This window comes from Crocodylus siamensis, chromosome 1 (assembly GCF_052110815.1).
Source record: "Crocodylus siamensis isolate JL-2025a chromosome 1, ASM5211081v1, whole genome shotgun sequence".
NCBI classification, from domain to species: Eukaryota; Metazoa; Chordata; order Crocodylia; family Crocodylidae; genus Crocodylus; species Crocodylus siamensis.
Window position 1 is genome coordinate 199,662,518 of NC_143395.1, and position 71,239 is coordinate 199,733,756.

The 71,239-nt window shown below is 48.1% G+C and overlaps 1 protein-coding gene across 2 annotated transcripts; it reads left to right on the forward strand.

Moving 5' to 3' along the window:
• Nucleotides 1–711: 711 nt before the first annotated feature.
• On the forward strand, nt 712–55,254 carry LOC149873875 (oxidized low-density lipoprotein receptor 1-like). 2 transcript variants are annotated; one of them, XM_090031563.1, is made up of 10 exons: nt 712–788; nt 33,853–33,933; nt 42,490–42,624; nt 45,656–45,754; nt 50,105–50,212; nt 51,062–51,169; nt 52,023–52,162; nt 52,627–52,769; nt 54,539–54,700; nt 54,933–55,254. In XM_090031563.1, the coding sequence occupies exons 2-9, from the start codon at nt 33,861–33,863 to the stop codon at nt 54,678–54,680; spliced, it is 948 nt and encodes a 315-aa protein (XP_089887689.1). In that variant the 5' UTR covers nt 712–788; nt 33,853–33,860; the 3' UTR covers nt 54,681–54,700; nt 54,933–55,254. The 2 variants fall into 2 exon arrangements, with proteins under 2 accessions (XP_089887689.1, XP_089887690.1); XM_090031564.1 differs by lacking the exon at nt 33,853–33,933 and having other exon boundaries at nt 741–788.
• Nucleotides 55,255–71,239: the final 15,985 nt, after the last annotated feature.

A 71,239-nucleotide genomic window follows, 5' to 3' on the forward strand; every position in this document is an offset into this window, starting at 1 on the left:
GTTTGTAGTTTCCTCAACCAGAGGACCAGGTGAGGCTATAAGGGGTTGGAGAAGGCCTCATGGTAGCGTGGAGACCCAGTGCCAGAGAGGGCGCAGCATTTAGGGGTGTATCGACCCTGGCCCCAGTGCGGGCCACAAGAGCAAGAGGGGGCCCCAGTGCGGGTGGCGACCGCAGGAGAAGCCAGGGAGCACCCATGAGGGCTCAGGCAGACAGTAAGGTGAGCCAGAGAGCGTCCGTGAGGGCATGGGCAATGGAAAGAGACGAGCCCGGGGACCCGTGAGGGCACGGGTAACTGTGGGATGAGCCAGGAGGTGCCCATGAGGGCACCAAGAGGAGAATTGACCAGACAATGTCCGGTACACCTGTGAGGCTTGGGGTGTGGTATAGGGGTGGTAGGGGCTACGCGTGGCTCCTAAGGCTTTAGTACACTGAGTCCCTGAAGGCAGGGCACAGCCTGGGACATCTTAGGGCACTGTGCCAAAGATATTTTTTTTTTTTTTTTTTTTAAAAAAGGCAGCCTCCCTTTAACAACATTTCATCAAAGATGTGGCGGGCGAGATGGTGAGGGTGCGTTGGCACCAGCTTGGCATGGTAGGGGGCGCTAGGGGAGTTCACGGCACCCCTAGGGCGCGCCCTGCCACACCCCCCTTCCTCCTTTCTGATTTGCAGACATAGTTCTGAAGCAGCCACTTCTGCTTCAGCCTGCTCATGTTTGCACTTCTCTATTTCTAGCTCTCATTGTCGACAGGCAGCTCTCCCTCTCACCTTCTCTGAACACAACTGCCTGGTAAGTGTTTCCTGCTTTAATCCCTCTACGGTTTGTGTCTCCGCCATGATTTTTCCAGTCCTTACTTTTCCTTTTGTCGCTTCCCACTGGGATGAAGAATCCCATATTAGGGATGCGGGTCTTCCCCTGTGCATGGCTGTTGCCTTGCCGGTGCACCACTGTGTAACAGGTTGCAAACCCACTGGGGTGACGCTTCCTAGTGGAACTGCAGCTCCTGTCTGGCTCAGGCTATATGACCTTTCCCTCTAGTTTGTCTACCATGCCTTGGTCATACTATTCAAGAGTGATAAGGGAGGCTACCAACAGGTCTCAGAGTGAGCTTCAATCTAAATAGTTCCCTCCTGGCTTGATTTAAGCCCCTGCAGGGGACCTGTAGCCTTAGGGGCAAATTTGCATGGCTCCTTGTTTCTTACACCACACCCCAAACCTCATGGATTACATTGCAATGTTCTCTCCTATTGGGGCTTCAGGCTCCTCAGCCTCTACTCCTTTACTCTTGCTCTTAAGCCTAGGACCACAGCATCAGACCTACCTTGAAAGCACTAGTGTCCATCTACTACCTTCAGTCTCCAGACCCCGAGTCTCTGCCTGCCAGGCTCCTGACCCGCTATGGTTGCACTCCTCTGGTTCTGGGCCTTCCTTCAGTTTCTGGGTCACTGACCTCTGTCTGTCAGGCCCTTGACCAGCTATGGCTGCATTCCTCTTGTCCTGGGCCCATGGACCCTATCTTGCTATGCCCCTCTCAGGCACTGGGCCCCTGGCCCCCATCTACTCTGCAGCCTTGCACTGCCCCCTTCACTGGCCTTGATAGCTTAGGCCTTGAGCCCACCCCTGACAGACACTTCTGCCTTACAGCCAGCAGGTCCTCCCTGCATGGTGGTTGGGGAGACGCTACCTGACCAGTGCAGCCTCTGGCTTTATATAGCTTCATCCTGAGCCTTCTTCCAATCAGGTGAGCCTCCCATTACCTCCCCTCTGCTACCTGCAAGCAGTCTCCCAGGCTTTTTGCTCCCTTAAAGGAAAAGGGACATCCCAGTGCCCTGCTACAATGCCACTCACAAATAAATTACTTGACAATACAATGCCAGAGCAAGGCATGTGAACATTCACCCATTTAGAGAATTAATGACAAATGACCTCCCATCAGAAAACTATCAACTTGAAATCGGATGAGGTCTGCATGTTTTAATTGATATAAATGCCTGGAATTGTTTCACAGGTTATTAAAGCAGAGCAATAAGAGTCTTATTCCATTTGGAGGATGAACACTTCAGGCTATTAACTTACATGCATCTTGTTTGCTTCAGAATTGAAATTGGTTCCCTTAATTGCATCTGCATAAAGCAAATATCTTGTGCTCTATAGGCCTGATTTGAAATGTACACTGAAATTAAATGTCTCAAGACTTATGCAGACCTAAAGTGAGTGGCATTGTGTTGCAGGGATGTAAATGATGTGGTTTACAGTGTAATTGGGATTTTTGTACAGAAAAAAGAATTATGAGAACCTCCTTTTTCTTTTGGCTTTCGTCCTCATTTCTGTAATATTGTACCATCAATTAAGTACTGCTTTGTTCTCTGTGAAGGGAAGAGGCTTATATTCAAGTTGGCTCTAAGAAAAGTATAATTGCCTTGCAGCAGTGGTTTCAACCTTTTTAGGCTTAAGGCACCTCCTTGTTAGACTCAAGAAACCCATTCTAAAATACCACCTCTTAGTTTTCACTCACTACTTGAATTCAGAAAAATACTAGAGCAATTCTTCTGTTGCAAAGAACTCGGAAAGACCAGAACAAGCCAGAATATTTTAAACACTGGATTCCTACTTGAAATCTGTGTTCAGCTTGTTAATTATGTTTGCTTACCTAACAATGCTAACATTTGTGAGGCATCCTGTGGCACCCTTGAAAGGATCTCAAGACACCCCAGGGTGCCACAATACCCTGGCTGAGAATAATTACTTTGGAGCTAATGGAATTTCTTCTGATAAAATGAAAAAGTAGCTCTAGGGTGAAAACTATGAACTTTTTGCCTTGATCAAATCTCAGGGCTACTTTCCTAGTTTCCTTGCAAGGGAGTTGCAACTGGCATGGGTTACAAGAGAATATATAAGTGGATGTTGGCTGCTAAATAGGCACCTGTTTTTAAGAAAGACCAAAGAGCAAATTTGCTCCCAGTCAGCTGGACAGCAGGGGGCAGGAGATTTGCTTTCTGCCCCCCGGAAGTTGCTAGAGCCTGGGCATAACAATGCACCCCTTCTGGGCAGCATTGTGGTGGCAGAATTGCAGAGTGGTGGCTGGGAGACTGATTGATTGATTGATTGCAGAGCTGGAAACAAGGAGCTGGGGGTTGGAGCAATCTGTACAGAGAGAGTTTCCCGTATAACCTGGAGCTGGCTGGGACCTGCCTTTGACCAGGATGGTCCTTGGCTAGCTCCACGCTGTGCTGGGAAGTCTGTGCATGAAGCCTGGAGGTGGCTAGAGACTTTCCCATTTTGGACAGTCCCCAGCCAGCTCTGGGGTGTATATGCAGATTTCCCTGCACAGCCCAGGGCTGCCCCCAGTCAGGAGCAGGTCTCAGGCCCACAGATTTCCCAGCCCCATGGTGAGGCAGCTAGCAGTGAGCCCATAGCTGGGGAGGGAATCCCCACACAGTTAGGGGCTCACTGCTAGCTGCCTCACTGTGGATCAGGGCAGGAGGCTAGAACCTGCCTCTCCCCTGCAGCTCTTTCCAAGCTCCCTGCTGCTGGGGCAGAGGGACATTGTCCCCACCTGGGCTCCACCACTGGAGCCCCCTGGCAGCAGAAAGCTCCTGGGGGCAGGGAGCAATCTCCCAGCCCTTGCTAGGAGACATCCATCTCCTGGCCGTATACATTCTGCCAGCCCCTGGTTCTCTGTGTACCCATTCTCCAGACCCCTATTAGGTTAACATAAACAGATCTCAGCAGTTCAAGTGAATTGGCTTTCCAGACCCCCTCTCCCCAGGATTAACATAAAAAATACTCAGTGCTTTGCATGCATTCACTTTCTCTGTCCACCTACAGAGGGTCCACTTCCCAAACAGCAGCTCCTCTCACTAGGCTTATTCGTTCCTTTCTCCCCAGAGACCTTTACCCCTCTCTGCTGCCACAATCAACCCATTCCTCAGCCCTGGAGGAAAGTTTTTTATATACCAGTCAACGCCCCCCCACTGGTCATCTAACTGGGTTTCTTGTTCACCTGGCCCAAGGGCTGCTAACTTTTCCCCCCACACCATTTAGCTGCTGTGGTATAGAGAACTTTTTGCGGACTAGACTCTGTAGGGGATGAATTCATAACCCAGGGGTAGCCAGTACCATTTCTCCTTAGGCAGTTTCTGCTTTCACCTGCAGTAGGTAGCTTGTTTCTTCATGTTCAGCTATGTATTGGTCCTAGCAGTCAGGGACTCCCAATATTTTGGCTCTTTTGGTAAGACTACCCTACTGCAAGTAATTGCTCCATTCCTCAAGCTAAAAAAATTCTGGTTTTAAACAAGTCTTGCTGACTTCTTCCCTAGTCCTTTCTTTGTTATAACAGGGTTAAGGTTTTCTGTTACAGTCATCTGCATTAGTAAGTTTCATCAAGGTTAAATAGGTTCATGCAGAAGCTGCTGCTCTGAATATTTCAGTAGTTCCTTTTCTGATAACTTCAACAATGTGTGTGAAATGGAGGAAGTGAGGAGAGTAGATCTAAAGCTGTTGTAACAGCCTTTAGGTGCAAAGAGGAGAGGTATGCAAGGAGGTGGTGTCTCTGCTGCTGTTCAGTCACAGGGGCTTTCTCAAAGGTGCTGGAAAATCAGCCAGATTCTTTATGGATCTTTCAGAACTTGCACACAAACTACGAACTCAGGAAACGTATTTAAACGAGGGAAACCTTAACATCTCAAATCCAGTTACTTGTCTATCATTAAGCCAAAGAAATTTTATTTTTCCACTAAATTTCACAAGAGTGCAAAGCAAATTATAACTTCTTTGCACCCACCCCACTGGCATAGTCAAAGGTTGAAGGTCAGAATAACCCTTCATGTCCTTGACCAGCTCCTGTTCCATTACTGTGGTATATGGAGCATTGAAGAGGTCCTAAATGAAAGGAGAACTGTTCCTCCTTCAGTCTCTCTCAAAACTAAGTTACCAAAACCCACCTCTTTTCTTGTATCAACCTGTAGTTTTATTAGTTGTGTAAATAAATGATTTGATAATTTTGGTGATCCTTGTTAACTCGGCCATCTACTGATTCTATCTCAGGTGTGACCTTGATTTGGCCATTGCACTGTTCCACCCTTACTTAGCCTAGTAAAATGAATGCAAGTTAGCCTTGCTGATCTATTTACTCTAACTTGCTTGTTCTTTTAACTAAAATCCATAAAAAAAGGAAACCGAACCAGTTGCCTTCTTCCAATTGCAACATAGGCTGGTTGTTCTGAGAACAAAAGTAAGTTAGCTAAGGTTTGGTTCTCTTCATAACTTAATTCTTTGTTCTACCTTAATTCTACCCAAAAGGATACGCAGTGACGAACTTGGTGAATTTTGAGACAGAAGCCCAGTTTCTGGTTGATAATCCATTAGGCTTTAAATGTCTTCCTTCCAGAGACCTAAGAACACATAACTCTCAGTTCTGCTGTGATTAAAGAATGGGGAAGTTCCCCCCCCCCCCCCCCCCCCCCCCCCCCCCCCGGCCCCAATTTGTTTCTGACGCCAGTGGAGCAGATGCAAAGAGGCTATGATTTGCTTTGCACTCCTGTGAAATCTGATGTATGAATAATTTCTTTGGTTCAATGATAGAGAAATAGCTGGATTTGAGAAGTTAAGGGTTTCCATGTTTAAATGTTTCCTGAATTTGCAGTTTGTGTGCAAGTTTTGAGAGATCCAAAAATAATATAGCTGCTTTCCCAGCACCTTTAGAGAAAGCGACTATAACAAAACAGCAGCAGATGCCACCAGAGTATACAACTGGACTAAGAGCTGTAAGTGCTAATTCCCTCTGACTTTTTTTTTTCTTACTCGCCTAACTATACCAACATCCAACACTCTCACAATGCACAACATGCACACTTCAGTCTGATTCAGCCAACCAAATCCTTCCCTTACAAGACTAAGGTTGTCCCATTTCTACTGAACACCTTGCACAGAGACATGGGGAAGGGGCTGACCTTTCAGAATAGTAAGATTTGGGACCCTAAGCTGTTAGAGGTAACTTTCACTCAGATAGGACATCACTCTTCCTGGAATCATATTCCTACAGCTAAAAATTAAGTTGGGGTTTTAGAACTCCTATCAGAAGCTGCTAAAATGAGGCTTTCATCACCTGCAATCACAACCACTACTAGAAGATGACTTATTTGGCTTCTCCCTGAAATTAACCATCACTTCAAGAGTTTGTGCTTTGAAGAGGTTGTGTATTACCCAGGTGCATTTAGCTACTCGGGTAAGATATACTAGTGAAGTCATGGTGATGATGCAGCCAGGACACAGCACGGAGAGGCCTAGTAGATTTTCATTGTGGCTAGGAGTAAGGATTATCCTGATCCAGTAAAGCAGGAAGTGCTATACCTGTGTGAGAGGCAGAGAGATGGTGATGATGGTTTGACACCTTAACTTGGCAAATAAAGCTGACAGAAGGCTTTGCCTTAGAGGGTCGAGAGAGAGCCTATATTTTGCCAGAAAGCCTGGATGCCCTAGAAAGTAGGAGAGCTGAGTTATTCCACAAAGGCAGTGCTTACCCCAGGATTGGGGCACAGGGAAAAACACTGACATCCAGAGTGACCAGAGTTGGAAAAACAGCCAAAAAAAAAAAGGGCAGTCCTAGCTTCTGAGAGTGGCATCTCTTAAAGAAGAGTAGCTAGCTATTGGCCAAGAAGCAGATAATGTTCCTCTAGCTCAGTGTAACACATGGATGATTTTTGAGAGTGTTAGATAAATGCATTTCTATATTTGAACAGCGATGAGGTTTCAACGTATAATTTAACCCTCCAGAGGTGGGGTTGAGATCCACTTTTGGTTGAGAACTGAAAGATGAAGGACCAGTGAAATACATTTGGTTTTCAAAAATGTTGCAGTTGGAAATAGTTTGCCTTAAAAATGAGTGTGAATCAGTCCCCAGTAGAAGCGGGCTGTCTAAAAGTACTTCCCAAATTAGAACCACGCTCGGGGAAGGCAAAACAAGTCTGACAGCTAAACCTGGAGAATGTCGGGTCCTGAGCTCAGTGTATTGGTTACTTACTGGTAACCACCTGTTATTGTCTCTGTTAAAATTGGGCTTCAGCCACAATGCTGGCAGGCAAGGAGAAATGGCTGAATATCTTGTGCAGAGCTAAGCATCTTTGCGCCTCAAGAACAGGACCTGTCCCTTCCAGTGAGCTTGAGCAGTGAGAATGAAATATATTTTATGTGCCTTTCTTCCCTTTCTGGACCTGCCTGTGATACTTGTGTGCTTTGCCGTGAGCACATAGCACCATTGCCTCTGGGCATATTGGAAGCTTAGGGATGTTCTGAGGCAGCTACCTGCTTGGTTTTGGGAATCCAGTATGCATGGAATGGGAACGAATGGGCAAGATGCATTTCATGGTGATACTTTCACATGTGTGCCAGAGAGTGCATACCAGCTGTCTGCTTCAAACAGGAAGCCCAGCGAGGGAGAGGAGGAAGAGAAAAACAGAAGCAAAACCTTGGAGGTGTGGAAGAAATCAAACTTCACGTTGTGGTTGAATCAGAACTGACAGAGCCAGATTTTCTTTATTTAGAGCTATACTGTGATCACCGGGAGAATTCCACACAGCAAGTCTGTTTCAAAGGATTTCTCAGACTCTCTAAGTTTTCAAGCGTATTTATACTAAAGACAGAGAAAGAGATGAAAAAATACACCTTGGAGAAACAAAACAATAGTAAATTACACAGAAACTTAGAACATTTACTTAAACAACTGTCTATGCATAGGGCTATCCCAAGGCATGCAGGAATACACGGGGCAAGATATCAAGATAACCCAAGGAATGCGGATTCCTTATCTCAGAACATTTGAATTAAGCAGTATCAGCATGTCTGGTCTTTGTCTGTTTTTTCTAGTCAAGTAAGCCAATTACTTCTACAGAGGTTAGTAGGAAGCACATGCACCAAAAATTAATTTTTGTTATGAACAGTGATCCCAGTGATGGTGCTTGTGTTACACAATTGTTCAGTTACCAGCCAGGAAATGTCATGGTAGAGTCCTGCATTGTTACTGTAGGAGAAACGCCTGACTTCATCCATCAGGTCAAAGTGAGGACACAAAGACAATTCAAGTGGCGTTAGATCTACAAGAAAGTTTTGGCCCACACTGTTAGGCAAGCTACTAGGAAACAGTAGTTGTTTCAAGTATGAAAACAACAGAAATGGCTTTTTTTTTTTTTTTTTTTTTTTTACTGTATTTACTCTTTGTAGATGGAGAGAGCCTGGGGCAGGAGCTCAGAACATCGCTCCTGGCACTGGCTGCAGACTCTGCAAATTGCTTTGATCAGATTGGGAACTAGGCCCTTTATTATGTGGATACTGAAGTGCACAGAGAACATCTTTATGACATGAGCTCAGATTTGGTTACTCTTGGATAGCAAGAGAGTGGCAAACAAGACTTTTGTGTTATGGAAAGGTTGGTGAGCAACAAAAAAAAGACTGAGAAACTTTAAATTATAGCTAAAGGACATCTAGACTTAGCATCCTATGTGTACACTTGTGTCACATCACATGGCATCACATTGTTGTCAGGCATAAGACGCTGGTGTCCCATGACAGAATCTAGAGATGAAAGTAAGTGTAAGTGAAATCTGTGCACTGATGCATAAGTACAGGAGGGCAGAGTTCAGGTTTGGGGTATTTGGGGTAAAAGGCAGTTATGTTTTCAATAGAGGGTCTGTAAAATATTGTTGTCCTTGCTGGATAACGAATGGGCTCAAGAACTACTGGTACATCAAATGTGTCTGGGGTGAGAAGTCAGCCTACCTGGAAATGCAGAATGATGTGGTGGAGAACAGGATCCCAGAAAAAGGCAAAGAGAGACTCCACTGAGAAATGTCTCCTTTGTGGCAAGGCTCTGGTTTAGGACAGTTATGCAGCTGATTCTTCTATATGAAGCTGAGATGCTCCATATGGCCGCTGGTGAGTAGCGTTGAGAGTGCTTGGACTGAAGCCACCAAAAGCACCTCTCTGAGGGACTCCAGTGAAAGTTTCCCTACCCAGCCCCAAAGCTATGGTCTCTTTAACTGAGGGAGGGAGCAACACCCTCTGACCAGTTCTCGCATTACAGGGGAAGGAATCCCAAAATTCAGACTCTCCCGGGCTTGGAGAACAAACTGCATGGCTTTTAATAAATGAGGGAAGTGGCTATTTACTAGTTACTCATAACTGTGAGAAGAGGACTGAAGTTGGATCTACTGCCAAAAGTCTCTGGGGCAGGAGCTTCACATAATATAACTTTATTTATGAATATGGCTTTCCCAAGTTTGTGTTTCTACCTCCTCACTGTAGAATTCTACTGGTTCTAAATCTGAGTAGTTTTAACAAGTAGTTTCATAGTAGCTAGGGTCAGGAGGGACCTGAACAGATCATCTAGCCTGACCCCCTGCCACAAGCAGAAACAAATGCTGGGTTCACAAGATCCCAGACAGGTGATCATCCAACCTCCTCTTGAATTTGCCCAAGGCAGGGGCAAGTACCACTTCCCTGGGAAGTTGGTTCCAGATTTTGACCACTCTAACTGTAAAATATTGTCCCCAATCTCTAACCTAAACCTATTCTCCATCAGCTTATTACCATTGTTCCTTGTCACTCCAGGTGGTGCTGGGGAGAAAAGGGCTCTACCCATTTGCTGATGATCTCCCCTGATGAGTTTGTAGGCAGCCACCAGGTCCCCCCTCAGCCTCCTCTTGCTGAAGCTGAAGGTTCAGGTCCCTCAGCCTCTCTTCATAGGGCCTGCCCTGTTGCCCTCCAACCAAGCGGGTGGCCCTCCTCTGAACCCTCTCAAGTCAGGCCACATCCTTCTTAAAGTGCGGTGCCCAGAACTGGACGCAGTACTCCAATTGTGGCCTGACCAATGTCACGTAGAGGGGGAGGATCACCTCTCTGGACCGGCTTGAGATGCAACTTTGGACGCATGACAAGGTATGGCTGGCTTTGCTGGCTGCGGTCTGGCATTGGCAGCTCATGTTCATCTTGGAGTCAACAGTGACTCCAAGATCCCCTTTCCATCTCTGTGCTTTCAAGAGGGGACTCCCCAGCCTGTATGTATGCTCTGGATTCCTTCTCCCAAGGTGCAGCACCCTGCATTTGTCTATGTTGAACCCCATCCTATTTTCATCTGCCCACTTTTGTAGTTTGTCTAAATCTAGTTGCAGCCTCTCTCTCCCTTCAAGTGTGTCCACAAGTAGGGAAAACATTGATCTTCAAAAGGCATCCAGATGATATTTAATTTCCTGGGTTTCCCAGTTGAGGGGGTTTGACCTGGTCATAGTATATCATATTTTCTTAAATGCAACATGCTCCTTTCCCTCAAAAAAAACATTTCCCTGAAATTGGGGGGCATGTATTAGCTGGGGAAGATGATTTTCTGCCCAGGACAGAAGCACCCTGCTTTGGTTCCTGCTTCACAGTATAGCAGCTGTGGGGGAGGGGAGGGGTATGGTGACTGAAACACACTACCCAGGGAAGGAGGGGTGAGTTTTCCACCTCTTGGAGTATAAAACCAGTGCTGGATATTGTTCTCAGAAAGTGTGCTTTAGTTAAATACAAGTTATTGGGTTCCGAATAAGCTGGATAAACTTCCATGGCCTGAGCTGCATAAGGCTGGACTGTCTAGGTAACATAACTTTTCTACCTGGCCTTAAATTCATTTGGGCTAACATTTCAGAGTAGCAGAGCACTTGCAGACCCTTTTGAAATTAATGGAAGATGCGGGTATTCAGTGTTGGAGTGCTCTCAATATGTATATATTGTAGTGTAGACATATTATATTCTCTAAAGTTAATAAGTCCAATAAAGCTGCTGATGGTAGTCTGTGCCAGTTGATTCCAGTGTTTTAGCTCTTGAAACTCAGTGCCCCTAAATAACCAGGCTTCTTGTAATCTGGTGTCTGTAAATAGTGGGTGGCCCACTAGCAGCTTTAAAGAGTTCCCAGAAGAGTAACCAAGGAAAGAAGCAAGGTATGAGCAGAACTGGGGCAGGTGGGGGGTAAGCTGGTGTGCTAGGGCTAGAGCCAAAAGGGCTTCCTTTCTAGTGCCTGGGACAGGGTATAAGGGCTTGAGTTTTTGTTTGCTTGCTTGTTGCTAAAAGCTGTGCTTTATTTGGGATAATTTCCTGAGAAGCTCTTCAAGAGCAAAACCTTCCTATGATATGTTTCAAAGTAATGAAAATGTTGAAGGCCAGATTCACTCAGAGAGATGGAAGGGATTTTTCCCAGGACCACAATACAGCCAATGCCAATTGGCCAAAATCAGAAGTGAGGTCCACAAAAAACAAGGAATTGGCCTAAAACAAGAGACCTTTTTTTGTTTTTTTGGGGTTTTTTTGTTTTTTTTAAACTTCCTGGCTCGAGTCTTTCATGGTCATGGCTTCAAGTTTGCCACCAGGAGGCTTGGAAATCTTTTGTAAGGGAAAGCCAAGAGCCTTTTGTAAAAAGAGAACCCAAACAACAACTCTGTGACTGCTCCAACCTGGCTCCATGTGCTATACCTGAATAAATCCCAGAGATGATTATTCCAGAGTTAATTGTTCCTGGGCGCACATTCAAACAATGCACCTGGGAGAAAGTCTCCAGAGCAATAATCTCTGGAGTTTATTCATGCACACTAATTGCACACAGATGTGCCCAAGATTAACTTTCAACGAAGATGAAATAATAAAAACATAATTGCTTAGTTTTTTTCCTTCTGAAGTGGTTTATCCCTGACAGGCTGTTATGATACAACCTCCCCACGGATGGCTGTGATGTCCCTAGGGCACTGTGACCATGCTGGCTCTGCCCTATGGGCGCCTACTAATCTCTCCTGCCATGTCTTGCTGGCTTAAATGATGAAATCTGGAGGATGCCCTTAAGTTACTGCTCGGTCACAGTCCTGACAGACTCCTCTGAACCCTGTGGGTTGTTGGACCCCTTACTGGGTCTGACACTCAGGAGGTGCCTTACAAAACCCCCAAGCCTTATGGGCTAGATGTGCAGCTCCAAAACCATTCCTTTACCAGGCTCCATGCCTCACAGATGGTATTTAGACATCGTCTCTTATGATAAGGCCTTAGTCTAGTTCAGCCTCTTGTTGTCGCTGGACACTTAGCCTCAGTAATTGTGTCCTCCTGGCACCAGGGCTCTCTGCAAGCCCCGTCCCTGCACCCTCCTAGCTCTGGGGCTGTACGCAGTAGTGCGCCCCAATGAGTTCTCCTCCCCAATAGCCTCAGCCGAGTCCACTGGTATATATAACAATAGAAAACACAAGCCCCTGGGCTACAACACAATAACCTAGGGTCCACCCTCTATCCCTTTTAAGAAGGCAAGTTTCTCTCTCAGTGTGATGTGCCTCCTTCCCACCAGCACTTATGAGCTGCTACAGCCCTTTAAGCCTACCAGCATCAGAACAGACAGTCAAGCAGCTTTCTCTACATGACGTCCTTCCCCCTTGGCTGCTGCCAGAGAACTAACCCCCTAGTCCCCGCCCTGGGGTCTATCTGTGCCCAGGCCCTGCTGTCTTCTGGGCAGCTGACCAGGTGCAGCGCAGGCTAATTCCCTCATTAGCCTGCTGCCATGGCAGCCTGCACCTGTGGGGGTCCTGTGTGCTCCTAGGGCCCTCCCTCTAGGCAGTTTCTGCCCTTTAAAGGAGCAGGCACACCTTAGTGCCCTGTGACACAGGTAATGAAAACCTTGTAATCTCTAGCCTGCAATAATTACAGTAATTCTGCTTTGAAATTTATTTTTTCAGCCAAACAGACAAAAAATAAAATCTGAGGGCTAGATTTTGTAGTCACTTCAGCCTCCCTGTAATTCGTGCTGTTGTTACTTCAAAAACAAAAGAGGGTTTTCCTTGGCTCTGAATATTTGTTGCTTGAAAATCTAACTCCTTTGTTTGAAGACAAGGTAGTATACAGCATAGGGCTGGGCCTCAGGAAACCTGGGTTCTGGTGCTAGCACTACCAATTGACTTCTGGGGTAACTTTGAAAAATCATGTTACCTCTCTGCATCTTGGTTTCCCCACCTCTGCAATAGGGATAATATAAAGCAGCTTGAGATCTACTGATAAGTGTTGCATAAAAGGTAGGTGCTATGATGTTTCATTCAGATGTTTAATTGGGAGCTGTCCTCTTTAGGAAATCTGGCTTCAAAGAGCACACAATTAATAATCTGATCCAGCATCACTAGAACAAGCCTCTGCATTATAATTCAAGTGATTCCAGTTCTTGCAGGAGAACATTTTATAGCTCTCTCAATCTGGGCCCTCATGACACATGGGTTAATTTATTATTGGCAGAACTAAATTGTGTTATAAGGCTTCATTGTCTCTGTGGCTATGCATTCTCTCTTTCTCTCTCTGCTCTACAACACACCATGATTATATATGAAGTTTTACAAAGAAACACTGAAAACTTAATTCCATTAAATTTCCCTGAAGTGAAACTTCTTGTACAGCAGAAATATTAGGATCATTTTTATTAGATAGCTGTTCTGGTGTTTGGAGTCCATGCATATTTGATGATATATTGCCATGACTCCCAGCTTATTTTTACAATCAAACTTTCCCAATACTCAATGAATTAAAAAAAATTACAAAACAAGTTCTTTCTTCAGTCCCAGGAAGAAAATGAACAGCTTTAGGAAATATGAGTCCTGAGTTTTCTCTGGCCAGGCATAAACTGGCTTTTTAAGTGCTGTTAAACTTATTGTCTTTGCAAATCTGTTGTTTGCTACAAGTTTTTACACAAAGCAAATATAAATAAATAAGTGCCCATTGGATAGATGAGAACATATAATTCATGCAAAAGAGTCTGTGTTTAAAAAAAATATATAGTAAAGGAGTATGAATAATTAGAAAGCAATTAGAACAATACTTCTAACAACACAGCTTTGTCCTAATTTATCTTGGATATTTATACCATCCTCATTATCATAGTATATGGTCATCTCATAGTCTTTAGGGTATTTGTCCTCCTAACACCACTGTTCCATTTTACAGATGGAGAATTTCAGCAGATCAAAGACTAAGGGACAGATTCTACTCCAACAATATGATGTCTATGTGGACTTAGGTGCCTAAGTGTGATGGTAGTCCATGCTGTTCAGGTCCTTGACTGCTTGTGTAACATATTATCTGACCCTTGGTAGGTAGAATAGAATTTCACTTCAGTGGCGTGCCAAAGGTCACACAGGAAGAAAAGAAAAGAGCAGGGAACAGAACCCAGGTCAGTGGTTGACTTACTCGTTCATTCTTCCCCTCCTGGTTGCAGTGGTTGCTGCTATAGTAGATAAATACTGACCCCTGCTATATCACCAGGGATCCTGGTTTTCTCTGTTTAAAAATTGCAAATTCTCTGAGAAAAATCACAAATCCTCTGATTAAAAAAACCCCAAATTTTTTATTAAAACAAAACAACATTATATAATGAAACACACGTATGTATCTAGGTATCAATTGAACACAATGTTTTATTTGTATATTTGCAATTTTAAAGCAGTTTGGAAGTCTACCAGTGCCTCAGTCACTATAATAAAATAAATTCTAAATACCTATACATTTTGGCATTTGATTTTTGGGTTTTTTTATCATGGAAAATCAGAGCTCCAACTCACTCCTTTGCTCACCAGGATGCAGGTCTAGACCCCTCACTCCCCACCTGTAGCCCCCACACCCTGACCAACCCTGTTGGAGGGGGCTTCAGCTGCCAGGGCTACAAAGCCAGGGACCTGGGTCTGCAGCCCCCTGCTCCCACCCAGCAGCACCTGAGCCCTGGCTGCCACCTGTGGGAGGTGGCAGCTCCTGCAGTGGAGTGGAGCATGGAGCCTGGCTCCCTTTCCCCTGTAGGTGACATGGCTGGAGTGGAGCCCATTGGAGGCAGGGGGTGGGGTGGGGTGCAGGCTTCCTGCTGTGGGCTTGGGCTCCCTGCCAGGGCTCTAAGGCCGCACATGGCTCTAGGGCCCAAGCCCTATGCAGTGCCTGGGCTGGGAAGCAGCGCCAGCTTGAGCCCTGCCCAACTTATTCCCTCCCTCTCTTCCTTCTTCCCTCACTATGAGGGCTTCAATCCTCCCTCTCCTGAACCAGACTTACCTGCAGGAGCTTCTCTCCAGGCTATCTGGCAGCTATGCCCTTGTGTGAGCACATGCATGCACATGGCACCCCCTGCCTGACTCCCCTCCTCCTGCACCCCCCAGCCCCTTGCAGGTTGGAACTCTGCCAGCTTGCAGACAGCTCTTTGAAAAAGTGAAAGTTCTGCATGTTTCTCTGTTAAAAGGGAAAATTCACATTCCCCCCCTTTTTTTTCTGTGGGAAATGGAAAACCCAGATTCCTATATATCACAAGTGTAACCCTGGTCTCTGCTATAGATTAGTATCCAGTAAGAATCAGCTAATTACAGTTGCATAGCTGGTAGGGTCAGAAGGGACCTGAGCAGATCATCGAGTCCAACCCCCTGCCATGGCAGGAAAGAGTGCTGGGGTCAAACGACCCCAGCAAGGTGTACACCAATTTAGCTTTGGTGAACAGGAAACATCCCACAAGGATTCTTTTCCTGAACCTTGGAGTATATACTGATCTCTGTGGCTTTTTCTCTGTGCCTTACAGATAGCTTTGAACTGGATCTAGGGTTTGCACATGGGGCATGACACAGGGCTGAGTGAAGTTGATGGAAATCTTTCCTGTTGGGCTCTGGACCAATGAAATGAAATGAAAATAGATTGATGCCAGACAGGGAAGTTTTCTTTACTGTACTAGTGACAAAACGAAGGAGTGAGAGCCAGGCACAGCAAAGGCTGGGGCTGTTTGAGCTGTTGTGTGCCACTCTGCCAATCCACCACTGTCCTGCCATACAGTACTGCTGCTGCACCCTGTTTGGGCTTCCCAGGCAGCTTTTGCTTGGGTGTTCCAAACTCTGGGCTTCCTGCATTTCCAGTGTGCCTGGACATGGCTGCATGTGCTTTTTATGGCCTTCTGCGAATTAGCAGCAAGAGTCTACCATGGACAAGTTAATGCACTCACCCATAGATCACTTGGCTCTGGGCCTGTTCATCTTCATCAGGCTTATTTTTCAGAAAGCACATTATTTGTTCCTTTTGTCACCAACAAATGCTGATAACAGAGGAATGCTGGGAACAGCATTTCTGTGATGGCTCACGTGCCTTTGAGATGCACTATGTATTTAAATGGATGCTTTGCCTGAGGATAAGCAAACCCTTTTGAATTCCAGGTTCCGGTATTTAATGAGAGAAGCTCAGCATTTAAGGGGATTGAATCAACTCATCTATTTGCTTAAGTGTCTTTTCTGCATCAAATTAGAAAAAACAGTGCAAGGCAGGTACCATGAAGAGTATTTAAACGGACTGTGGGGAGAGAAAGAATTGTACTTCAAATTATGTCCTCTGCTTTGTGAACAACATCCAAGAGGAACAAACCAGAGCAGGAATAGTAACAACCCAATTCACTGACTGCATGTTGTCTGCATGGCACACCCAATGAAAAATGAAGAGAGAGCTGCCCCAGGTGCTGTTCCCAGAGTAGGTACAGATGAAGTAGATTTGACCAGATAACGCAACCTTGTGTGTTGGCTGGCACCTCAGAGTTGGTACCAGGAAGTCAACAATGTCAGAGAAGCCTATTTCCCTGCTCCCTTCCTCCTTGCTCCAGAGGGTGTAGCAACTGATTGCCAGTCCTTACTGCCAGCTAATTAAGCCTTTCCTCAGCTTAGGCCATTTGTGTATACAGCCTAGGCTTCTTGGTGCTCCTCATTCATGTGCTCCAGCAATGAGGAGTATTATGCATGGGATGTCCCTTGTCTAGTGCTTGCCCAGGCTTGAGGCTCACCTGACCACTCTGGGGATGCATCTACATGAGACATTTACTGCTGAGGTGCCTAATTAGCTTTTCAGTAAAGTCTCAGCATCTACATTTGCAGTCCTATTAGGCCACAGTAAATGAATAAATGCTACTGTAGATTAGTACTTGTAAACACAAATACTATCCTGTGGCAATGTTATTTACTGTGCTGCAACACACACGTAGACACTGGGGCTGGCTGCAGCATGAGGGTACTTCAGTATGGGGGCTGCCTGCTGGAGACCCCTGCAATGGAGCACCCTTGTACCTCAGCCAGCCCCTTTGCAGCACGTTGATTTGGGTTGGAGCAGCCTCAGTTTGCCAGGCTGACTCCTAGAGCTCTTTGCCAGCTGGGGCTCTTCCAACCCATATCAACATGCAGTCCTGGGTGCACATATAAACACAGTGCCTGGGAATAATAAACTCTGGTGCAAATTGTGTCAGTGTTTATTCAGTCAAATTCATTGCACATGTAGATGTGCCCTTGGAATGGGTGTTAGGACAGCTGAGTGCAAATGGTTTTCCTGTCCTGTGAAAATTGTTGTGAGGTCAAAAATGTTTCCATTATGAATTGGGATGAGAGTATGATCAGTCAAAGATTTTGAGCCAAAAAGCAAGAGAGACCCCCCACTCCCAATTGTTCATTGGCCAGGCGACTCAGCTGGATGGGGATCCACATACATGCTGCTTCTCTGCCAGGGACTCTAGCCTCAGGGTATGTCAACACAATGTGCTCAACCATGCCTCCAAGGAAATAAGTGCCAGTGCCACTCACCTACTCTGCAGATAGCAACTGCAGAAATAAAGGGGTGTGGATGCCCTGCAGGGAGTCCTAAGCTTATACTTTTGAGTGGTACCATGTGAACACAGTTGCCACAGGCTGTAAGATTTTCCAGGGTGGGTTTGCCTCAGCCTGTCCACATCGCATGAATGAATTGGGTAGAGCTGCAGAAAAGACATGTAAGCAAATAGATGCCTGCTTTTGACCAGAAATTCCCTCTTGGAGCCAAGACCTGTTCCTGATGACAGATTTGTCCAAATAGTTATGTCCCTACAGTAACTTCTTGTTTTGGTGAATCAGGGTTTTCTGATGAACCATCATTGTTGGACAATTCCTGACTAGCTTTCAGTGTGAGGTGTGGTTCTGTCTCCTTTGTGTGGCTGTTTGGTCCTAATCCAAGGGATGAGCTCTTTACTTAAGGGTCTGCTTATTCTCAGGCAAAACTGGAGTGACCAGGGAAGATGTGCAGGGGAGGAAGAGGGTCATGTGGTTTTGGGAGTGGATTTGCCTCTTGACACCACCCCATTCCCTCTGTTGCCTCAGCCACTCCCTGCTTCACCTCCCCCATCTGTGCTGCTGTGTGGTGAATTTGCTCAAGGAGAGGGCCATGTGCTTTTTTGGGAGAGGTGCATCTAAACCCCATCAAATAGTCTGATGTGCCCAGTCCTTTGCTCTAGTCCAATCCCTTGCTCAAGGCAGGATCATCCCTGACTAAAACATCCCAGCCAAGTGTCTGTCTGACCTGCTTTTGAAAATTTCCAAGGATGAAGATTCCACAATTTCTCTAGGCAGCCTGATCCACAGCCTGACCACCCTCACAGTCAAAGAGTTCTCCTAGGGCGTTTTTACTCATGCTCCAGGGGTCAGGGGAAGAGAGGGGCACTTTAATTAGAGCATCTCTGAGAGCCACTGTAATTAAAGCACCAGCAGCATCTCTTGTATCAGCATCTCCATGCTTCAAAAGGGTAGTGGGGACACCTTCACTACAGCTTGTCAAACAAACTTTAGTTAAAGCACCCCCTGCTGCCATTTTGAAGTGCAAGGAAGCTGATGACTAAGACAGAGGCTGCTGGAGGGCATCAATTAGCACACTCCAGCAGACTCAATTAATTGAATCTGGTCTGACACACTATAATTACAGCATGTCAGAGCAGCCTCTGTACATGTCGACAGGCACCCCTGTCTACAACTGAATCTACAACTGAAATTTCCTCTCCTGCAGCTTGAGACCATGGCTCCTAATTCTGTCCCCTATGGCTACATAGAAAAGCCTATCTCCATTCTCCCTATAATCATCCTCCAGGTATTTGAAGACTTATCAACCCCCTTTCCCCACAGTTTTTTCTTCTCCAACCTAAATAACTCTGGTTCTTTCAGCCTTTTCTCATAAGTCTTGCCTCCCATGCCCCTAATCATGGTTGTTGCTCTGTGCTGGACTCTTTCCAAACTGTCCACATTCTTCTTGAAAGGTGGAGCTAAAAACTGGATGCACCACTCCAGGTGAGGCATTAGCAGTGCAGAATAAAGCAGAAGAATTGCTTTCCTTGATTTGCAAAGTGACTCCTTTTAATACAACACAGGACACTGTCAGATTTTTTTGCAACAAGAGAACACCATTGGCTAACATTCAGCTTATGATCCACTGTAACACCCAGGTCCTTCTTTGCAGTACTCAAGCTTAGCAATTTATTCCCCAGTCTGTATTTTTGCATGAAATTATTGTGTCGCATGAAATTATTGTGTCCCAAATGCAGAACTTTGCTCTTGTCCACAATCAGTCAAATGAAATTCAGCATAGAGCATTCCTCCAGGGTATTCAGATCATTCTGGATCCTAGCCATAACCCCTGGAGTATCTGCTACTCCACCCACCTTGGCATCATCCACATATTTTCTAAATGTGCACTTGATCCCATTATCAGCGGTGCACTGATAGAGATTTTGGGGGCCAATACCGAAAGACAGTATTTAAGGAGGCATATTGGCCAATACCAATCTGATATCCAATACAGTTGCCTCCAGATGGTAAGTCCAGTGTGGTGGAAGGGGAGGTGGGAGAGAGGGGTCATGGGGGGGCAGATCAATATCTCCTGTGGTGAGAGAGGGGGCAGGGGCAGGCACTATTCAGGCGGGGTGGGGGTGGGCATGGGACAGGCGTGGCTTGTAGGTGAGGGCAGCTCACACTGCTGCTTGCACCCCAGGAGGGTGGGGCAGGGGTGTGTGCCCCCAGGTCTGCGTAGTGTGGGGCTGGGCTCAGAGTAGGCTCCAGTGGTGCTGAGAGGAGGCTTCAGTCACCCCAAATTTTGCTGTAGCTCCACTCTAAGCACTGCACTGCTGCCAGCCACAGCCCTGGCTTTTCCTGGTGTTTGGGTGGAGGCGGGATGTTCAGTTGGGGCTGCACCTGGCATTCAGTGGCAGTGCAGGGCTGAGAACAGAGCTGCAGTGAAATCTGGAGTGGCTGCAGCCTCCTCCCAGCGCTGCTGGAGCCCACTCTGAGCCCAGCCTTCAGTGAGAACAGCCATGCAGTGCCAGCTCTGGCTCTAACCTGCAGCTGCAGCCTGCCCCATGCCACGCAGATCCGGGGGGCACATGCCCCCTCCACCTTCCCAGGGTGCAAGCAGCAGTGGGAGCCACCCCTCCACCCCACGAGTTGTGCCTCTGTCCCATGAACTGCCCCTCCCCACCCTGGCTGGGCAGTGTCTGCCCCTGCTGCTACCCCCTCCCTCACTGTGGGTGGCATTGATTTGCTCCCTCCATGCCTCTTCCCTCCCCGCTTCCCTTCTGACTTAACAGCTGGAGGGTGTGAGCAGCGGAGTCCCCCAGGGATCGGTCCTTGGGCCGGTGCTGTTTAACATCTTCCTGTACCTGTACGAAGGTGTGGAGAGCACCCTGTTCAAGTTTGCTGATGACACCAAGCTGTGGGGTAAAGTGAATATGCCGGCAGGCAGGGACCGCCGGCAGGCAGACCTGGATAGGTTAGAGAAGTGGGCAGATCTGAACAGGATGCGGTTCAACAAGGACAAGTGCAGGGTGCTGCACCTGGGGAGAGGGAACCAGCATTATGGTTATAGGTTAGGGGCTGACCCTCTCAGAAGCACAGAGGCAGAGAGGGATCTTGGAGTCAGGATTGACTCCATGATGAATATGAGTTGCCAATGTGACGAAGCAATAGGCAAAACCAACCGCACCCTGTCATGCATCAACAGGGGCATCACTAACAGGTCCAGAGAGGTCTTGTTCCCCCTCTACACGGCGCTGGTCAGGCCACAGCTGGAGTACTGTGTCCAGTTCTGGGCGCCGCACTTCAAGAGGGACATGGAGAACCTGGAGAGGGTCCAGAGGAGGCCACTGGTATGGTTGGGGGCCTCCGTGGCCAGCCCTATGAGGAGAGGCTGAGGGACCTGAATCTCTTCAGTCTCCGCAAGAGGAGACTGAGGGGGGATCTTGTGGCTGCCTACAACTTTATAGGGGTCACCAGCAGGGACTCGGGGAAAGTCTGTTCACCAGGGCCCCCCTTGGGGTCACCAGGAACAATGGCCAAAAGGTGAGGGAGGATAGGTTTAGGTTAGATATTAGGAAGAACTACTTCACGTTAAGGGTGATCAGAGCCTGGAATAGGCTTCCCAGAGAGGTGGTGCTCTCACCTTCCCTGGAGATCTTCAAGAGGAGCCTGGATAGGCACCATGGCAGGGGGTCGGACTAGATGATCTGTCTAGGTCCCTTCCCATTCATTGATTCTATGATTCTATGGAGGCAGCTCTCCACAACACAGCATGGGCATTGATTGGCCAAATTATCGGCCCCATAGGGCTGATATCTGATGTAGACAGTTTTTTTCATATCAGTACTGATCCGATATTGGACTGATGTATTGGTGTACCTCTACCCATTATCCAAATCATTAATGAAGATACTAAACAATACCAAACCTAGGAGAGACCCCTGGGAAGCCCCACTTGTTACCTCCTTCCAACTAGACATTTAGCCATTGATGACTACGCACTGAGCACAATGATCCAACCAGTTATGTATCTACCTTACAGTACTTTCATCTAGTCTTAGGATGAACATATGTCCTGGACAGTCTCAGCATCACAGCCACTGGAGAAAACTGAAGCAAAAGTCCCAGATTGGTGGGAACTCTAGCTAAATGTGAGATGGGCAGGTGTCTCATGAAGTCCACAGGCTGGCAGTTCAGTGCCTAAGTCCCTCTTTGGGTGGAGCCCTACCAGTGACATTCTGTTTTTTTCTGGGTGTCAAAGTGGCCATTTTTTTGGTTGTTTGCAGGGCATTTTTTCATGTACATGTCCAGAGAAATTCTATTCCTGGTTGTTTAGCCTGGTGCATGTGGATGATTATATGTGATAGTATCAGTGATTCTCAACCAGGATCCTTTTAAAAGTGCTGTGGGGTGCTATGCAATAGTAGCAGAGTTATATGTGTAAACACCTGTACACGATTTGAAGATAAACTCAGATATTTCAAATAAGAATCCCTGTGTCCTTGTATACATGGTGAAAATTGGTCATTGGGGATTCATTTGCAGTTTAATTGTGTTATGCTGTGTGACAGAATGCCACCTGTGTTTCTCCCCAAAAACTCTGCTATATGACAATTTGGTTAACACGATCACTGCAAAGGGCAGACTCTTCTGCCCCATCTCTTTAGGTAACCCTGAGTTGTAACCTGAGCTGGATATATTCCTGGGGGAGGAGAGGAAACCTGCTCCCTTGTTGGCTACAAATGTCCAACTCAGGATCCTTGAAATTCTGGTTTATTAGGTGGATTGAAACACTGTAATGAAGTCAAATCATAAACCTTGGGGCCGGTCCCCTCATACACATACACATGCACACACACAGTAGCAAGCTACGCATGTTGGCGGGGGGGGGGGGCGCCAGAGCCGGGTATACCTATCCCACAAACACTGGGGTCTGCCATCGATGGCCAGTGGAAGCTTCTTTCAGCATAGTGTTATCCTCCAGAAGGGGGTCACCGGCTGTTCCTTCTGGCTGGACAGGTTGGGTGCTGGTCAAGTTAGAGATCAAGAAGGTGCTGCCAAGGGTCACTTTTCACTGCTTTTTATCTGTCCTTGCAGACTTTGGCGACTGCCCAGTTTTCAGGTTTGCCCAATCCAGGGGTCGTTGACCCTCATGGGTCTTCCCCCGCAGTGGCTACTGGATGGCACCTGTCAGCCACAGGGGTCATCCGCATGTACATGCAGGTTTGGGAGTCTGTTGATGAATTTTGATTAATTTACTGCTGTCATGAATAGAGCTCTGGCAGCAGTTGACCTGGAGATATTCAGCCCCAAAAGTTGGTCCCCGACATTGATTAACCTAGACTGGGGCTTCAAGTAAAGTTTAGAGAATTCCCGGTTGCTACATTGTCTCCTATTGATTTCTTCCCTTGATTGATCTGCTGTTTTTTATTATAGTAATTGCTGCTTGTTACTGAAGTCTGCTACTGTGTCACGCATTCAATCACTGATTCACTCGCTCTTTCAGCTGCCTGCCTGATATGGGGAAGTGGCGGTTTGATTCCCGTCCTTGTTAACATTGTTACAGTGTATAACTTACTTCTAAAACTAAAACACATTTAGTTAAAAGGCGAAGAGTATAAAATATAAGCTACAAGAGTAATGCCACGGCACACAAATAGAAAAAAATGCCAAAATACAAGTGGAGATACAAAATACATGCATACAAACTTTAAAACACAATCCCTTATCTTATAGTGAAAGAAAGAGGAAGGAAGAAATGGTATAAGAAGAGAAACATATCCAAAGAGGGGAAAGCAAATGCAGGCAAGAGGAAAAAGGGGGCTTTCTGCTACACCCTGACTGGTATCACATACCTGGGTAGGGGGCTTAAGCTCCCTATTGTTCTAAGCAATGCCAGCCTGACTGGGAGGGGGCTAGAGACCCTGCCAGTCTACCCAACATCAGTGATGCTTTTCAAATTGGTTGGCTGGCAGCCAACAGGTGCTGGCCTCCATTGGACCAGGTAAATGAGGTCATAAGGTCTATATAAATTAAGAACTGCCCAGGAAGGGGGGCAGTAGCCATGATGAAAATGTGGAAAGAGAAGCTGAACCATCTGAAACTTGCTCTCTCTCTTGAAATCATGATCAATGAACTGCCTGCCTCCAGAGGTAATCTCCACCTGCCTCTGGATGATACTTGTGAGTAAGCTACCTGAGATCTAACTAGATATATAGCTTTCAGTAACTCCAGATGCATGATCAAAGGCTACCCAGCCACCTTGTTTGCTCTATGGGCTTTCTCTGATATTGCTCTACCCTGTACCCTATTCCAAACCTACTTCTTGTAACCAATAAAGTTCTTCTTTGTACCTAGTATGGGAGACTTATTGGGAGAGGGTCTAGATTATGCCTGGGGGTCCCCTTGGTTTGGCTAAGGGAGACCACTATTTGTGCTTCAGACTGAGGCAAGCACCCCAAGTTCTTGCAGTGGGTCAAGCACTCTCAAGGACTACTAGGCCTGTAGTTCTCAGAGGGCACAGGCTCAGGATCAGTCCAGACCTTGGGTGGTGACGGTGTTACCCTCAGGCTAGCAGGTATGCCCCAGGAAGGGGATTGGCCATACACGAGGCACCCCCAGGGAGGCACTCGAGCCTGGAAGGTGCTGTGAGGTGGGTGGCTCAATGCAGGAGCACCCCCTACTGGCCTACCACATGCTATACATGTGTGGTGATTTTTTTATTATTTAAATGAGTTTGCTATGTTGCAAACTGAACCACATCTGCATGCAGTTTAGTTTGCAACGTAGCTATTTGTAATGTTGCAGCCTTTGACAGCTTGCCCCTCCACCATGGGAGAGGCTGGATGAAGGCAGAAGCAGTGAGGGATCCAATCCTTTTTTTCCTCCCAAAGCCTTCCTATATCTCCTGTGGCTAGGGGGTGAGCTGCTGGTAGGCCCAGCAGCCCCTGAGATGTGGAGGACCCCAGTCCTTCCTTTCGTGGTAGTGCTCCCTGGGGCCACCTGGGTGCTGTGCTAGCTGCACAGGCAGCACCCACTGGATCCAACTCTTCCCTGAGCCCATGTGGGGAGCAGTTCCCAGTGGGCTTCCAGTGTGTGGGCTTGGGAAAGAGTTGGATCTCGAGGGACAGCACCCACACAGCTAGCACTCCACCTGGGAGGCCCTTGGGGGCAGTGCTGCTGTGGAGGGAAGAACTGGCTCCCTGCAGCTCAGGGGCTGCACAGCCCAGTGGCAGCTTGCATGGGCAGGCTCCTCTGAAGAAAAAAAAAGTGGTGAGGGGCCTGATCCTTTTATTTTTCCTCCTGTGGAGCCTGCCCTCTGGTCCTGCAGCTGGTCAGGGTGAGCTACCAGAGGGCTCTGAGGTGTGGGGGGCCCTGGACCTTCCCTCCATGGCGGCAGGTGCTGCCTAGGGGGTGCTGCCTGCTAGCAGCCCACCCAGGAGTCCCAGGTGGATGCCACCACTGTGGAGGGAAGACCTGGGTCCCCTCACAGCTCAGGGGCTGTTTGGCCCACCGGCAGATCACCCCCTGGCTGTGGGAGTGGTGGGGAGGCTCCACAGGGAAAAGAAGGGGGCGGGGTGGGAAAGATGGGGCCTTTCGCCATAATGGTGATGGAAAACCCTAAATTGAAATGGTGGCTTTTTAATCCTCATGATTAAAAACCTAGTTTCAATTCAGGGGATTAAACCCCTGGTCACACATACAAGTGGTCCCTGGCATCAAAAACAATGTGAACTGTTGTGGTCTGAGTTCTTCATAGCAGAAGAATTGCTCTATTCTTTTCTGTAGTAAAAAAAAATTAGTAAAAGCTAAGATCTGGCATTTTCCAAGGAAGGCTTGTAGTCTAGTAATGAGTGCCTTGCATACAAAAGGGTTGAGAACCACTGGATAAAGTAAATGGATAGACTATGCATCCACAAGAAGTGTAGATCCATACTATGGCCATGCTTAGAGGGCTTAGATGCCTAAAAATGGAGTCAGTCAAAACCTTTGACTGCCAAAGTTGGGCACAGAAAAGGGCTCTATGTGGATGGCCACCTGTCCTCTCCTGTATTGTTCAGTGCACAAGGTACTTACCTGGGAAGCTGAAAGCACCGGGTTCTAGGTTTTCCTTACCCTATGGGGGTAAATCTGGGTGCCCTTGTCCTCCCTGCATCTTTTTGATTTTCCAGCATAGTACTTTAACTACCCTCAGCCATTGCTCTTGCCTTTCTCCAGTGCTCCTTTAAAAGTGAACCACTATTATAGTAATTGGAAAAAATGGGTCAAGGGTAGCATGGGGGGGGGGAGCTTCTGGGCTAGGCTAGAATGCTGGACCCTCACTTACAGGCCAGCAGCCACCTCACTGAGCTACATACCCTATGACTTGCTCTTTTGTGACCAACAAATGGGCCCTTAGGTGGCCTGAGAAAAACAGAATGTCATCCTAAGTGCACTGGATACCAGAAACCACTGATTGGGCATGTAAATTAAGTTTGACATCTAAGTGTGATTCCATTTAGCTCAGCTTGAAACTTGAACATCTATTAATGTGCCTCCTTTTGTAACACTGACATCTGACCTTTTGAGACTGAATTACACAAGCATTGAGGAGGCAGAGTACCCACCCGCCTTTTGCATTGTTTTTTTTTTGTAGGGATTTGAGTAGGGTGGAATAGACTTTCACTTAGATACCTGAGTCAACTTATGGGCCCAATAGCTGGAGTAGGTTCTGGCCCCAGATATCCAGGGTAGTTGCACAAAGCAGGTAGAAACATCAGCATTTTGGCACTAGGTGCAAGTAGAGCAGATAATCAGCTTGTTTGCCTTGAATGACCAGTTATCTTGAGAGAAGCTGTGGACATTCTTCTGGTAGTGTGAAATGCAGCAACTTCCCCATGAATGGGACAGACAGCTGAACCTTGGGTTACATCTGAAGTCCTAGTGTAGCCTGACCTAGGAGCTGAAAGTCTCTGAGCTACCTAGAGCCTGCACTGAATATAGCTTGGGTGCTTAAGGGCAACTTGATTAAGCCCCATGTCCTCATGGGGCAAAGCACTTCTCCAGCATGTATGCAGCTATAAGCATGAGTAGCTACAGATGTTTTACAGCTAAGATCATGCTTATATGCTTGACTGGAATGTGGCCTTAAAGAAGCAGCTGAGCAGTTTGGGCAATGTCAGCCCATAAGGTGTGGACACCAGCTCAGAGCTGGTTACCACTGCTAAGAAATTGCACCTCCTCATCGTCCCCATGCAGACTTTGCAGCAAGTCCTACAAGCTGGAATGTTTCTGATACTGTGACGATAAAAGGCCCTTGTCACAAGGGTCAGTGTTTCCAAATAGCAAACCATGTTTCCTGTGGGGTTACAGACAGAGCCCCTTGTAGCCAGTCATCGCTATCTGCTCTCCTCTCATGGGGATTCATCAACCGGAGCATGGCAGACACTGCTTCATGTTCTAGCTCAGAATGCCACGTACTCTGCTAGTTAGCCATGGAAAATAAGTAAAGATACCAGGCTGGTAAGGTTTGGATGAGGAGAGGAGTGTGGGGCAATGCATCTGCTCTGGCTGAAAACACTTGCTGTTTTAGAGGATAGCATTGCCCAAAAAGGAAATCTGACCTATTTGGGAAAATACATGGGCTGAGCTGGTGTTCTGGGAAAATGATTGTCTATGTGTTTGCAGTGAATTCAAGGATGGGAAGGCCAAGGGATGTGGAACATTTGTCAGAAGCAGGGAGGAGGAAGAAGGAGGTGGGCTGAGCTGGGCATTTTTGCCATCTTTTTGCAAGGAGGAGAGATCATAGACTGTGACTGCTGGGCTTACCCAACATGGATGGGTCAGTATGTGGTGCCCTCTAACATGGATGAGATGAAACATGGGAGATTAGAAAAGAGAGTAATCTGAAAGATGTGGGGGGAAGTGGGCATGCTAGAAGGAAGGAATAGGCTGCAATCAGATCTAGTCAGGTTACAGAGGTGGGCCGATGGGAACAGGATGGGGTTCAACACTGACAAGTGCAGGGTAATGTACCTGGGGAGGAAAAACCAGCAGCATACCTACAGGCTGGGGAACTCCCTTCTCATCAGTGGAGAGACAGAAAAGGACCTAGGACTCATTGATGCCACAATGAACATGGGCTGACAATGTGGGCATGTGATCAGGAAGGCCAATCATACCTTGTCGTGCATCCACAGATGCATCTCGAGCAGGTCCAAGGAGGTGATCCTCCCCCTCTATGTGACACTGGTCAGGCCACAGCTGGAGTACTGCATTCAGTTCTAGGTGCTGCACTTCAAGGGGGATGTGGACAGCATGGAGAGGGTCCAAAGGAGGACCACCCACATGATCAGGGGTCAGCAGAAGAGGCTACGGGACCTGAACCTGTTCAGCCTCCACAAGAGAAGGCTGAGGGGGAATCTAGTAGCAGTTTACAAACTAGTCAGGGGGGACCAGCAGGCATTGGGGGTGTCCCTGTTCCCCTGAGCACTCCCAGGAGTGACAAGAAACAACGGACACAAGCTAGTGGAGCGTAGATTCAGGCTAGACATCAGGAGGCACTACTTCACTGTTGGGTGGCTAGGATCTGGAACCAACTTCCAAGATAAGTGCTGGCTCCTACCCTGGGGGTCTTTAAAAGAAGGCTAGAAGAAGAATACCTGGCCAGGGTCATTTGACCCAGTACCCTTTCCTGCCATGGCAGGGGGTCAGACTTGATCATCTGCTCAGGTCCCTTCCGACCCTACCAACTATGAAAGGAGTTCACATCCCCAAGGAGGGACAAGACTCAGATTCTATCACTTTCCTTAACACACGATGGGCCTCACTTCATGCTGGTGTCAGAGCTGCATGGGCTTCAGTAGAACAAGGCTGCTTTGCATCAGTAGAGGATCTGGCCTGATTCTATGAAGGAGCTGTAGCCCTGACCAGCTGGAGCAGGGGTGGGCAAAATATGGTCCATGGGCCAGATATGGCCCATGAGGCCATTCTATCCGTCTTGCCTAAAAAAATTAGAAAATTTACTATTTCTCTATCCTTGGTTTCTGTAAAAAATTACAGGAACCAAGGTCAGTAGGACCCAGGGGAAGCCCAGCGGGCTCCCACAACAGCAGACCCTGCCCCGCCCCACCCCCCCAGCCAGAGGCCCCAGCAGAGGCTTCTGGCCTGAGAGCATGTGGCTGCCCTATGCCAGAACCATAGGTAAGGGGGAAGGGGGGGAAAGGCAAGGGAGGACCCCAGGCAGGGAAGGAGCCTGGGGAAAACTAGCCCAAGGAAAAGCTGAGCACCCGGGGGGGGGGAAGCAGTTCCTCACCTGCCCTGTGGCCAGCGCCCCATGCTGCAGCCACTCACATCCTGTGTGGGGCTGCCTGTGCCTGATCCAGACAGCCCCATGCGGGCTGTGAGTGGCTGCATCAGGGAGTGCCAGCCATGGGGTAGGGGAGGTCCCACTTTCCCCACCCCCCTGTACTCAACTTTTCCCTGGGCTCCTTCCCTGCTCCTTCCGGGTGTGGAGAAAATTGGCTCTTCCCCATCCTGTGGCTGGCACTCCCTGCTGCAGTTGCTTGCAGCTCATACGGGGCTGTCCTGAGCAGGCACTGGCAGCCCCACATGGGCTGTGAGTGGCTGCAATGCAGGGCGCCAGTCACGTGGTGAGCGAAGGGTCACTTTTTTCCCTCCCCTGTGCTCAGCACCACCTTGTAACCTAGCCCCACTGCCAGCCTGGTGGGCCCTGTGCAGCTCTGAGCTCACCTGTTGGGGCTGCATGTGGTGACAGCAGCTGTGGCCCCTCCGCTTGCTGCACCAGTCAGTCTTTACCACCACTGCCTCTGGGCTGCCCAGTACATACTCAGGTGGGCAGCAGTAGCCAACACTGCCCGGCATGCCATGTGTGGGGGCTGCAGCTGCTGCTGCTGTGTGCAGCCCTGACAGGTGAGCCCAGAGTCGGGTTACAAGCTGGTGCTAAGTGCAGGGTGTGGGGGAGTGGTCCCTCACTCACCCCGTGGCTGGCACCCCATGCAGCAGTCGCTTGCAGCCTGTGTGGCGCGGCCTGTGCCTGCTCAGGACAGCCCCATATGAGCTGTGAGCATCTGCAGTAGGGACCGCTGGCCATGGGGCAGGCGAGGGGCCTCTTTCCCCCTGTGCTCAGCACCAGCTTCTTCCCTGCTGGTGAACAGGGGGTCAGGGGGTACTGCCCCCTGCCTGTACTGTGGGGCTGGGGGACACTGGAAGTGAGCAGTTGCGGGAGCCAGTGGGAGCACAGGGCCCGCAGCGGTGTCCTGGGGCTAGTGCCAGTGGGGCCAGAGCAGGTTGGCAGGAGCACAGGGTCCCGGCCAGCAGGGACTCTGTGGAGCCAGGCCAGCTCCCCCCTCTCCCTGCTGGTGCAGGCCAGCCCAGCTCCACAGACCCCTGTTAGCCTGTGCCCCACTTTGGGCCCCACTGGTGCTGGCCCTAGGACATGGGACCAATGTCCCAATGTCTTGGGACCAAAGGCATTGGGACATTAGTTCTAAGATGGTGACCGGGGGCAGGACACCTGTGAAGGGGCGGTGCTACCCATGCGGCCCTCGACAGCCTGCGAGAACTGGGTAAGTGGCCCTCTGCCCAAAATAATTGCCTGCCCATGATCTGGAGAAACTTTGGGAAAGCGGCTTCTTTTTCTACTTTACCACTGTGAGATGGCTCTCTCTCACACTGGTACAAGCTAGGCAGAACTCCTGTGAAATTAGCTGAGGTGCTCATCCTACGTATTGTCCTTGCTAATATTACCGTAATAGAATGGGAGCCATATTCGGCTCAATCCACATATTTTTATGCTGCATTGAAGGCCAGTGCAGCAGAGTTTTGCAGGTCACTGATGGATTCTTGGTTCTATAAATTAGATCCATCCAGTCACAATACTTTGCAGCTTTTCCTGGTGACCAGAAATGCCTGACACCAGAATACTGCTTTCACTACAACATTTACCATTCAGATTAATAAAATGGAAGGGGTCTTGTCTTGTTGGCTTAAAACATCTGTTCTACATCCCAACCAGAGAGGTTATCAGAATGTTAGTCAGTTGTAGATATTTGGAAATGTAAAGGGGAGAAAAGAAGCACCATCATGAGATTCACCAAAGGAAACAGAGCTAACATCAAAGCAACAAGAAACAAGAGAGGAGATTGAAAAACCTGTTTCTTGATGGGAATGGGAAAATGCTCCTTTTTGATGTACCTCTTCATTTGCTTAGGATCCAGACACAATCTCAAGGATCCATCTATTTTTTCTTTTATGACCAGTGAATGAACCCAAACAGTTGGTTGCTCTACTTTTTCTATTATGTTGTGACAGAGAAGATTATGCTACCTGCCATAAAGACATTCCAGGTCCCTGGGAAAAGAATGCCAAAGACCATAAGGAGTGCCGGAGAAGTTACTCTGAGCACGAACACTTACCTTGCTGCAGACAAGAAGGGAAAGAACAGGACGGGGGGAGATCACAGACACCTAGATATATCAGCTCCTGTCAGTTCTGGTTGGCTGGGCATGTGACAGAAAGCAGCTTAAAATGTTCCCAGCAACAACTGCAGGAAAGAGAGGAAGACAGGGACGGAACTGGAAGAAGTAAACAGACAAATAATGCTTGGACTATGCCCCAGCAGAGGCAAAGGAGGAGAGTAGAGAACTCTCTCCTTTTGAGTCTTGGAGGATTCTCTCTACTTACCTGAATCCAGAAGAAAGAAGGCAGTGCTCACAGGGCTACTGGTTGCTCGATCCGGGAAAATCTGCAGAGTCCAAAGACAACTAACCATGAGCGGTGGACTTGCAGGCCTGAGGATCCGTGAGAAACCCAAAACCCATTGTCCTGCATCCCGCCTAAGGATAATATTAAGGATAAATAGGGGTATACTGGAGACAGGGATCCCCTTGCTGGAGAGAATTAAGCTGTCCCCACCCAGGAAGCAGAAGCTGAATACAGGGGGCTAGGCATCTGCTATATGATAATATATACAGAACCAAACCCAGGTCAGACAGCTCATTGGGTTGGTCTATCCGTGACCCTCAACAAAACAGAACAGTGTGTGCAGAGAAATCATAGCCAGCCAAAGGTCAACAGCATTTTAGTACAGCAAGCCTCCCTCCTTCTTTTGGTACATCAAGTCATGGCAGGAGAGAGAGGGCAGACGTGTTGAGACAAACCTTAATTAAAACACCGGTGGGGACCTTGAGGCTAGCATACACCAAATCCCACTGGTAATATGAGCGAGCAATCTCATTAAATTAACTCATTTGCTTACATAGGTCTATGTTAACTAATTTATTTAATTCCTTTTCCAGTTTCTCCCTTAGTACAAGGGGAACATTCTTGGAGCATGTAGGGTGGGAGTATTTGGTTCTCTTAATTCTATCTTGCACTCAGTTGAGTTTCCCTATGCCTTGAAACACATCATAACACTCTTATTCTATGTTCTTGCTTTCTAGTCCCTCAATGGCATCCATTCACTTAATTAAAACTAGAGTTTTACATGTCTGCAACCCAATAATTGGCACTAGCTTTCCTGGGATTGTTACAAATGAACTTTTACTATATTACCCTTGTGTCTAACATGCAGTGCACAAACACCCTTGGTTGCAGTCATATTCCCATTATGTGCTTTAAGTCTTACTTTCTTATTCTCATACTCTCATATTCTCACACATTTTTTATTTTTTAAACAATGTATTCTGGTACTACATTGACCTGTGCCCCTGTCTATAATTAAAAAATTATCATTAGTCCACCGCTGTCCAGGGTGATTTTCCAGTCCTCAGAAGAATGCACTTCTTTTTGCATTGTGCCAATGAGGAATTCTTCCTTTTCCTTGTTGTGTAGAGCATGTACCTGCTGTTTCTTGTGTGTTGCATCCTGCTCCTTTATGCAAACCGTTGCAAAATGATTGAATCTTTTGTATTTGTTGTAGTGCTTACCAAATGCAGGCAATTGGATGGGTTTGTGGTAATCCCCACAGCAGCTGCAGCTGACCATTGTTTCTTCAAGCAATTGTCTTTGGCCTCTGCTTGCAAGCTTCATAGTGAAGTCCTCCTCTCTGTATTGCTTGTGTGTGCCTTAGTTTTTTGCAGTCTTAATCCTGTTTAGTTCAGCTTGTTTTGTCCTCCAGCTTCTGCAGCCTAGCATTTATTGTCTCAGCTGCTTGGAACAATGTAACTGCCTTTTCCAAATTAAGCTCAGGATCCTCTAACAGTCTTTTTCTGAGGTTTCTTTCCTTATACCCAATACTATTTGGTGTATGATCGTGGACTCTTTTAGGTCTCCAAAGTTGCACGTCTGGCTCAGCAGTCAGGGGTCTTCGATAAACTCCTCTATTTTTCACATTCTTTCTGCTACCTCACATGGGAATTATACCATTAAAAGGTTTCATTTTATTTGGGTATACAGTATTCCTCAAACTTTTTTATTACTGTGCCATAGCTTTTCTGTTCTGCTTCTGACAGTTGTAGACTATTATAAAGAGACAGAGTTTCTGGGCCTGCTATGTTTAAAAAAAACAACAAAAAAACCCAAAACCTCCCTTGAGTGAATCTTCCCTCTCTGCAGCTCCACTGGCCATCATATATATGGTGAAACTCTGCTTAAATTTCTTCCAGTTTTCTGCTGCATTGCTGGACAGTTTTAACTCCTCTGGAATTCTGAGATGCTCTATTTTTTTCTTTCTGTCTTCGCACTCCATTCCTGGTACCATGCATAGTTCTCAAAAGATTAAGGAATTAAGCTTATATAATGATAACACTTGTTTATTCAGAGAGCAGTACCCTGTCTACAGTTCAGCTGTTTCCTCTTGCAATCCCCAGGTGAATGTAGCAACTTATACATAACACTCTTAAAGGTAGCCAGACATTGTCCAAGAATAGAGAGTGTAAGCAGGCAAGATTCTGCTTCCCCTCCCCACTGCCTGCTCTCTAGTGGTCAGCATCATTTCCCCTCTCTGTCCCCTGCCACTTCTGCCTCAGTTCCTGAAATATCTTGCTATGCTTCTGGTAGGCCTTGGTGTTTCTGGTAACTGCTAACTTCTGATTGGTTTTGCAAACTTAACATCCTTTGCATGTGGACTTTTCTAATGTAGTTATAGAATATAGCATACAAGAAAATCCATCAATATAAGCCTCTACTAGAGTTATCTCAGTGTATCAGGATGTTGAATAAACCCATCATGTCCTCAGTAAATGACACCTGACTGACTAAACCTTCTCAAACCCTGTCTATAATTTCTGTCTCTCTAGCACCAGAAATGGATGACCATGTGATTGCCTATTCGAACATGAAATATGATCATTCTAAAAGTCAGAAACATGAAGACAAAGGTACGGTGTGGAATCAAATACCACTGTAGAAAAATACCTTACATGCGCATAAAAAGAAACCATATTAAATACATTGTCTATCTTTGAACTGCGGCTAACAGCAGCGTTCTCAGAAATGGAAACCAACTTTGAAGTTGATTAAATGCAGCCAACATAAAGCATGACTATAAGCGCATGGCCTATACTGGGCAAACATGTTGATAAGAACGTTTTGTGTGTATGTGGCTCTTAAAAAAATGGGCAGTTGTTCCCCAGGAGAGAGAGAACACTTGGCCCAGAGGTATTGCAATACCTCACTGGCACTTGGAGAGGCTGCAGCAAGCTCCAGCACTCTCTTCTGGTGCCAAAAATGTGTAGCCAAAAGGCTGAGGAACTAGGGGAAAAGCACAGAAGCAATTCCCCATTGCCACAAAGTTGATGGGAACCGTATTGCAAAAAAAAAAGGCAGTTGCTCCCTCAGGAAGGAATGAGCACCAGGCCTAGTGGCCTGGAGTATTCCCAGGCCGGTGGGAGGAAACTGGATCAAGTTCCAACACCTTTTTCTGGTGCAGATGGGAACCTAACAGAATGAAAGGCTGGTGCCAAAAAGATAATTTTTTTTTTTGCAAAAATATATATTTCTATGTAGATATACATAAATACTACTTCTACAAAAACTGTCCTATGGGCACTGTGGCTCACCTGACAGTCCAAAACATATCACTGCCACTACATCATACACATTCCCATCACAACATCCACACCCCACACCCCTATGTCTGCATGCCCACATGACCAACCACAAACATAGGCCAGTACTGACCACCAGAGTAAAATATATGGAAGTATTCATTGAGTGGACCAGCTCTTTTTCAAGTCATGCTGAACCACTACATGGCATATATTTTGCCTTTCTGTTCACTCCCCCAACTGAGTTTCACTTTTCTTTGCCATTTCAAATGATTCACCAGCCTGAAATGTCTGGCAAACATCACCCCAAACATGGGGCCCCGAACACTTTACCCAGAATCCTTCTCTCAATGTATCGCATATGATTAGTGTGGCCCCGCCCCCATGAGGTGAAATCAAACCAGGTTGTCCTATGGCTCATCTACTTAACAATTTTTTGAGCATCATGGGACTTATGACAAGAACATTTGGTTTCAGTTATGAGTGGGGGCTAATTTACACATGGATCCTTTGTCAGGTATATGGAATACATACACATAATAAGCAGTGTTAAGCTGTGGGGTCACTATGACTTTAAATGCTGTTGACTCTGGTGGGGTCCAACTCAGGGAAATATGTGATAAATAATGAGCTTTTTGGCATTGGACTAACTTGATCAGTCAATTTGGAATTTGGAAATAATTTGGTCTTAAGCTAAAAAAAAGTTTGCTCTCTATAGAAGTAGGTTCCAAAGTGCTACAACAGTGTGTTTAAACTTACAGCAGTTTATAGTTTCATAGTTTCATATTTTCTAGGGTTGGAAGGGACCTGAGCAGATCATCGAGTCCAACCCCCTGCCATGGCAGGAAAGAATACTGGGGTCAAATGACCCCAGCAAGGTGTACATCTAGCCTCCTCTTAAAGACCCCCAGGGTAGAAGCCAGCACCACTTTGCTTGGAAGTTGGTTCCAGATCCTAGCCGCCCTGACCGTGAAGTAGCGCCTCCTGATATCTAGCCTAAATCTACCTTTTGCCAGCTTGTGACCATTATTCCTGGTCACTCCTGACAGTGTTCGGGGGAACAGGGACTCCCCAATGCCTGCTGGTCCCCTCTGACTAGTTTGTAACAGGCCACTAGATCCCCCCCTCAGCCTTCTCTTGTGGAGGCTGAACAGGTTCAGGTCCCATAGCCTCTCCTCATAGGGCCTGCCCTGCTGTCCCCTGATCATGCGAGTGGCCCTCCTCTGGACCCTCTCCATGTTGTTCACATCCCTCTTGAAGTGCGGCGCCCAGTACTGGATGCAGTACTCCAACTGTGGCCTGACCAGTGCTGCATAGAGGGGGAGGATCACCTCCTTGGACCTGCTTGAGATGCATCTGTGGATGCATGACAAGGTACGGTTGGCCTTCCTGACTGCATCCCCACACTGCCGGCCCATGTTCATCTTGGCATCAATGATGACTCCAAGATCCTTATCTGCCTCTGCACTGACCAGAAGGGAGTTCCCCAGTCTGTAAGTATGGTGCTGATTGTTCCTCCCCAGGTGTGTCACTTTGCACTTGTTGGTGTTGAATCCCATCCTAGTCTCATCCACCCACCCCTGTAACCTGTCTAGGTCCAATTGCAGCCTATTTCTCCCTTCTAGTGTGTCCACATCCCCCCACATCTTAGTGTCATCAGCATTTTTGAACAGGGTGTTATTTACCCCCTCGCCCAAATCATTGATGAAGATGTTGAACAGTGCGGGCCCAAGGACTGAGCCCTAGGGGACTCCACTGCCCACATCCCTCCAGGTCGAAAATGACCTGTCCACCACCACTCTCTGGGTACGGCCCTCCAGCCAGTTGGCAACCCATTTGACTGTGTAGGTGTCGACACCACAGTCCCGCAGTTTCTTAATGAGAACGGGGTGAGAAACAGTGTCGAAGGCCTTCTGAAAGTCCAGGAAGACTATGTCCGCTGCTACCCCTGCATCTAAGGATTTGGTGACCTGGTCGTAGAAGCCCACCAGGTTGGTCTGACAGGACCTGCCATTAATGAACCCGTGTTGGTTGCCCCTAAGCATAATCTCCCCTACTGGCCCCTTGTGGACATGTGCCAGAATAACTCTCTCAAAAAGCTTGCCCAAGATTGAGGCAAGACTAACTGGCCTATAGTTTCCCAGGTCCTCCTTCCTCTCCTTTTTGAAGATGGGAACCACATTGGCCCTCTTCCAGTCCTCTGGCACCACACCAGAGCACCATGAGTGCTCGTAAAGCCGTGCCAGGGGTCCTGCAATGACCTCAGCCAATTCCCCCAGTACTTGAGGGTTGAGATTGTCTGGGCCAGCTTATTTGAATACATCTAGTCCCTCCAGAAGTTCCCTAAATAGTTCCTCACTAACTCTTGGCCTAGGTGCACCTCCCCTGAGGTCTAAGCGGGGCCCAGAGGGGTGGTGGCTGTTCCGGTCCCTGCTGAGGAAAATGGAGGCAAAGAAATCATTAAATATGTTAGTTTTGTCATCTGGTGTGACGACCAAATTTCCTAGCTTGTCCTGCAGGGGCTCCATGTTACCTGGAACCTTCTTTTTGCCCCCTATGTATTTAAAAAAGGACTTCTTGTTGTCCTTGATCCGGGAAGCTAATCCCAGTTCCATCTCTGCCTTGGCCTTTCTGACTGTCCCCCTGCATCCCTGAGCAATCGCAGTATAGTCCTCCCTGGTGATGGCCCCTCCCTTCCATTGGGTGGACACCTCCCTTTTAGCTAGGAGACATTCCCGGATGCTTTTGGTGAGCCATGGGGGCTTTTGTGCCCTCCTGCCCCCCTTGATCTGTGTTGGGATTACCTCCCTTTGGGCTTGGAGGATCATCTCCTTAAGGAGGAACCACTCTTCTTGGACACCTGGCTCCCCTCCCCTCCGGGACCTCAGTGCTTCCCTGACTATTCTCCTTAGCTCACTGAAGTCCGCCCTCCTGAAATCTAGAGCTGCTGCCTTGCTGTAGGCCTTTGCCACCTTGCACTGAATGGTGAATTCCAGCAGGTGATGATTGATGTCGCCCAGGTGGTTGAGCACCCTCAGCCCCCTCACCAGGTCATCACCCGTGGCCAGCACCAGGTCCAACAAGGCACCTCCCCTAGTGGGGCTGTGCACCTCCTGGGTTAGATGGAAGTCCTGCATTCTGGCTGGGAACCTACGTGAGCGGTCAGACCTGGCTGACTGCTCTTCCCAGCAGATGTCTGGAAAGTTCAGGTCACCCACGATGACCACATCCTTTGACCTAACTACCTCCGTGAGCTGACTTAAGAATTCCTGGTCTAGCTCTTTCCCTTGGTTGGGAGGTCTGTAGTAGACCCCCACCGTTAAGTCTCTTTCCCCTCAACTGCCCTGTATTCTAATCCAGAGCACTTCAGAGTGCCCCTCCTCTGATTCTTTGCTAATTGACGAGGATGTGTATTCCTCCTTAATGTAGAGTGCCATGCCCCCACCTTTCCTCCCTGTCCTATCCCTTCTGTACAGCCTATAGCCCTTGATATTCACTGCCCAGTCTTGTGTTGGGTCTCACCACATTTTAGTGAGCCCCACTACGTCTGGGTTGGTGTCAGCTGGCAGGAGGGTAAGTTCCTCTTGTTAAAAAAATGTAAATGTATTAGTTCTGAATAAAGTAAGTCTACGGATGCTATATGTAAATTGTTATAGCTGTTTTTATTTGAAGGTCAGTTTTTTTTTTTTAATTTTCTTCTCAAGTCCATGTGTTTATGGACAACAGGGTTTGACAGTTGAAGAGAAAGGAGATGCAGGGGGGAGAAACTGGGGGTAAGGGCAGAGACCAAAGGGACTACCTGCCCCCTTAGATTTATTTTCCCTACTGTAGCAGTTGGAGGAGGACAAGTGCAAGACAAACCTCCAATTATTAGTTTCTATATCTAAACGATATCAAATTTATATATGGAAAATTTATACACTCTAATTATTGGGACAGTTATTCTAACTGTCTTATTTGACTTGATATGGTAATAGCACTCTTTTATTCAGGGGCTGTGGTAGAAAAACTTAAAATAGTTTTCATAGGTTTTACCACCATTAAGTGAATTCTGCTTACCAAGAAAAAGAAAATGGCAGTGTCATTTCTCCAAAGTTCTTCTTTAACTTGTTTAGGAAGTTCTGATTCTTTACCTGTGTGACCTTTCAGACCCATTCACTCATTTGTGTTTTCTTCTCTTTGCTTGATTTCATACCCAAAAAGTCATCTCAGATGCAACCCAGCATTCTTGTCCTCATGATATACAAACTCACTGATATTCTTTTCCTTTTAAATATTACTTTGGCTACCCCATCTCATGAAATATAGTCCTACAATGATAAATGGGGGATGAGAATTTCTTTTGCCTCTAGCCATCATTCAAAATTCATGTTTCTGAAGATTTCAGGCATGTTTAATTTTTCTGTATCAGTGACAACAGCAAAGCAGTCCTTCTAGAGCATGTTCCAGGTTGCTTTCTATTACTGATAAAGGTATTAACTGGAATCTGTTATAGCCAAATAAATCGGTATATGTTAACCTGAAACCTGTGTATGCTTAATGACAACCTTTGTATTCTTGGGGTGTTCTCATTAAAAGCTATGACAGATTTTTTCCTAAGAGTTTATAGTCAGTTTCCATCTTAGATTGCCAGGACCTGTGCAAGAGAACAATTGAGTCATTGGGTGGGAAGGGACCTCAAGGATCATCTCATCCAACCATGTTCTGTTAATGCAAATGGCATCCTGAGAAGCACAAGTTCAGGGACAGCTGTATTCTCCACAAGCATCACACAGGGGACAAGATTAATAGATTCATAGATGTTAGGGTTAGAAGGGACCTCAGTAGATTGAGTCCAACCCCCTGCCCTGGGTAGGAAAGAGTGCTGGGGTCAGATGACCCCAGCTAGGTGCATGTCCAGTCTCCTCTTGAAGACCCCCAAGGTAGGGGAGAGCACTAGGGCTGTGCAAAATGGCACTATTCCGTTTCACCTTCAGTTTCACCAGTTTGAAGGAACAGCGTTCCGTTTCGAATTTCATTTAAATTCGAAACTGCTGTTCCACTTTGTTCCATCGAAACTGAAAGGCTGTTTTGATGCTGTTTCAATGTTCTGCTGGGGGTGGGGAGTCAGCCCAGGTAGGCTGACTTCTCACCCCAAGTGTTAGATCACACAGGGAGTGGGAAGTCAGCCCAGCTGAGTTGACTCCCCATTCCTGCTGCTAGATCAGGTGGGGGAGCAGAGTCAGCCCAGCTTGGTTCTCTCACCCCACCCCCCAGTGCTGTGATTGGGTGCGGGGTAGAGAGTCAGCCCAGCTGGGCTCATTCCCTCCCCCCCCCCATGCAGCGATCAGGTGCAGGGTGGACAGTCAGCTCAACTGGGCTCGGACCCCGCCCCCCCAGCACTGCAATCAAGTGTGGGGGCAGAGTCAGCCCAACTGGGCTCACTTCCCCCCCTGCACTGTGATCAGGTGCAGGGGGAGTCAGCCCATCTGGGCTGACTCTAACCCCCCCCCCACCAGATTGCAGCGCTTGGGGGCAGGGGGGGAACTGAGCCCAGGCTGTTATCAGCTTCCAGCAGTGGGAGATGGAGAGTGCCAGGGATGCACTCCTGGCTTGTGCTGGGGGTGAAGCCCTGGTTCTCCCGTGTCTCTCGCAGCTGGCTTTGAAACGCGAAACATTTTCAAACTTTTGAAACATTTTGACTAGCCTCATTTTGCATCAAGGCTGTTCTGAAGCCCTTTATTTTGATTCAATTTTACTGTTTTGAGTTTGAAATTAGTCGAAACAGTGTAGAATCGAAACAACCGGCAAAATTTCACACAGCCCTAGAGAGCACCACCTCCCTTGGAAGACCATTCCAGACTCTGGCAACCCTTACTGTGAAGAAGTCCTTTCTAATGTCCAACCTAAATCTGCTCTCCATCAACTTGTGGCCATTGTTCCTAGTTACTCCAGGGGGTGCCCTAGTAAATGGAGTATCTTCTATTCCTTGCTGCCCTCCTATGATGAATTTATAGGCAGCCACAAAATCATCTCTCAGCCTTCTCTTGCAAAGAGTGAAGAGACCTAGGTCCCTCAGTCTCTCCTCATAAGGCCTTGCTTGCAGGCCTCTGACCATATGTGTGGCCCTCCTCTGAACCCTCTCAAGATTCTCCGCATCCCTCTTGAAGTGCGGGGCCCAAAACTGGATGCAGTACTCCAACTGTGGCCTGACCAGTGCCACATAGAGGGGAAGCATCACCTCCCTGGACCTGTTCATCATGCATCTGCTAATGCATGATAAAGTGTGGTTAGCCTTGTTGATCACTTTGTCACATTTGATGACTCGCATTCAACTTGGAGTCAACTGTGACTCCAAGATCCCTTTCTGCTGCTATGCTGCTGAGGTCAGAGGTCATTCCCCAGCTTGTAAGTGTGTTGGTGGTTCTTTTTGCTCAGGTGCAGAGCTTTGCACTTGTCTTTGTTGAACTGCATCCTATTTCATTCTGCCCATTTTTCTAACCTGTCCAGATCTGCCTGGATCTGTTCCCTACCCTCTGGTGTGTTAACTTTGCCCCATAATTTGGTATCATCTGTGAACTTGGACAGGGTACTCTCCACGCCCTCATCCGAGTCACTGATGAAGACACTGAATAGCACTCGTCCAAGAACCGAGCCTTGTAGGACTCCACTGCCCACATCTTTCCAGTTCAATATCGACCTATCCACCACCACTCTCTGGGTGCAACCCCTAGGCCAATTTGCCATCCATCTTATTGTGTAATCATCTACATCACAGCCTGTCAGTTTATTTACGAGAACAGAATGAGATACTCTATTGAAGTCCTTCTTAAAGTCTAGGTAAATGACATCTACCTCGACTCCTGAATCTGAAGAGCTCATGGTGCCCTCCTCCTCCCATCAGTCCTTGATTTTGTTTAGCAGTCCTGCTCTTGTTTCCTGAGAAGGCAAAAGTTTCCATCACTTATGTACATGCCTAGTCTGGCTTTGACAATCACCTTTTGTGTCGGCTCCTGAAGAATCAGTTCTTCAGGGCTTCGTTAATTTTCCAGGATAGAATGACAGCGGGGGATTTATTGCCTATAAGAGCTTGGATACAGAACAGTGTGGATAAAGGACGTTTCCATTCAGTAAGTAAAGGAAAACATCACCATCATCAACAATAAATAAAATTGGTTCAGGCCCATCAAAAACATTTTACTTAACAGAAAAAGAAAGAGTTTTTAGGTAATTTAACATTTCTCCCCCATTCCTTTAATAAATATAGACCAAATTCTAAAGAGTAAAATGACATCATTTTGAAATGAGAAGTTAAAACCTGTCTCTTCAGGAACACTGAAACACAGTATTTCATCTCTTTTTAAAATATAATTTCCCCAATTTTAGGTCAGAACTCTTTACTGAGTCTGGCTTGAACTTTTCAGTAGTTTCAGCCCTTGTTAAATTGCATTTTTCACAATTATTTCAATTTTAATATTTGCCTTCTACAATTTCAGTTTCTCCCATATCAACTCAGTGCAGACCATGTAGTCAAACTCAATAATCAGCCCTTCAAAGGAACTTTCATTTTGTCTGCACAATGATTCTTTACACATGACCTTAATTATCACAGGTCTTATTTATTCAGTCATTCCACTGTCAATACCCCATTCACTGGTAACTTCTCTCTATGTGCTCTCTTTTGGCAGAAGTGAGATGGAATATTTATGGATACCATTTGGCTTGGACTTCTATATTGACTTGAGCTGCAACAGGTGTCTTCTCTGATCCTTTCCAATTCTTTTCTTCCAGTGTGGGATTAGAGACCAATGAGGAACCCTGTTGTAATACTATTTTGTTTCCTGACACACTGTGTTACTGCTCTCTACAAAGTGGAGTCTAAACCATGTGTTCCCCTTCTCTCACCAGTGGCACAGAAGGGAATGACAACTTACTCTGAGCTGACGTTTCAGAAATTGCCTGAGCAGAAGAGAAATGCAAGGCCTCAGCAAGCAGAAGTCAGAGTGGCTGAGGGCAGCACAACCCCATTAAAGAGAAATAAAGGTAACCATGTCCTGGTTTCAGAGCAGTCCTGAGACATCTCATCTTTCTGTTATCACCATCAGAATAAAAAACATGTGCACGGGTTCTTCATTTTGTACTAAATCTACCTGCCAGATGAATAACTCATCGGACTTCTTATCTGAGTCGTTCACTAGCACGGACCAGCCCTGCAGCTTGTAACCAGCTTTTTACTGCTTCTACAATGCAAGTGCTCTGCTCCTGGCCATGCTGTTCCTTTTCTCTCTATCAAACCTCTTCTAAGCATAGTCTTTTCATTTAGGGTGGTCAGGTTTTTTCCACCAGGAATGAGCAAAAGATTCCTATTTGTATTTTTGTAACATTTGGGATTCTCAGATAATAACCTGATTGCAGCATCTCGGAGTTAAAAAAAACAAATAATTTAATTAAAAACTTGTTTCAGTGCTTCACCACCCTCCAAGCGAGAGAGTTTTCCCCTAATATCCAACCTAAACCTCCGTTGCTGCAACTTGAGTCCACATCTTAGTCCAGGGCCTCAAAAATGGTTGGAAAATCACATCACAGCCCACAATGGGTCACACGAAGATATTTTGGCCGTTTGAGATTCTCCCACTTACCTGCTGCTTGGTTACCTCCCACTGCTGGGACAGTGCTGCTTTGTACTCTGCTGTAGGTATGATACCATCTATACTCCACCAACTTTGGCAAAGAAGCTAAGAGAAACAATCCATCTGTGCTGACTAATGCTGTGATCCATTTTTAACCATTGGAGCTGTTAGTTCCTTGACCACAGGGAGTAGTTGGAACAATGAAAAGAATTGTTCTGGGTGTGATATCTAGTGCTTGAATGGTAGGGATAGGTAGTTCCCCCCCCTGCCCATGGCCATTTAGTTAGATTTTCCATCAATATCCAAGTGAACCAATTTTGTTAGTTTCAAGGCACTTTTATCAAGACTGCTCATTTAGAGTGACATGCTATTCTTTTCTGGTCATCTAAGTGGCCATATTTTGGTTTTCTACAAGGTATTTTTATTACTTACCTATCCAGGGAAAGTTTCTTGCTGCATTTGTAGCCCTGTGTGTGTGAATGACTATTTAGCTGCACCAACTGAGTAGTGTCATAGCCAGTTTACTTTTCCCTTGCGAACATGGAGCAGACTTAGATGCCTGAAAATGGAATTGTGCAGAATCTGTGACTACTGCCTTTAGCCTCAGGAGCTGAAACAGTCCTGTGTGTGTACCTTCCATAGCTCATTGGCTATGATCTCACCTGCAATGTGGGAGGCCCCGTTTCACCCCAAGGAAGTGTGATCCTATTTTCCCTCCTAGCACAGCATCCTTGGGATGCTGGGGGGTTTGTACTAATGCCTTTTTTTCTTCATGGTACAGCACTCTAACCACCACAGTACAAGTCAACCACCATTCACAACCTTCTCCACTGCTCCTTTTGTAGCTGAGCCACTAAGGTAGTCTTTGGAAAAAATGGATGGAAGCAGTGTAGGAGCGGGGGACTTCTGCCCCACTGGGAAGAAGGGCCCTGGATAAAATCCAGGCCCTTCTTCCTTCTAGGCCTTCAGCCACCTGACTGAGCCACGTAGCCTCTAGCCTGTACCTTTCCTTCTGGCTCTACATCTCTCTGAGACCTCAGTCTCATGGCTGCCCAGGGACCAGCTTCCAAAGAAGCATCAGCAAAAGTACTGGGTGTTGGCTGATTTGGTGTGGTTGTTAGAACGATGTGAAGTCAGAGAAATCCAGAGACAAACTCCCTTTGGGTGAGGGATGCTGAGAATCCAGGGCCTTTGGTCTTCCAGGTGAGTGCACTAGTTACTTAGGGTGTGTGTAGATGAAACAGGGCCCTAAATTGAAGTGGTGGGTTTTTAAAAACTCTGCTTCAATTTAGGGTCCTTTAAACCCCCATGTTATGCACACACCTGTGCACTTACCTGCTTCTCTGCTGGTGGGGAGGGGAGGGCGAACTCCCGGTGGACGGAGTGGAGCACAGTGGTCCCTGGGCTGCAGGCAGAGGGGTGGGGATGGGACAACTGGTGCTTCCCTCTGCAGTAGCGGCAGCTCCCCCCGCCCCAGGCAGCACCCGCCCACAGCACCTTGCTCGCGTGGTCCTGTGGGGGGGGCACCACAGCCGTGGAGGGAAGCAGCAGGCCTCTGTATAGCTCAGGCAGGCAGGTGGGCTCCAGGGGGATCTTGGGTGGAGCCTGCTTTCCTGGGCTGCTGCCAGGCTGCCTGCAGGGCTTTCTGCAGAGCTGCAAAGCTGCACGGAGCCAGGTGCTTCGCTCTGTGGCTGTAGGGGCAGTAAATTTAAACTACTCGGAGTTTTAGTTTGCTGCGCCCCAAGTCGTTTAAGGTGCATTACACCACCGAATTTCCTACAGTGGCTGGAATTTATGTACAATACACAACTGAGGTGTGCAAACACCAACACCATTAAAGCAGTGCAAAAACATTTAGCCTGCTTTAAGGTGTCATGCACGCATGCCCCTCTTTGTCTACACATAGCCATAGCCACTGGGGGGAAAAATGTGGATGTCTCTTTCCCTCCCCATGCGCTGGGGTATTCCTCTGCAGGTGTAAATACCAGAAATGCTCCATAGATGACTAAGATACAGTCAATCTGGTGACCAGAAAACAATAGAATGCCACCCTTAACTGTGATATGTCCAGTGCTGCCACTGGCCATTATCTTCACCAGTGTGTCAGCTGGCAACCTGGGCAGCTGTGGCAACTTTCAGCTGCCACTGACCCAATCATGAGGCTGTTTTTTTCACCTTTCCTCCAACTTGGGCCAAGGGCTGCTGCCCCAGTTGCCCCACCTTAGTTATGTTACCAGCCTTCACTGATTCTTAACTTCTCCTGCTACTCCAGTTATTTATGCCTTCCCCTCCTCCAACCTGTGCAGCTATTTCAAGGAGATATTTTTAAAGTTGCCCACATGAGCTTTTTTTGCATGAGCTTCTTTGATTTGTGATATGGTGATTTCTGTATTTTTGTAGGTTGGCGATATATTCATGGGACATTATTTTCATTTCTTTGTCAGATCCTTCAGTTTCATCTCTTCGATGGCAACTCACTGCAGTTATTTTTGGGATCCTCTGCCTCATTTTATTGGTAGCAACGGGAGTTTTGGGTATCATGGGTAAGTTTAGGAGAGACAAGAGTGTTTTCTGGTGGTTCAAGGAGGAGACTGAAAAGCTGTATTACTTTCAGGGTATCATTAAAATAGTAGGTTTCTCTGTGTGCTGTATGCAGTTCAAAGCGTGGTGTGGGACCTGGTCAATGAGAGAGACAAACATGAACTGTGTGGAGTGTCTTTGTAGTGGCTTTCTTCAGTAAGTGCCTTCTTGTTCAAGACAAATTGTGACTCCATGACAGAAACTGGAAAGCAGAAAAATCAAGATTTTGGGTACTATGTAACCCAGATCCCTAGACCTCCAAGTCCTCCTTTTGATTTGGGGGAATGAGAATTGTAAAGGAAAATATTAGATTTTCAGTGCAAAAATGAAATTCAAACTGAGCTGAAGCAAAATGACCAGCTGTAATAGAGGACCCAGTCTTGGGGAATAAGGGAAAGGGAGAAGAGGGAACTGTGGACACCTGTAAGGCATGGGCATGACTATGGTGGTGGCTGGATATAACACATTTAGCCATTAAGGCATGTATGGCTGAAGAATGAATATTGAGATGGAGAAAGAAAGAGAGCAACTAGATTCACCAATATCACAGGGCAGCCTCTTTTCCTTACTTTAACAACAAGGTGGGATGGTTAAGAGGAAACTGGGTGAGTCTCTGGGAGGCTGGAGCAGACACACAACAGGATAGGGGTGGCCAAAAAGGTGGTGTGATAGCAACCCCAGGAGCATTGCCTGTGACACCAGTAAAGTAGAAAAGAGCCAAGGTTCTGGTCTCTACATAAGCAGCGCCATGCTAAGATGGAGAGAACATAGATATCCCCCACACGGCCTGCTGGAACAATTTCTATCTAAACTGGGTAAGTTCAGTTTGGGGCGTGTTAGCTGGAGTCATGTACTGTGAGACAGCCCTGCTCACAGACATCACTGACATTTGGGAGGACCCACCCCACGGTGATGAGTCTGGCCTTGTTTTCTAACCTTAGCCAAATGACTTCACTTCACTGTGCCTTTTTTCTTTCTTTTTAGCTTAACAAAAATACTTGATTTTGAATCAGTTTGACATTAACCTGCATAAGGCAGGTCGGGGGTTGGGGAGAGGCACACAGTGCCTGAGTGGAGTTGTTCATTTGCCATCTTCACCCAAGAGTGCTGAAGGAGCTGGCCGAAGTCATTGTGGAGTCCCTGGTGAAACTGTTCCACAACTTGTGGCCCTCTGGAGAAGTCCCTGAGGACTGGAAGAGGGCCAATGTTGTGCCCATTCACAAGAAGGGCAGGAGGAAGGACCCAGGTAACTATGGGCCAATCAGCCTAACTTCCATCCTAGGGAAAATCCTAGACCAGTTTATCAAGGAGTCTGTCTATGATAAGCTTGCTGAAGGTACAATTCTGAATGACTACCATCATGGCTTTGTCATGGCCAGGTCTCGTCTTACCAACCTCATCTCCTTCTATAACGAGATGTGGCAGGACACTGTGTGTGCCTGCCACTTTAAGGACCTCAGCCAAGCAGTCAGCAGGTGCCTGATTGAGGCAGCCATTTTTGATTCAGGGCTGCCCAAATAAACAGGGCATTTTGCTGCTGGCTAGAGAGGCAGCAACATCACTTGGTTGTGAGGCTCCATAACAACCTGGAAGTAAGGGAGGAGCTGTAGAGGATTGTCAGGAAGCTTCTGGTCCTGGGCATGGCCTAAAACTTCACCCTGCTGGGGAGTGGGTGGCCTGGTGGGGCTCTCAGTGGTGCGGGAGTCCCCAGGAAATGCCAGGCCAGTGAACACCCTGGTGAAAGGTGGGTTGGGGTGCCTTAACTCCAGCCCCCACAACCAGGTGGGTTAACCCCTAGTATGGGGCCAGAAGGCAGACCCACGAGAGATAGTGGGGCTAGAGGCTCGAATCCTTGATTGTAGAGTACCCTCAACTGCCCTGGGCTGGGGCCAGGACAAGAATGGTCAAAAGGGCCAGGGGCCCATGGTGAGGGGTGCCCAGAGCTAGGAGGGCCTGGGGTTCTGACTGGCCTTGGAGGTGAGGCCAGGGCCTGTATGGTCAAAGGTCCTGGAGGGGGACTACACCTAAGTGGGGAAATGGTTCAGGGAGCTAAGGAGCTGTGATTGAGGGCTGGGTAGGCTGCCTGAGTGGAGGGATCCAGTTGGGGTCTGGACTGGATGATTCTGGGGACCAGTGCGGGGCCGGTAAGAGTAACATCAGTGGATGCCATCTGTGAGGCATAGACTGTGGTGTAGTGGAGTTATGGAGCCGCAGATAGTGCCCCCTGGCATGGTGCAACAAATGGCTGCCCTCCTGCTTAATTAACAACTTTTAATTAATTAACATCAAGTCGTGGTGGGTCAGAAGGTGGGCAGTTGGTCCAGGAACAGGTGGGCGGGCTGCAGGGAAATTGGCCCAGAGAAGGCCCCCTGTTACACCAGGTAACTCGCCACCTGGACATGAGAGAGTAGGTTGACATTATATATCTTGACTTCCAAAAGACCTTTGATCTAGTATCCCACAATGTCCTTGAGAGAAAATTGAGGACTGTGGGCTGAACTCCAAGACAGCCGGGTGGGTGGGAAACTGGCTTCAGCATAGGACCCAGAGTGTCGTAGTGAACGGATCTTTGTCATCCTAGTGAAAAGTGGGCAGCAGTGTTCTGCAGGGGTCAGTGCTCGGTTCAGTACTTTTCAACATCGTTATTAATGATTTGGATGTGGGGGTGAAGAGCTCATTGGCCAAGTTCATGGACAACATCAAGTTATGGGGGAGCATGGTCATGTTTGAAGATAGGCTACAGATACTGGCAGACCTAGACAGGCCAGCAAGTTGGGCAGATTGGAACCTGATTAAGTTCAACACTGAGAAATGTAAAGTGCTACCTGGTGACGAGCAACCCCCAACACACAAACAGGCTTGGAGGCACCTAACTGACTAACACCACGAATGAAAGGGTATTGGGGATAATAATAGACCATAGTATGAATATGAGCTGGCAGTCATGCCGTAGCCAGTAGGGCAAATAATACTCTGGCATGCATTGATGCATCTTCAGCAAAACCAAGGAGGTGATTCTCCTGCTGTACTCAGCACTGGTGAGGCTGCAGCTGGAGTACTGCTTCCAGTTCTGGGCACCATGCTTTAACAAGGATGTGGACAAGCTTGAGAGAGGGATGGAGGGGGGAGGGAGGATGCCAAAATACTTCTTCCAGAGTGCAGTTTTCCTTAAGGCTGGGTCTACCTGCAACCATTTTTTCTGCTGAGCAATTCAGCATTTTCCATCACAACTTGGGAAGGGATTTTGTGGTGGCAGCTGCAGTAGGGGAAGGGCATGAGAGGGTTCATATGTCCAGAACCCGCTGTGCTAAACCTGGAGCTGCTGGCCTTGCCAACATCTCCTCTTCAGCAGTCACTATCTTCTCTTCCCTATAGCTGGCCAGGGGCAAAAACTTCACCAATTATTCCTGTGAATTTAAGGCCAAACTGACTTGACAGATACCAATCCAGTTCAGTTCAACAAACCAAAGTTTTATGATCTTCTTGTGCAAAAACTTGAAACTGAAATTTCCTCACAGAAGATGCTAGCTTTGCAGAACCTGCATTTGCTCTTAATAAATAATTTTGGCACAAAATCCCTGGCTGGGTCTAGTGGTCACTCTTGCCATTACGCTACTTGGGAACAAGCCTTGTTTCTGTTGCAGCCTGCTCTAGGTCATGCTGGACAGAAGCAGTGACACTGTGGTCTGGAAGCTTTCACGTAACAGTTAGATTGTGATTTCCAGCACTCGCTCCACAGCTGCTTCAGCTCTTTAGCAGGTGCTGTGCAATGAGTGTGATCTACCGTAGGCCCAACTACCTTGGATTTGTGCTACTAGAACTGGGCAGGGACAACATTTCACTTCTGCAAGGAAAAAAATAATTGAGTCTGGAGAATGTTTTCTTTCCTAATTGGGACAAAAGTCAAAACCTAGATATATTTCTGGAGAAATGAAACTCCTCCATGGCTTGTTACTTAGAAGCCAGAGCAACTACAGCTCTGTAGCAGCCCCCAAGGCAATCCTGGAAGCCCGTGCAGCTGTAGCTCTAATATCTTAAAGCAGAAAACATCTAAGGAGCCAGGAAGTCTGTACTACCTCTTAGATATCCATATTGAAAGCTGGGGAAGTGAGTGGGAAGGTGAGCTGCTGGTAAACTATTTACAGGAGCTCAATTTGAGAAATCTTCACTTTCCTAGTAGAAAATGACTCCATCCAATCATACTAGTGCAACTAGGGCTTTTGTGTCACCACCTTTCAGAGGACATTATGGCTACCAAATTCTGCTTATGCATATATAACAACAGACACTATCAAGCTGTTCTGATGTTTCAGTCATGGAGCTGAGCCAAGAGAAGAAAGACCTCACCCAGTGTCCGATGTCCTGCTCAGACCCAAACAGAAGTGTTCCAGGATTGCCACCGGATCAACGTCCTGACACAGGTATATATCTTCTTGTGCAAAAACTTGAAACTGAAATTTCCTCATAGAAAATGCCAGTTCTGCAGAAATGTTTTGTCTTAAGAAATAATTTTGGCACAAAATCCCTGACTGGGTCTAGTGGTCACTCTTGCCATTGTACTAGCTGGGAACAAGCCTTGTCACTGTTGCAGCCTGCTCTGGATCATGCTGGACAGAAGTGGTGACACTGTTTCTGGAAGCAGTAACAGCTTTCATGTAACAGCTACCTTGTGGTTTCCAGTACTCCCTCCACAGCTGCTTCAGCTCTTTAGCAGGTGCTGTGCAATGAGTTTGGTCTTCTGTAGGCAGACTACTTTGGATTTGTGTTACTAGAGCTGGGCAGGGACAACATTTCACTTCTGCAAAGAAAAAAATAATTGTGCTTTTGGAAATATTTTCATTCCTAATCAGGACAAAAAGTCAAAACCTGGATATATTTCTGGAGAAATGAAACTCCTCCATGGCTTGTTACTTAGAAGCCAGGGTAACTACAGCTCTGTAGCAGCCCCCAAGGCAATCCTGGAAGCCCGTGCAGCTGTAGCTCTAATACCTTAAAGGAGAAAACATCTAAAGAGCCAGGAAGTCTGGGCTACCTGTTAGACCTCCATATGGAAAGCTGGGGAGGTAGATGGAAAGGTGAGCTGGTGACAAATCATTTAGAAGGGCTCAATTTGTAAAAATCATTGCATTCTTGGTGGAAAATGGCTCCATCAAATCATACTAGTGCAGCTAGGGCTTGTGTGTCACCAAGATACAGAAAACATTATGGCTAAAAAATTCTGCTGATGCCTGTATCACAACAGACACTATCAAGCTGTTCTGATGTTTCAGTCATGGAGCTGAGCCAAGAGAAGAAAGACCTCACCCAGTGTCCGATGTCCTGCTCAGACCCAAACAGAAGTGTTCCAGGATTGCCACCGGATCAACCTCCTGACAAAGGTAACTGTGGGAAGGGAGAGGCTATCAGGGTAGGCCCAAAAGATCATGTGGGACTTCCCTGGCCCTGCAAAGTGCCATTTCCCTTCCCCAAAATGTGTGAGCCTGGGGTATGGGATCCCCATTGTGGTGCTGCCAGAAGGTCCAAAAATGCTCTGAAAAGGCATAAATGAAAGATTGTACTCTCCTGGTCTGATCCTTCATTTCAGAATTAAAGATGACGAGCCAAAAAGGGGAAAAATAGTCCAAATCAAATGGAAAAGTTTCAGACTACATGAAATAAATGTTCAAATGATGAAAACACAGAATAAATTGGGTTTTTGATTTTAATGAGTTTTTTAGGATTTTGCCTTTTGTCTGAATTTAGGACAGGAAAATGTTTTGAGTCGCAAAAACCTTTGAGAAGAGGAAAAACATTTTCCCCAGTGACCATGACCTGTGTCCAGGTTTGGGACTGGTGTGTGTCAATCAGGGTTTGGTGCTCTTGTCTCTTAGCTACCTTCCCTACTAGAGACGAGCTTTCCCCTCCCTAGCCCCGTCTGGGCTGAAGGGGTTGGTCTGGCCTCAGCCCGGATGGCGGTGGCTGTTTGGCTGGTTTGCCTTATCCCAGAGAGAGCCAGAGAAGCCAGCTCCGCTGTTCTCTACATGGCAGCAGCTGCTGCTCCTGGAAGGGAAAGGACCATCCCCATTTTGATATATGGGGCAGGACCTCCCCTCACCATAGGGCCCATGAAACACAAGCAGTGTCACTGGAGGAACACGGTGGGTGTGAAATTCCCTCATTCCTGATGGCAGTGTCCCCAGCAGGGGAGCAATCGGGGAGAGAGGTGACCTGATGCAGTGTATGTTTTTCCAGAGAAGTGTCTGGTGCGGTGGAGTCACAAAGAGAAAAGATCCTACCTCTTTTCCTCTGAAAAAAGACCTTGGGCACAGTGTAAATCCTTTTGCAGTTCTCACACTGCCAGCCTACTCTGGATTGACAGCCAAGACGAGCTGGTGAGTTCATGTTACTTTTGACATAATATCCGGGGAGTGAATGGGGTCAGCTGGGAGTCAGGTCCCGGGGGTGGGTTTCTGCAGCCAAGTGTGGACCAGGTAATGCCAAGGGTGGGCTTCTGAGTACTGGGGGGCCTGTGAATGGGCAAAGCACATTGGACGTCTCTCTGACTGTGTAGGAATGAGTGGGTAGTTTGCACAGGTACAGCTTACTTGTATATCTGTATTTCATGTTTCTCTTTAGCTGTGCATGTATGACAGGTACTACAGTGTTACCTGCAGGATGTTTGAGATCATGCATGGCTGTACTGGCACAGGACCGTAGGCAGGTACAGGGTACTGGGGCTGTCTACAGAGATAATCTCTACACAGATGTCTATGGTGATGCTGCATAGGGAACTCCTAGCACCCGGCAGGTGTGGTCATGCACCTGAGAGATCTTGCTTTCTCTCCCATTTAATCAGGATTTCATCAAGAAGGAGTCATTTGAGTATTCAGAAGAACGTGAAAGCTCTCTATACTACTACCCATTCTGGACTGGACTGTCGTACAACTCTGAAACAAAGAAGTGGGTCTGGGCGGATGGCACAGCTCTCTCCCCTGGCCTGTAAGTCTGTGTCAACTAGGGTGTCCACAACTCTGCACCAAAAAGCAGCACAAGTTGCTGAGCGTGTCTCATCGTGGGACTGAGGGTCTCGGACAGGTCCGTTAAACAGAGTTGTGAACTTGATCATAGACTCAGTGAGTGACAGGCCCCAGCAGGAAGCACACGTCTGAACTGGCCCCGGGTGTTTGGAAGGCTGTACTTGTGCTGGATCTCTTGTGAAACAAATTTGGCTGAGGGCTCGAGGATGGTGGTGAAGAAAGGCAGCGTCACTCTCCTCTGTCTTGTGGCCTGCATCCAGGCACATTGACCAGCTGGTTGGCTGAGGACAATATGTGTGGATAAGGCACGTGTCCATTAGCCTGTGAGAGACTTCTGCTGAGCTCACCTCGTACACCATGAGGGCCCCATCCTGCCAGAACAACATAGGAAGTGCCACACTGGGTCAGACCAATGGTGCATCTAGCCTAGTACCCTTGTCTCTGAGAGTGGCAGACATGGATGCTAGACAGGGAGAGCAGCGACCCAGATATCTCTGGAGGGGTTTATCGCCTATCCAATATCCCCCCTGCCATCCACCATTCCTTATGTTGGACATGCCAGAGGAAACATCTCCAGAGATGCCAGAGGGAATATCATGAAACATCATTAGCTGTACCCTGGCTACATGTGTTAGGCTCATAAGAAGCACAGGTTATGCCCTGGGAAAACTGCGGGAGAGTGGTGGTGGAGGTATACAGGAGCCTTACCCATGATATGGACTCAAAGACAGTCCCCGGCTGCAGTGGTTGTGGCTGCTGCTGGCATTGCAGTATGGTCTGCCTGCCTCAATTGTTGTTCTTACAGCAAAACCGAGGTTTCCACATCTAACAGCTGTTGCTGCAAGAGCAACACCATGGGGCTGCTCTTGCAGCCAGAGCATGGCCTCCAGTGGGGTAGAGGGTGATTCTGACTCTCCTTCTGAGTTGTCTTCCAGGGCTGGTGCCTTGTTCACCCACCCTGAGTAACACATCTCAGTAGTGTGGGTTATACAACATCTGCAGCAGTATCTGTGTGAAGCCTGGTGACTGACTAGGCTTACGAGTCCAACAGCACAGAGCTGGAATAGTTATGAGAGCTGCTCACTACCCTAAAATCACTTTTGTCTCCATAATACTGTCCATGTTAAGGGCCATTCCCATGTTTCTTGTAGATTGACTCACGACAAACAAGAGCAGCCATTTGAGATGGCTCAAAGGATGGCAGCGTTAGACTCATGGGGCCCCTGCGGTCAGTGAGAGGAGAGGAGTCTGGTGCATTCTGAGTGCAGTATACACGGGAGAGCCATGTGATACAGGAATTTAGCTCATGGATAGTGTCTGCGCTTGTGCAGTCTGTGTATTGTATGTGGGAGCATGGGGCCTGGAGACACCTCCAGGAAGAGGATTTAGTTGTAAGAAAAGGAGGACAAATACCTCCATTCTGTGGGTTTGATTGCAGGAGGAATTTCTGGAGCATCAGTTTTTTTCCTTTAGTGAAGTTTGGCCCAGACACAAGGGTGACCACACCTGCCTTTGTACTATATGCTATGACAATGCAGGGGTCATGTGTGGAGAGATTCTCTTCTGACACATTTAGCCTTGAGCATCCTTGCCCTTCCTTCTGTTAGGCTGTTGCCTCAAGGTCTCCAGTGGTCAGTACAATGGGGGGGAGAGGACTCCTGGTCCTGTGTCCTGGTGCACTGAGCTCAGGGGGATGGACCTGAACTGTAAACTGTGATTTTTTCATTCCAGGACTATGCCCCTGGTCCCCAGTCACGGAAATGATGCAGGTGGCACTTGCGTGTATGTCCAAGGTGCGGCATTTAAGCCAGACAGGTGTGAAGAAACTCGATTCTGCATTTGTGTGAAGATGAAAGCAGCAGGAAATAACTAAGTGCATTGACCCAGAGACAGGTGATGCAATGGGGACTGGTGGGGGAGATGCCTATAGCAGAATGGGGAATGCGTGGCTGTGGAAATGAAATGGTCCCACCAGAAAACAACCTGGGTTCTTGTGCTGCCATTTGCAGAGACAACCATGTGAACTAACAGCCTGGGACACTCTGGGATGTTACATAGACACAGGCAAACCTCAACTCTTTCATTTCATACATGTGTAATTTGACTCTATCTCTATCCCCTACAGCCCATCTGCAACTGCTGGAGCCAGGAGAGATGGGGTACTTGTGCTTCTGTTGCATCTTATTTTCTAGGCTGTGATGGGTTTGTGGTTTGTTGGCAATCACATGAGCAGCAGCCAGTGGTCTGTATGGCTGTATCACAGGCCCAAGGAAGAAACCTGTAATCCCCAGTGACTGCCCTGCCCAACACAGAAGTCTCCCATTGTATACAAGGAACAATCTGGTCTTGCTGAAGTGCAGAAGCTGTGAGGTTCCAGAGGTGCCCTCAGGATACTCCATATCATCTATCTGCTACAGGAATTTGCTTCTGAAAATAAACATCTCCCCCACCCCCTCATTTCTCCACATGATTAATGGGGTGTGTGCGTCTTGGCGGGTCTGATGGGAGAAGGAGTGGTCCATGCTCCAAAGGGACCTGTAGGGTGTTCTCTGGCCAGGATTGCCACTGGAAGGGGGATTGGGGCACTTGCTGACAGTGATTGCCTGTAGCCTGTGTCATCCTTGTGTCCCCATTGGACCTGGGGCATGGCATGTCACTGAAATAACAGTGACGAGATCTTCTGAGTAGGGGCCACCTCTGATCCCATGTACTGTGCAGTGTGGCAGAGGGAGTTCCTGATGAGCCCTGCACATGGGGTTACCGGTAAGAGAGTCTATCCCCGCTCTCAGTGCCAGAGAGGGGGGCGAGTGGGGCAACCACCTGGGTGCTGAAGCAAAAGGGTGCCAATGGGTGTGGCTCAGCTGGAGTGGGGCGTGGGCTGGAGCTACAAGCGGCTCATTTCGGGGGGCATGGGAATTGTGGAAGGGCAGCTCCCGCTACTGCGTGTGCTTCAGAGCAAGCCTGGGCGGTGTGCGCGTCCCCTGGACCTGTGCCCGGGATGAGGGTGGGCTGCCGCTGTGGGCTTTGTCTCGGGTGCCAAACTTCGTTGCTGTGACACTGTCTGCTCTGTCGGGCTGGATGCCACCTGGGCCCATTGTCACGAATAGGGATGGTTACATTTAGGCTCCAGACATGAAATCGGGCCTCTCAAGCCCTGAAAGGACCATTGAAAGGAGCCAGCAGCTGAGTGCCCTGTCAATCCTACCTGGCACTGCAGGAGTCTGAGTCCTTTTGCCAGTGGTTCCCTGTTATCCAGGCAACCTTGTGGGGATTCAGGGCGTGGGTTTTCAGGTCAGCCCAAGGGAATGAGGACCACATGTGTTACTGAAAGGCCATGAAATAAAAAGTCTGTTCCAGTCAACAACAGATCCTGCCCAAGGAGTCTGATGTGCTGGTCTGGTCATTTCATAAACAGAGTTTGACTCCTAGGAGCATCTGTGTCATACATGGTAGTGTCCAGAATCTGCACCATTGTCACTGCCACCCTGGTCTGGGCAGCAGCCCCCCAGGCCCACCCCTTTGCAGTCACTCACCCAGTACAGGTCCCTTCTCTGTGCACGCTGTGTTCAGGAGCATCACAGCTCAAATCAACCTTCCTTCTGTAAGGGCTGCCTAGGGCACAGGCAGTCAGTTTGAGAGGATGGTGCTTGGTCAGGGATTTAGAGGAGTAGAAGCCAAGTTCAAGGCCAGGCATCAGCCCTAGTCCAGGATAGGAAGCAGAGGAGAGAGATGAGGTCATGGTCGAGGCAAGGAATGCCCACAAAGGAACAGGAGCAGTTGGGAACAGGAGAAACAGGTACTGGCAGTACGGTCCATGCCTGAGGTTCAGCGCATGGTGACAATTTTAGATGTCCCAAAGTGTCCAGGGGCCCGGCAAGGTGGTCTGTTTCCCAGACAGCTCTCTGGCTGGGGATGGGGTATGAGAATACTGAATAAGTGTCTGTACTTTCACCATACCCCAGCCCTGAATTATTTTCTTGACTACCAAAAAGCAACAGAGCATTTCTGCTGTTGCAGAGAATGCAGAAAACCCACATCAGAACATTCTTGATACCATGGATTTCTTTTTGAAATCTTTGGGGCTGTCCACACATGCAACCATGTGTGCTTGCAGCAGCTTAAATATCAGTGGCACAAATTTGCGTGAACGTGCGCTTTTTATGTGGGGCAAAATTGTTCTGTCCTAAGTTCAGGACTTGGGGCAAACTGAGCCTGCCCTGCTTCTCCCAGATCTTCAGCCAGGGGTAGCTAGAGGCTGGGGCTAGCTCCTGTGCTGGCTCCAGCATTACTAAAAGTTACTCTGGTGAGCAGCCGAGGGCTACTCACTTTCAGGAGTTTCTGGGGAGAAGCCTCTGCAAGGAAATTGGCCATGCCCCTTCTTATCCGAGCCTCCTGTTGCTGCTGGCTGCTGCTATCTTGGTATCAGGAGTTTCTGGGGAGAAGATGGCTATGCCCCTTCCTGTGTCTGGTAATGCTGCTGCTGCTGCTGCTGCTGCTGCTGTTGCTGTTGCTAGCTGCTGCTGGCTTGCTCTCAGGAGCTTTTGGCAGGAAGTTAGCTGCATCCCTTCCTGCCTTGGGCTGCTGTTGCGCCTGTTGCCATCACCTCCCCACAGGATGGTGGTGGTGGGGGGTGCATCCTTTGCTGCATGCTGCTGCCTGGGAGGGGCCCACGGCACTGCACCCCAGCTTCTGCACTCCTGTTCTAGCCCGCTGCCCAGGCTGCCGCCAAGCTGCAGTCAGGGGACAGTCTAGGGAGGGGACCTGGGCTGCCTGTGAGTCCTTCCCCCACCATCACTGCTGGTGCCTATAGGTGCCTTGCCTGTCCCATCTGCCTCTGCAGGCCACCCCCTCGCCCCAACTTCACCTTCTCTTTTACCTTTACCTGAAACATGCCTTGAGTGGCTAACCTGGACGGCTGCTACCGCTGCTCTTGGCTGCCTGTGCTGCTGCTGCTCCCTCTCAGGAGAGGGGGGATTCTCTGCTGCACCACTTTGCACCACCTTACGCCACACCTGCACTGCATGACTTCCTTAATTTCCTGCCTACTCCTGCACCCCCCCACAGCTGCCTCACTGCATCTCATCCTGTGCTTTCTTTTTCCTGCCTGCTGCTGAGTGCCTGGCTGGAGGCCTAAGGGGCTCCTGGACTGAGCTTCAACAAACAAAAGCCCCTCCACCACTCCAGCCATCTTTCTACACCTGCCTCAGGAGCCTTTCCTGTGTGGTTTGCCCTTGTATGGTAAATCCTGTGGTCCGCTCCCCCTGCGCTGGTGTTTGTTGTGTGGTTGAGTAAGCCAGCTTGAATCTCCCCAGCCCTTGTGTGTGTGTCCCCTGCCTCCACACCTTCCCCAGGCATAGCACACCAGGTTTCCTGTGAGGCTGTAGCTCAGTGAGCTTCATCTCCCTTTCTCCCCCCCCCACACTTCCTCCATAGCCCCAGCCTGCCCCTATTGGAATCACTAGCCATGCTGTATTTTTGTTTTTTGCTTTATTGGTTTCCCTCTCCCATACGTGGAGCAATGGCAGGGCAGGAGCCTTCAGGGAGGCAGATGCCCCCACAGAACTTCCTGCGGCCCTCACTATGGGGGAAGATACCAGCCAGGCTCCCGAGGGGCTGCATGTCCCTATAACCCCCACCCTTGAGGCAGAGTCCAAATGATCCCCTCCAGAAGTAGACATGTGTGCAACCCCAGCTGTGGGGGCAAGCGGGACTCTAGACGGAAGCCAGTAGGGCCAGGAGGTCTCCCCTGGCCAGGCCCCCTAGGAGGAGTTTCCAAACGCCCATCGCACACACACACGGCAGGCCCTAAGATGTTCCCAGAACCTCTGACCTCCTTTCGTTACACCAGAGGTGTCCAACCTTTTTGAATGTGGGGCTGGAGCACGAACTTTTTATCACCCAGTGGGCCAGTGAGCCATATTCAAAGACCTCACAGGAAGTGGTATCACATCAGGAAGTGATGTCACGTGACCTTTGACACCAATGAAGTTGCAGGAAGTGACAATGAAATGGGCCTGGAAATGTGGTTTAAAATCCAAAATAAAAACAATATAAAAGCAACAATGAAATAATACCAAACACTTGACTAAAATAAACACTGTCTCATAATGAAAGAAGCATAATGTAAGTCAACAGATCAAATGTGGAAAAGATACCAGCCAGGGTGGAAACTAATCGAAGGTGGAGGGATGTGTCTTGGCGAGAGACACCTGCACGGCGCTTTGCAGCCTCCGCTGCTCACTGCCTTGCAAGGGGCAGGCGGGCGCGGAGGGAGCACGCACTTGCTCGCATGCCTGGTATTCCAGCGTAGCTCAAGGACACATCTCAGTGTGGCATCCCAGTTGTGCATCACAACAACAGTTGCATGAACACATCAAGAAGCACTACACATCCCAGCTGGCTGACGTGTTTCAGCAACAATGATAATGGATGTGAGTTGCGCAGTTTTCCGCTCTTAGATGTGGGAAAGGCGCCCTCCACTCCGCCACTGCCCACCTCGCTGCCCCGGTGGCCACGTGTGCCCACGCCGCCTCCCGTCCCCAGCAGCACGTGAGAAGTGGCCCCCTCGGGACTCGGGGAGAGCCACAGTGCCCCGGGGGGGGGGGGACTGGCCAGGGGAGCAGATGCCACCTTGCTGAGGGGCAGGGCAGCGGGGCTGGCTTCAAGCGGGCGGGTGAGGAGACAGGTGCGGGCTGGCAGTGCCAGTGGCCGCTGCTTGCTTCCCGTGTGGGGCCTATCCGTCAGCGCAGGGCACAGGCACTGGCTCGTGGGGTGGGGAGGCGGAGGCAGACCCTATGTTGGACAAGCCTGCTTTACACCCAATAGTTTCACGTGCCTGCCCCACTTGCAGGGAATTCTCCCTGTGATTGGCTGTTGAGGGCTTTGATGTCACAGTGGTCATCAACAGATGTCAGCTGGCCTGAGCTGCGAAGTCACAAAGCCCCAGAACAGAGTTACCAGGGACACAGCCACCAAAGCCTGCCAGTCTGGTTGGGGCCTGATCGCAGATGGATGAACTGATTTGGATGGAAAAAGAGGAGGTAGGTCCTAGGTTGGTCTAAGATTGGAGCGGGGTGGAGGGGAGAGAAGGAGGATGCAGGGAGTCTGCTTTGGCGGCCTGACAACATACCAGAAGGCTAAGACACACAAACTCAACCTTAACCTCCATCCGTGTCAGAATTTGGAGGCAAGCATTTCTCAGTCACTACATGTTAGTCTACACTCAACCATCCCTTCATCCATCTGTCCACCAATCTCCAACCCTCCTAATCTCTCAGGCACCTTCTGATTTCAGCTTCTCCCCATGCATGCTAATGTGAGCTACTTCCAGGTGTCCATCCCATGTCACATACCTAACTTCCTCACTTCTAGTACCTCTGTCTCTCCCTAATCTGTAAACTAGGTTCCCATCACAGCACAAGCCTTTCTTGGATGTTAACACCTGCACAACAGCATGGTGGGGGTTTTTTCCATCTGCTTTACTGATCATCTTTGTGGCAGCATCAGAACATTTCCTTTTAGAAGCTGCTAATACTCAGGGGACATGAGACCTGCTCTCCCATGACTTTTATGCCAGGTCTCCTCCTTGTCCTAGGGATCTCTCTCAAGTCTAGACAAGCTGAAAGTGCACTCACTGTCTCCTTCATACTCAGCCATGGTGTCAGTCCCAGGGATGCAGCCTTTCCAGGGTGTTGTCCTTCATTCATTGGGTCTCTCCCAGGGCTCTCCCAGCCGCTCTTAGGGTGCTTTGGCTTGTGCCAACCATGTCCTGCTGCTTAAACTCTCAGTGAGAGCCTCTGTCCATTGGCAGAGGAGACATCGGTGGTGCCTGGGCCCCTGCACCCCAATGCCAATAGGGTCTAGAGCAGACCTGGATGTTCAACAGGTGAAAGACACTTATCGGGAGGACGTGTGACACATACCCTGTAGGGCTGGGCTGGGATGTGGTGATAATACAGGCCCTTATCCAGGGCCAAACTCTCTTTTATGAAATAACTCTCTTTTATGAAATAACCAGACCAGCATGTCAGAACCATAGGCAGGATCTTGCATGGACTGTAAACAGTCTCCCAACTGCAGGGCCCTCCAGTGACATCTGTGGGTGTCATTCCCTTGGGGTGCCCTGAAAACCAAAGCCCTGAAGCTCTACAGGGTGGCCTGGAGAAAAGGGAGCTGATGGTGAAAGGACTTAGACTCGTGCAGTGCCAGGTAGGATCCACAGAGGCACACAGACCCATCAAGGCACACACACCCATTCCTGACCACTTGGCTCTGGATTTAGGACCCAGATGCCTTGTTCTGGGCTCAGATGCCTGGTCCTCACCCTCAGATCGACCTTGAGCTTTCCATTCAATAATAAGCAAATTAATTGATACACAGTGATAACAGAAAAGAAGCAATACAAACAATCAAGCGATTCTATAGCTACCAATCCTAGTGCTGTCACCAGAGTCCAGATACATCTGCTCAGGATGAAGTCTTCACTCTGAGGCTCTCTCTTGGGTGTCAGATGTCAGCATGTCAGCAACCTGGAGGTGGGATGCCGAGGCTCACCCCTCCCCGCAGCGGGATGGATGAGATAGGCTGGTGATGTGCCTTCTGTCTATGGTGGCCTTAGGGACCCCTCTTGGGGGACAGGGATGGGGACCCCGGTCCTGTGTTACTTTCAAGTCATTAGACAGCCTGTCTGCTTCTGAAGGCTGAAAAACTGTGTGTGAAAGACCCAGGCTTTTAGACATTAATTAACCCCTGCTGCCCATCCTGAAGCATTCTAGTGCATATATGTTTGTGTGTGTGTGTGTATGCGTGTGTGTGTACTCATAAGGCAGTTCCCAAAAAGCAAACCTTTAAATATCATTTTCAAGCCATCATTGTGTGTAAGTATTTGCATGTCTAACAGTAGTAATACTGTCTGGCACCACACAGTACCCTTAAACGAATATCACAGTATCTTGTGACGTTGTAGCACCTGGTTCAGAATCACTGCTGTAGCAGAAGGATGAATCCCGAACAGCTTCTGCCAACCTGAGGTAAGGCCAGTTCTTTCCTGATGCACATTTACCAGTTGGCTTCACCCTGAACAGAAGGAAAAACACACCAGGGCAAATATTCCAGGAAGAGCAAACTTCCCAGGATGCTATAGTGGGAGAAGGGGAGACCCAAAGGTGGACTCTTTCTGGATTTGTTTGCCCCTTTGGGATGGATCAAGGAAAAGGAAGTCTCTTCTGGTGGTTTTTCCTTGGAGAAAAAAATTTTTTGGTACTGCAGGCTCAAACCCATCACTTCATTCTCCCAATGTCCTTCACTACATTCATTTCTGCTACAACTTGCTAAAAGCAGGGATGTCCAGGCTGAGTCTTACCTGGTCAGGCTCTGAAGATTTCTTTGTCAGGGCCCTGCTAGTCGCTGCACCCTTTGGGTCTCCAGTCTCAGTCACGGAGAGGCTTCTTTTCTCTGGGTGTCACTCCAGGCCCTAAAGCTGTTCTCCTCTCACGTGCAGGGAGCTCTCTTATGGTTACATCCCCTTCTCCAACTGTGGTTCCCCAAAAGCAATGCAGACAGACATGCTGGTTTAGCCAAGGGACAGGTGGTACTGAGGGACCTGATGCAACTCGATGTCTGTCCCAGCCTGTGCTGCAGCCCAAGAAGGAACCTCTGGGAAGCCTCTCTGCTCCATTTGACCTGTGGAGGCAGCACCTTTGCATCAAAAGTGGACAGGCCTTTTCCTTGAGCTTCTTCTGTTCTCCCCAGATTGCTGCTTCAAACCAGTGCTTTAGCTGGAAGTGCTGCTAACTGAGTGATTTCTGGGTGATTGTTGCCTGTGTCTGGCAAAAGCCAGAAGAAGAGGGTGGAGCCAGTCCAGACCCAGCAGGGTATAAAAGGAGACTCCCAGAGCGAAGAAGGGCAGAAAACTGGGCAGTATGCAAAGGATTCACAAGTTAGTTCATAGATCAGTTTGGCACCCTGCTCTTTGAAGGTAAGCCTTTAAGGTAAGTTCTTTAATTAAGGAAGTTGTAGCAAAACCCCCAGTTTTTCTTTTTTTTTTTTTTTTTTTAAATGCAATTTCAACCATTTCTGACTTTTTCTCTCACTCTCTATTCCTTATAGATAAGTATAAGGAAGCTAAGACATAGGATAAGCTTTAACATTTTATTTTAGGTAGTAAGTTTTATTTTTCTCCCCCTCTTTGCAACTAAGTTCTCTGCTATTTATATTGTGTGATTACTGTTTTAGGCCTATATATGTAAGTTAGCATAAGTCATGTCAAGTTTCCATTTTGTATGTCAAGCCTCCATCTTGTGTCCTCTGCCCAGGAATTCCCTGTGTTGCAACTGTATGATTCATGTACCTGTGGCAGGGCATTGTATGTGCCTGCCACTTTAAGGGCCTGGAGCTGGCAGCCTCCAGGTGCCTGATGAGGGCAGCCATTTTGAATCAGGGGCTGTCCATATAAACAGGGCAGTTTTACTGCTGGTGACCAGGCAACAACATTGTCTGGTTGCAGAGCTGTTGGTGTCATCTGGAGGCAAGGGAGGAGCTGTAGGGGACAGTAAGGAGGCTCCTGGTCCTGGGTATGACCTCAGACTGCACCCTGCTGGGAGTGGGTGGCCTGCTGGGGCTCTCAGTGGTGTGGGAGCCCCCAGGAAATGCCAGACCAGTTACCACCCTCGTGAAAGGCGGGTTGGGGTGCCTTAACCCCTAGCCCTCACAACTGGGTGGGTTACTCCTTGTTGGAGGGTCTGGAAGGTGGACCCCATGGAGAAAAAGTGAGGCCATAGAGTCAGGCCTGTCTGAACTTCCCCTGACTGTTCCATGCTGGGGCCAGGACCGGAAGGGTCGAAAGGCCAGTGGCCCACTGTGAGTAACGCCCAAGAGCCGAGGGTCTGGGGTCCCAACTGGCCTGGAGATGGGCCAGGGCCAGTGAGCCGAAGGTCCCGGTGGGACCACACCCAAAGGGGAAGCAGTTCAGGGAGCTATGTTGCCTGGTATGAAGGTGGAATAGACCACCTGAGGGGAGGAATCCAGGGGGTGTTTAATTAGAAGGATTCTGGGGCCTAGAGTGGGGGGGGTCAGTGATAATGATAACATCAAGATGCCATCTGTGAGGCTTGGACTGCAGTGTAGGGGAGGAATGGAGCTGCAGATCACGCCCCCTGGCATCAGGGCAGGAAATGGGCAGCCTCCCGCTTAATTACATCATTAACTAATTAATTTCAACAAAGTGCGGCGGGTGAGAACGTGGGCAGTTAGCCCAGAAACAGGTGGGTAGGCCACAGTGAGATCAGCCCTGAGAAGGTAACCTATTACCGTATCCCTCCCACGTAAATTGGTTCCCGGGTGAATGAGAGTGATTGGGAATGAGTGAAATACAATGGTAGCAGGCCTCTACTGAACGGCCTGTAACGGCTGGACCATCACCTTGCATTGATTCATCCAGGAACCATGGACCTCACCCAGGAACAGAGACAAGAACCCAGCATTTGAAAGACAAAAGACCCTGCAGAACCAGCAACTCTCATCATTAGAGACACCTGAAACTGTATGTCCCTGCATGGAGCACACATGCTCAATACGCCAGGTGCTGACCCTTGCCTGGGCATGCCTCCTGTCACTAGGGTCACATAAGGTCCTCCCCTATAAAAAGGGGCAGTGAAGACAGACCCAGTGGGATGCTCTCTCCATCTGGACCAGTACCATGCCATAGCACCTATTCACCCAGAGGCTGTGCTGGTGACCCCTCTCTGAACAACACTTACTGGACAAGGACCCCTTTCCAGCCTGGATAGGTAGCTATCACCCCCCACCCCCTCTTCAACCAAGGGCTTGGACTTTGCTTCTCTTCCCTACCTGGACTCCAGCCATTCCACTGAGTCTTTCTCCTGCTGCCATTGTGAGTGCTTGTGTGTGTGAACCAATAACTTCATAGGGCTGTGTAGCAAGTTGTCTGTTTAATAAAATTGTTATTTGGACCCCTGAGTTGGTTTTTGCTTTCCTGTGGTTTGGCCCTGCTCCAGTCTTTGCTCCTTGCCCCTCTGACTTCTGTCTCATTTCTCCCTCTTCTGCTTCTGCATCACTGCCACCTCCAACACCTGTCCTGAGCTCCCCTCTGCCTCCACCCCCCTGTTTCTTTGCCACTGTCTTATCCCCACTGCCTTTTCCTTTTCCCCTGAGGAACCAGGTTTCTGCCTCAGTTTCTTTCCTGCCTGTCTCCTCCTTGCCACCACTTATCTGCCCCCCTCACCAATATTTCAGCTTTGTACCTCAGTTTCCAGTCCCCGTCTACCTTAAGTAAACCCAAGCCTCAGTTCCTCAGCCAGTTTCTCTGTAGTCCACCAGTTCTAATCCCAGTTCTGGCAACTTTCACTCCCTACACTTTAACTCTCTCTCTCTCACCTGAACCTTCCCCCAAGTATCCCAGGTACCCCAAGCGCGCGTGCGCGCACACACACACTGTATCATTCAAGTTAGGAACTTACCTGTGTGTAGGTGGGGTGTGTGTGTATATGTCATTGTGTGCATGATATACAAATTAGTGATTTGTATCTGACTTTGGGGTGTGTAGTGTATGTGCTTGAATTGGTGATAGGTATGCATGTGCCTAGGCTGGTTTGGATGTTTATGTGCCTGAGCTGGTAGTGTGCATGTGTATGCACCTAACTGATTTGTGTGTTTTGTATAGTTGCAATTGTCACATCTTCTGTCTAACAGCCCAACATTGAGATCCTGAGAGTTGGCCTGACCCCACAGGGCAACAAGTGGCTAAAACTCAGCTGTTTGGCTAACACTTAAGTCCCTTGTTTAGCTAGAGTCTAGAGCAAGGGGGAGTTCACTAGAGAGTTTGCCTGGAAACTCTCTCTCCCCTTTCTTCACTGTAAGCTTGATGACCTGGGGACACAGAGCCACAGTATAATCCACCTGGGATCCAATCCCCTCACACATTACCCCTAAGGCTGACCAGGAAACTCAGACACAACCAGAGCCAGGGCTTTGTGACTATGGAAGAAAGAGATTTGGGGGTTGTCATTGACCACAAGATGAACATGAGCCTGCAATGCGATGCTGCGGCTACTAAAGCAACCAAAACGCTGGCTTGCATCCGTAGATGCTTCTCAAGCAAATCCCGGGACGTCATTCTCCTCCTGTACTCGACCTTGGTGAGGCCGCAGCTGGATTACTGTGTCCAGTTTTGGGCTCCAGAATTCAAAAAGGATGTGAAGAAGCTTGAGAGGGTGCAGAGAAGAGCCACATGCATGATCAGAAGCCAGGAAAACAGACCTTACGATGACAGGCTGAGAGCCATGGGGCTCGTTAGCCTGAAAAAGGGCAGGCTCGGGGGTGATCTGATGGCCCCTATAAGTTTATCAGGGGTGACCACCAGGATCTGGGGGAACGTTTGTTCACCAGAGCGCTCCAAGGAATGATGAAGTCCAACGGTCATAAACTACTGCAAGACCGTTTCAGGCTGGACATAAGGAAGAATTTCTGTACTGCCTGACCCTGAAAGTCTGGAACAGCCTGCCATCGGAGGTGGTTCAAGCACCTACACTGAACACCTTCACGAGCAAATCGGATGCTTATCTTGCTGGGATCCTATGACCCCAGCTGACTTCCTGCCCTTTGGGCAGGGGGCTGGACTCGATGATCTTCTGAGGTCCCTTCCAGCCCTAATGTCTATGAAATCTATTAAATTTTTCTATGAAACTATGAAATTTTCTATGACTCAGTAATTTTGCTTCTGGGATGATTATGTCATAATGCCACCAGCATCCAATTTTTAGTCCCCTGCACCCAGTCATTTGCCTTCTGGGACCTCCTTGGCTGGCATGAAGCACAGGTCTTACCAAGGGGAAATCAGCCCCAGAGAGTGGTGCAGGTTTGCAGGGCTACTGGCCGCAGGAGTCAAAGAATTATAGAGACATAGACTCTGGGGCCTTGAGGGATGTTGGGGGGCGCTATCTGGTCCCACTCCTGTGTGAAGAAATCCCTATGTCTGCACGGGAAGAATTCAGGCTGGCCTTGAAGTTTGAACTGTTTGAATTGCAGCTTACCAGCTGGCAGGGAGTGGGAGGAGGGGGACCGGACACCTTTGGCTGACTGATAGCATTTGTATGTATGCTGCTGGATCTCCCAAGATCATCCTATCTTATGGGACTAGCCATCCCTAATTGGGTGGGGCAGTCCAGAAATGTGATCATCAAGACCCTGTCCTGGGTTGAATGACTCTGGGACAGCATTTTTCCTGGGTTTCCCTGAATATGGTCAACTATCATCCTAATATCATGTGCAAGGATGTGGAAAAATGCAGGAAACCATGGGTTTTCTCCTTGCAGCCTGGCAGAGCTCCAGCCTGCAAGGGGCTGGGGGTAGCAGGATGCAGGGGGTGCTACATGCATTTGTGTGTGCCTAGGTGCATATGGCTGGGAAAACAGCCAGGCAGCAGTGGAGAGCAGCAGCCCCAGGTGCCTGCAGGTAAGTTCATGGAGGGGAGGTATTGGTGGCATAAGTGATGTGGGTGGAGCGGGCAAATTGAGGCTCTCATAGTGAGGGAGGGATTTTGGCAGGGTTGGTAGCTGGGGATGGTGCAGGGGGTGCTGTACTGGTGTGTGGGCTGGGGGCCAGGGTGGGAATGCACAGCTGCGAGGCCCAGCTGAAGAAAGATGGAGCCATGGGTGGTGCATCCAGGCGGCTGGCAGCAGGGGCTGGCTCCCTGCCACTGCACGCACTCATGGGGAGGGGGCCATGGGGAGGTAGGTGCCCACCCCAGATTTCTGCATGGAGTACATGTGGGCTTCCTGCTGGCAGGCTCAGGACTCCCTTCCTTCCCTGCTGCCCTCCCCCAGGGCCATCAATGGCCCAACAGGCGGGACCCAGTGTGGCATGGTTGAGCAGGGTGGGGAGACTTGGTGACATCCTCACCGGGACACCCATGGCACCATGATGAGTTGCCTTTTGCCCACCCAGTAGCAGTGGCCATGGAGGTGGTGCAGAGTTATGCCCCCCATTGCTGCTGGATGGGCAGGAGGTGCCTCACCATGGCAGTGTGGTTGGAGCCAGGCTCCTTGTGGCAGCAGCACCAGGTGTCCCCACCGTCCCATGCTGGCTCCTTCCCAGTGGCCTGCAGATGCCCTGGTGGGAGGGCAGCAGGGCAGGCAGCCCACATCCTCGCCTATCCTCCAGGGATTCTGCTTGGTTGTGCTCTGGCTGTGCCACCCATGGGGGGAGAGGCGGGGATCTACGGGAATATGTCCCACTTTCCCTTTTGCAAAAGAGAGTTACCCTAGCCTGTTTCCTCCACTAAAACCATTTCTGTTCTTGTTTAAAGGATAACAGAGGAAAACATAAGTGTGGTAGGGGTGATACTCCACTAAAGTGGTGTGAGGATTTAATTGTCAAAATATTTTTAAAAATGTTTTTAATTGCAGTAAACTTTTCCAAGCAGCTGTACCTGAAAAGCATAATTCCCTCGCATGGATGTAGTTGAACCCTACCAGATTCAACTTTGGGAGATGTCCTACTTCAATCCTGCATGTCTCCTAATAAGGACCACTGTAAGAAGGGAAACTGGGAAGAATTCAATTTGAGCTCTTGGGCATATTCAAGAGAACACATACTTGCTAAAGGGATCAGTGGTATTCTTCAAAACCATCCTAACTCTTGTCCTAATTACCTTCCCAAAAGAACTGATAATCAGGAATAACCAAAACATCTCACCAAGTAGTGCCTGCAATGCATTGCTTCTCCACCATTTGTCTACTGGCTGTATATATCATTTTTTAAGGTCAGGGGGAGCTCAGTTAAGATGAAAGATATATTTTTGTTGAAATTTGGTGCACTCTGATATTCACTGAGACATCTGACTACTCTGAACTTCTGATTTCCACTGGGATTCAGGCATGTAAATATAAAAACCTTCATGCCACTTGGGTCTTAAATCATCTGTATCTATTTAAGAAGGAGGATAACATCCATTTGTATTCTGGGATAGAATGAAGCCAAGATGCTCTTTACCTCACAATAGAATACTAGGGTTTTGGTGCTAATTTTTCAATTACATTTCTTAATTTTATTTTATGTACTTGTGTATGGTTTTCTCATCAGCAGTTTTCTCACTGGTAAATGACTGCTTTAGTGAAGGGATTTGGCTTCCAACTCAGTAAATTAAGGAAGTAGGAAATCTTAGTTCAATATGGTAAATCTCTTAGTTTAGATTAAAAAAAAAAAATCCTGGAACTGTTTGTTTTTTACACTTTCAGTTTAAATTTTGCAAAATCAGTTGTGTCATGGGACTTTCTGAATTTCCAATCCCTTTTTTCTTACTCATAGTGGAAAAGTATTCTCAAGCTTCCCCCATACATCAGTTTCAAAGCTAGGTGCCAGGGGCCTGCATGCGGTGTGGCAAGCGCACAGGTGCTGTACGGAGGAAAGCTAATTGGCTTCCTCTGTGCGGCAAGTTCAAAGCCATGTACCCATAGCTCTGTACACAGGACTGCATGTTTCCAACTTTGAACTTGCTAGTGCAGGTGAAGCTAAGGATCATGATCCCAGGTTACACCTGTGTTAGAAATAGAAAAAGTGAGATTGGGATCTGATGTGTTTCCTGCCCTGCACATGTAGTGTGGCAGGCGATGCGAGTGTTGGGATCAGATCCCATCACACCATTACATTAATATCCGTCAGGGAACTAAGACAGAAAATTGCTCAGACAACGGGCAGTACTGACTCAGCACTTGACGTTTAGTTGAATCTGAAGCCAATACAATTCTGACACACAACTCTTCAGTGGCTGAGAAAAATTCCGTGTCTTCCCCCCCACCCCCCCCGAATTTATTTGCCTTTGAATCAAAGAATTGGGGGAAAAGGTTTTGGAGGATTCAAAAGATATTTAAAAATATTCTGGGGAATCTAAAGCCCAATAAATTTCATTTTTGCTCAAACAAAATTCTTCCAAAGGGATCAAAGGTCATGTTTTTCTTGTGGGGGTCAACATTGGTCTCAGACATGTGTGCTACATTGACACAAGCACAAATATCTGTTGAGAAATGGAAATTTTTCATTCCAAGCAATGCACAGAAAACAGCCCATTCAGAACACTTCCTGTTCTTGTTTTCAATACAGACAATAGAGCATGACCTAGAGGCTTTTGTAAATGATCTAGCATCACCTATTGTTACCGATCTCTTTTGATGTTTTGTTTCCTTTAAGAAACAAGAGGGTGATGCAGTGCAGGAGCCAGATATCTTGACACAAAAACAACCGTCTGTATGTATTCTTTGAGCAGTTCAGCTGCCCCACTGCAAGGCCTGTCGATCAGTGCAATGCTCTACAGTCCCAGGGGCTTTTGCACCCCTCTGATACAAACCACATCTGAGCAGTGACTATGGGTAGCCCCTGCTACAAAAGGTTCTGTTGGGTGCTCTGAGGTTTAAGAATCAGCAAGTTGGGCAGAGAGCACAAGAATAAGCCTCCCAAACTTACCCCAGCAGCTCACGTCCTGTTGAGTCCCTGACCCGTTGGTTCAAGGTACTACTTTGTGCAGGTGCACAGGTGGAGCAATCTTGTAAGCATTGTAGCCTGCTGCGAGTCACACTGGACAGGAGCAGTGACACTGCGGTCAGAAAGCTTAGAGGTGACAGCTTCCTTGTGGTTTCCAATACTTCTTCTTCAATGCCTTTAGCCGGTGATGTGCAACGTGGGTGGTGTTCTGTGCGCCTGGTTATTTCTGTCTCAGCTATAAGTGCTTCTGCAACTTTACTGTGGCTATTCTGGGCCAGGGAGATGGTGGAAATAAGCCTAGCTTGACTGAACTCATTAGAGCTAGGTTGACTGACACTAGCTGAAAGTTTGGCCTACAACTCTGACAGTGTTTAGAAACTGGAAAGTATTTCCATGTAACCCCAGTGCCATAACACACGCTAACGCTGGTGCTATTTTTTGCATTGAAAACTCAAATTTATGACATTTCTTCTACAAATAGGTAGGAGAAACTAAACAGCAACTGCATACCAGAATGAATGCACACCAAAAATCAGTTCAGTATTTCAGCGTTTTCCCTTTTCCCTTACCCCACTTATCTGCCTCACACCTATTGACTCCCATCCCTCTGATCCTCACTGCCATGCATTTGCATTTTCACAGACCTGCATTTTGCATATTGGCTGCTGTTCTACCCAGGAGACCACCAGCAGACTCTCTCTATGCCTGAAGAAGGGTGTTTGTGCCTGAAAGCTTGCAAAGAAAAATTTCCCAACTATTTAGTTGATCTTCCAGTTTGCCTTCAGTACCTCCCCACTGGCCTGGCCACCTACGTCCCAGCTGAAACCTCACATGTTCAACTATAGGGTTGATCCAATAGAAGATATTACCCACACAAATCCTGGCCGTTCCTATATCCTTGCACTATCACAGCTACAACATCCCTCCAATACCTTCTAC

Coding starts and splice junctions, on each gene's coding strand:
- LOC149873875 (XM_090031563.1), top strand. CDS start 33,861: ATGGATGACCATGTGATTGCCTATTCGAACATGAAATATGATCATTCT. Junction 45,755..50,104: donor GGGAGTTTTGGGTATCATGG/GTAAGTTTAGGA, acceptor CTGATGTTTCAG/TCATGGAGCTGAGCCAAGAG. Junction 51,170..52,022: donor GGATCAACCTCCTGACAAAG/GTAACTGTGGGA, acceptor ATGTTTTTCCAG/AGAAGTGTCTGGTGCGGTGG.